The sequence below is a fragment of the Prionailurus viverrinus genome, chromosome B3, assembly GCF_022837055.1.
Source record: "Prionailurus viverrinus isolate Anna chromosome B3, UM_Priviv_1.0, whole genome shotgun sequence".
Taxonomy (NCBI): Eukaryota; Metazoa; Chordata; class Mammalia; order Carnivora; family Felidae; genus Prionailurus; species Prionailurus viverrinus.
Window position 1 is genome coordinate 75,593,819 of NC_062566.1, and position 72,089 is coordinate 75,665,907.

Consider the following 72,089-nt stretch of genomic DNA (forward strand, 5'->3'; position numbering starts at 1 on the left):
AGGCTAGGCAGGGAGATCCTCAATTCTAGTCAGACTTTCTAAATTGATCTCAGCTTTTATTACCTTATCATCTTCCTTCAGAAAATTCAAAATGTTTCTCATATGTCCCAATCCCACTTACTCTACTTCCTGGGGAAGCTCTAGGAAATCACTTATATTGATAAAATGTTCTATCTTTTTACCTCTGCTGAAGCTGGTAAGAGAGTCAGGGATGGTGTGCTGTTCTTGCCTTTTTCTGTCCATATTTTTTTCAAGTAAAATTAGATCTCAAAGATGGACAGAATTTCACACCTGGGAACAGAGTCAGTGTTAAAAAAAAAACAAAAAACTTTTATCTAGGCTCCTTTTTGTTTACCTGGCCTGCCTAGCATTTTCCATACTAAAAAAAGAAAGAAAGAAAGAAAGAAAAGTAAGAAAGAAAAAAAGAAAAAAAAAAAACATCATTCCCAATCACCTTCTTACCAGAATCCTAGTATAGAGCAGGAATTAGGACATGATCAGTGCCAAACCATCTTTCCGGGCTCATGTTTGTCATTTGGCATCATTATTCCTGTCCTTCCAACAGGGCAACAATTGCATACTTAGACTTGCATTGTTGCAAAAGGCTTAACTGTTTGCTAAGCATGCAAGGGAGGAAATGGAATCATTTCACTGAATCTAAGATCAGTGGTCCTAAAACCGATGGACCTGCTAACCACTTGAAATCCCTGTCCTCCAAAATGTCCTGGCCTAGACTGCTGGTCCCCAGATCATTTCTGGGAACCCTAATGGCAATTGTTTTCCCTAAACCATAAAAGAAGAGTCCCTGGAGACACTATCATGACCATCCAGCTTTCTCTTACATGGGCAGGCCTGCTACTCACTCTTCCAGCTTTGGGGCTGTTCCAACCTAATGTGGGCATCTAGTGTCAGGCTCTGCCTCCTCCCTCCTGCCTGAGGATTCCCTTCCATATAGAATACTTGAGCCATAAGCCATAAAGACCAGGCAGTTCTGAGCTTCCTGTGATCTCTTCATTTGGAGGATTTACGGAGTTGGAATTCACTTCAAATATCCTATTACATTCCTTAAGAATTTTGGAATCCAACATGACAAGAGAAGACTAAAATTCCCACTTGGGCTTAGAGCACCTTTTCCTCTTGGAAAACCGAGTAGAATATCCTGCTACAAAGTCTAAAGCCCCAGGTCTCCAGAGATGAGATTTAGGAATGCCACACAACCTAGCAGCACTGACAGAGGGCATTCTGTCTTGGCTGTATGTGAAATAATCCACACACCCCTGGGGTTCCATAGAATGCTTTTCCTTGCTATTTATTTGCTTGTTTATATCTAGTGCACCCTAATTTTCAAAGGATATGAGATATGTTCAAAAAAATACATAGAGTAAATCATGTTAAAATAATCAGAGGAGGGTAAAAAAAAAAAAGAGTAGAAAAATAAAACCAAGAGAAAGATTAGCACAGAGAAATGTAGGCTATAAAGTTTGCACAGCTCCTAGAAGTGGGTTACAAATTTGGCTGTGAGTTTGTGAGCAGCCAAAGAAAAATATGATATGATTGGTAGTGTCTATGATATAAAAATAACACAGTTGCTATAAAGAAGCCAAGCCTTTCCCAGTACTGAGACCAGAGAGAAATGTCTCTTTCAGATCCACATAAAGAGAAGATTGTGTGATGCCATGCACTTTCTAGTAACACTCCTGTGACAAACAAAACAACTTTCAAGTGACCTTTGTCTCCCAACTTCCCTTAATCTAGCAAATGGCACAACAGTAAAGCACAGCTCAATAAAAGCAGCTGTCCAAAATCATTCTTGAATATGAAAATAAATTACTAAATAAAATTCAGAAAAAATAATCTCTTTAGAGAGTAAAATAAAATGCTTAAACTACCCAGGTCTCTTGTGGTTTGAAATGATCCTAAGGGTAAATATTTAAATATCTGGAGAAATAAGCCATGTGGAAATACTTCAGGCCATTCTATGAGATGACTATTTCTTTCAGCTGGGAGTTTGGTATGAATTGGGCAATAGAAATCTTGATATTATGATTTCAGCAAGAATCTGAAAAGCCAATAGTTCCTAATCAATAATAGAGCCATAAACTTTGGCTATCACCTAAGCAAGAGGAAGGACCAAGTCACTATATTAAGAAAGACAAAGGAGGAGGAAGAAGAGGAGGCATAAGAGGAGGAGGAGGAGTATTAAAAGGAAGAGAGGACTCTTTCCTAGGATATGTGGTAGACTAGATGGCCAGAAGAAAGTAACCCAAGCAAGAGCAGAGCTGAGACCAAAAAACCATGCATTAGATCTCTATGTCCTTAAATGGTCTCCTTAGATCCAAAATCCTTGATTAATTCCAATTCCAGCCAAGGAGATAATACTTCTCATTTTCTATGGCTATGTTTTAAGAATGACTGTATTTTAATTATAGGCAAGATGATATTTCAGGACATCTAAGGAAATATATGTATAGCTCTTACATCTATTCAGGGAAATTTCAAAGTATTTTAGGTTCCTTTAGTATAAAAGTATTGAAGGTGCTATGTAAATGTAGGTTATTATTACAATTTAATGACATTCCCCTGAAGCAAAAACTGCTAAAATCCACAAAATGCAGAAAGAAGCATACACACATCTTATCATTTGGGGGCAATTAATTAACAAACGCATAAACAATTCACTTAGTCACAGGAAGATAGAGTAATAATATTAAACATGTAGGTCTAGAAACCCAATTCTGGTAGCTATCTTGTCTGTTCCATTGCAGGGGAGAAAATACAGAACTGGACTCCCGTCTCCACCCAGAGACCCTTCCCCCTACACACACACACACACACACACACACACACACACACCACCCCTAAGAATACAATGCAGACCCTTTAGGGACTGACACGTCTCTCTAGGTCAGCTATAAATAAAGCCCATGTAGAACATGAATTCAATCCTTACAAAAACATGCTTTGTCTGTGAAACTAGTGAAACAAAATGGTACATGCTGCACACTGGCTACCATCCATCAACTCTACTAACGGTGCAAGAGGAGGGCAGACCGTAAATATAAAATAACACAACAAATTTCAACTTGTGTTTAACTTTGGAATGCAAGAATTTTAGAGTTTAGAATTGTTTTAGCCTAGACACAGCATGTAATTGGGTAAGACAAACTGGAATTAACCAGCCTTAAATGAACCATTTGCCAAAGTTAATCTACATAGCAGATAACTAACCTTGGTAGAAATGGAGAGCTGCCTCTGTTTAAGAAACCATGCAAAGTTATACAAAGACCTGCAATCATATAGGTATAAAAGGCAGTCAGTTACATTCAGCTCCATTTGAGTTTGTCTCTAAACTGTCATGTCTTTCTCCAAATCTAGTTTTCAAATGTGCTCATCACTGGTAACTTTTTCTCCCTCTATTTTGAATGTGTCTCTAATAACTGGAACTGGTTTACTGGTCACCACATTAATCCAAGAATTAGAAACAAAAAGAATGATTCATTTCCTATTCTACCATCTTAAATACAAATTAACAACAACAAAAAAAGATCCTCTAAATCTTCCTTATGGATTTCGATGGTTCAGAAATATGCAGAGCACTTGAAAGCAATAAAAGAAATAACCTAAGAAAATTAAGCAAAATGAATTTGCAATTAGTTTGTAAAATTGCGACAAATGCATTTTGAAAGCAAAGAGTAAAATGTAACTTTGTTCAGTATAATTTGAAATTGCCTTTTGTGCTTAATATAGTTCACTTATAATTAGATGAAGATTTTGTTCTGGTTTGAAACATTCAAAGTTCCATCTTGAGATTGCTATGTACTATGTACACAGAACTTTTCAGCAAGAAAGTCTGCTGCCGCTGCTGCCGCATTTGCTTTGACAGCCTTTATCCTAGTTTTATAGAAATGAAAGAGTGAAAGAACACAGCTGGTTTGAACAATGGAGCATGTTCAACATTAGGCCAAACACTTTAGATATTGCAAAATATTGCAGGCTATATTTATAGCTCTTAGCAGGTTTTTGAAATTCATGCTGATACTGCCTTACTCTTGCTTATTGGACCAAATTGCCATTTAATGATTAAATTATCTTTTGGTTAAAAAAATTGCTTTCAAAGGCAATGACACTTAGACTAACCTCTTGGCAATATCAAAACAGTGATGACTTAAAATGCTTTCTAAAGGAGTTCAAGATGTCTTAAAAATTCAAGATCATTCTGGTTATTGAAAGTGTTTAAAAGACTTTTATGTTGATATGCCTTGTTTTTCCCCTAAAGAAAAGGCATATCCTGCTTCTGATAACCTCCCTCCCAGTCATGAAATTGTGCACTGACTCATATGCCAGCACCTTCCAGAAAACTGCCCAAGGGAAATCAGGGAACAGGCCTTCAGGTAATTGCCTATTGCCTATTTAAACTTTTCTTTTTCTGTGGCAGTTGTTTTTAATAGAATTCTCTTATTTTTTAATAGAATTCTGTGACTTTGGGAAGTGCCAGCAGGGGCTCATATTCTTTCACATTAACAATATGGGAAGCAGTAAAAATAAGTGGGCAGTGGTTATAAGTTTAGTGACCATAAGCTAATCCAGGCAAAGTTTTGGAGGACAATGGGATTTCTACAGGTTTATCAAGTGCATGAAAGCTTCAAGGGCTAGTAGTGCCAATGCCACCCTACCCTTCCAGCCCAGAGTGAATGTCACCTAATTCCCATGGCATCTGTTTGTTTAACACATTGCTACTTATCATCACTGCTATTAATGAGATATTTGAATGTGTATGCTTTGCCTCCTAATCTAACAATGATGATCCTAATACTGACCATTTAATGAATATATACTGTGTGCCAAGCAGTATACTATATATTTTATTCTCTAGACAGTTGTTCAAAGCAAGAACTTTGACCTGTTTCAGTTATCTGTTTCAGATGCATAACAAACCACCCCAAAACTCAGTTACTTGTTATTTCTCACAGTTCTGAGGGTTGGTTGGGCAATTTGTCTGCTGGTCTTGTGCGGGTCACTCAGGTAGGTGCAGTCACTTCACAGCTTGACAGCAAAATAGTCTCATTTGCATGTACTGAAATTGGTATTGGCTGTCAGTTTAGGAAGCTCAGTTTCCCTGTACATGGCCCCACTTCTCCAGTGAGCTAGACTGGATTTCTTCACAGCATGGTACTCTGAAGGTTCCAAGACCACAAGAGTAGAAGCTGCATAGTCTATTAAGACCAAGGCTCCAGAACTCACACAACATCACATCTACCATGTGGCCAGTACAGATTCAAGGAGACATAAATAGTTTCTATCTCATAGGAAAAGCAGCAACTTCACTTGCAAAGGCATGTGGCTGACACAGAGAGGTGTGATTCATTGAGAGCCATCATTATAATGATCTACCATATTATCAGACAAATCTTCCCTCTGCAACTTTCCGTATGTGAGACTGTGAACAATCTGTTTAACCTGAGCCTCAGTTTCCTCATCTATAAATGAATTATCTTGGGGTTTTCATTTTAAAAAGTACATAAAATATTTTGCTTAGTGTCTACTATATAGTAAGCAGATGGTTGTTAAGTGGAAGAAATGTGTGTGTGTGTGTGTGTATGACTTCTAGTCTGAATGCATAGCACCATGAACTATGTATGGATATCTCAATTTTATAGACATGATACCTGAGCCCCAGGTGGGAGAGAGGAGTCTGTCTTGCTGTAGTTAGTTTTTGAAGTCACACAACAAAGTAAATAGTGGAGCCAACACCCAAACAAATGATTTTCTGATTCTGAAACCTGTGTTCTTTCTACCATACTATGTAGGTTCTCATTAGCAGAAGAGAGTCTTTCTCACAATTGCATCTTATCTACCTAGGATAGGGGCTGCCATACTAGCTTCCCAAGAAATTAATATCAACTGAAGAATCAAGGGAACCTGAAAAACTGATATTGACTTCTAAGTTAAATATTTACATAATATTTTAAATTGATCCCCAAATATTCTAATTGATGTTCCCTAGAATATTAGGGCTTGGTAAAGCCATGCTTCCTACCATAGAGGAGTTGTCAAGCTCCCTCAGAACCAGAGAGGAAGGGCTCCCAGAACCCAGAGGCATCCATGGAGAACACTTGGTGATTCTGATACTTGCCTACAAATAACAATCATGTGTGAGCGTTTAAAAATCTCTTGCTCAGGCCAGTTGAACAAGAATCTCTGAGGGGTGGGACCAAGACTTCTAGATGGGTAAACTTCTCTCAGGAGCCAATGAAGCAATGTCATCTATATCCCCAGAACCTTTGAAACAGCTAGGAGGCCAGCCCAACAAAGACAGATTTAAGTTTTCAGTTTCATTGTCCACCCAAAGATATGAGTTGGAAACAACATGTGGTCTTAGAGTGAGAACCACAGAAAGCTGCCCCACTGAATTTATTTCCAGGAGTCATACAGAGAATCAAATAGGAATGAGGTACCACACCTCATATGTGGTGGTGGGTCGTAGGTGCTAGAAATATGCCAGCTACAGTATGCTAATAAGAAATGTCCCTGATCTTGAAAGAGAAAAGGACCCTCAAGTTGTCTGCTTCCAAAAAAATACTTGAGTCTCAGACAAAAGGGAAAATTGCCCTGGGTCCTGAGCTCAGGCTGTGGACAGGAAAGACTTATCAAACATGATACTGACTTCACTGAGTCTTTCAAGGTATATGATGATGCTTTATATCAAGTAAACTGAAGGTTTACATGATCCATTCAAAGAAAAAAAACATTTACTGAATCTCATTTTTGCTGTTCTATGAAGACCCATGTTCTTTGCCTTTTTATTTCCCATAGCATTTGATACATAGAAGATTCTCACTATTATTTTTTGCTGATGCTTTGAGAGACAATTGCTTTCACCCATAGCATTTTGAGTTCTTTCTCCATGATTCTTAACTTACTCTGACTGGATCAAAGTCATTTGAGTACTTGTCTAACTCCCAACCTACTCCCACTCTTCCCATTACCAAATAAAGCATGTCGACGGCAGGGCCTATGTCTTTTTCATCTCATAAGCCTCCAACATAACTGGCAAGGTAACAGGTACACAGGAAGCACTTAGAGAATATCTGCTGTCTGTTTTTTTGCCTACTGAAAGTGTTCATAAAAGTAATTCTTTTGGAAAAAACACCAGAATATAAGTAGAGATTCAGGAGCAGAAGGTGAATAAAACATAAATTTCTCAGATGTACATAGTAGGGTCTTTTGTATACTGAGGTATTTGTTACCAACATGCAACAAGGCAAGTAGCTAAAAAGAGAGTTTATTTCTTTGGGAATTCTACTGAACTTTAATAATCAAAATCACAAGTTATGACTGTTTTTGATTTTCCATTTAGGTAAATTTTGTCTCTTCCTAATCTGCCATATCTTCAGGAGCCAGAATATTCCTCATGATACATATTTATATTTGACATGTAGAATATATTAAACAGTATTTGATTAAGGAAGGAGACACATGTGACAGTCTAGAAAACCTTGTTTCTCTTATTTTGCATAAATAAATTACAACAATATCAGAATGTTGATACCTTAGGACAGGGTTCTAGACTTCAACAGTCTGTTGAAGACTCCAAGGAGGAAGACTGGAAACATGCATATTCATGGATCTTCAGCTCTATTGAAAAAAAGAATTAATAGTAGTTTTTAAACCTAAATTAGTCCACATTTATTCATTCTAAAACTAAGGTCTTTGAAAATTATCAGAATTTACTCATCAACACTGATGCTATTCTTCACACAAAATCATTATGACATCATTCACTCAATGACTGTGGAAATAGCTTAGTTGAATTATTTTCCCTATTTCATTTAAGTGGGGGAAGCTGTACACACCATTTCTGTTTACTGTATGCGCAAAGCATAATAGTTTAGCAATCCTAAAAACCCTGAAATAAAAGCATATTTTCAAGAGTGAATGTCTTTTTCTAAGAATTTTTTAAATCCCCCTGTGATAATCCATACTAAAAATAGAGCTCAACACCCCTATCTTAAAAGGACAAAAGCTCAATATAAAGAATAGATTCACTTTAATACCAACATGACTTTACAAATGTCATTCCTTTTACCTCAACTGTTTCTCAGCCATTCTCTGCCTTCAAGTCCCAGAGTAAATGCCATTTTCTGTTAAATATTATCTGACATTTACTCTCTACTCAAAAATAATTCATTGTTTCTTTGATAATCCTATATCATGTTTTATATGCTTTTAATAAGGAACTTCACTAATTTATCCATTTTTTCAACAAGCATAAAGGGGCTCACTATTCATCATTCTTGGCATCAGGAATATGGAAAGAAGCATGATGCTAGCTCCTGCAATGGTGTTGCAATTGTTTTTTCTGTTTCTCTCTCCCATGCCATAGGTTCCCCAAGGTATGAAGTGTTTGTTTAATGAGCTGAGCAAGTCTAGAGCAGCAGGTGGCAAAAAGCCCTCAGTATTGTGAAGCCCTTAGCTATGCCAATAAGGCCTCCACCTTCTCTTGTTGAGTTTCTTTTTCTCCTTCTGCTTTAAAGTCAACATTTCCCTTCCTCCTTCAACTCCTCTTGCAACCATTCCTGCTATACTTTCATCTACCATGCATAAAATTGAGCCCACTGTTTTCTTTACCCAAACATCCACCATCTTCTCAGTCTCCCAAGACAGAAACCCAAGAGTCATCATCAACTTCCCTCTTTTCCTGACCTTCCACATGTACAACACAACTAAAAACCTAAAAAGCTTTTGATGGCTTTTCATTACCTTCCTAATAAGGTGCTGAGAGATCTAAGTCTCTCTCTTACAGCATATAAGACTCTTTGTGAGTTGGCCTCACTTTTGCTGAGCTCTCTAAACTCCTACTCATTCCATCTACTCAAGAACACACACTAAGGGGGACAAAGGTGTCCTTAGGAAAACATGAATGTGAAACAGAGAATGCTAAACTTTTCTCACATGTCATATATAATGCTGCTTAGGGAACTAATATAAAGAATAAAAACTCTATCAAGTTCTGTCCAAGGGAGAGTGATTCTGTTCCTCTTAGACATGGATATTCCAATAACTGTAACAGAACAAGGAAAATTTTAAATCACAAATTAAGTTGGGGCATCTTCTGAAAACTTTGCTCCCTCCCATTGCACTCACCTCTTATGTAGAATGTTTTTATGATTTCCAGATCCAAATTCATGAAATTTGAAAACTAGAGGAAATACCAAAATGATCTAATCCAATCTCCTCACTTCACAGATGGGAAAACTCAAGCCCAGAATATTAAGAGATTTGTCCAAGCTCACATGACTAGTAAATACCCATTCCTTTTCTTCCTCCCAACAAAAATAAAATGCATTTTTTCTGAGGCACAAACTCATTCATATGCCAAAGCCTCTGTTCCAATGTGGTTTCATCTCTAAGATTCACTTCTTATTTTGCATTTTCAATTAGACACAAGGTGAAATGTCTCTTTATGGAAATCTTGACTTACTTTTACCTGTCGCTGTGGGTGTATTAAAGTATATGAAGTTATAAAAAGATATGAAATGTGAATATAATCTAGTTTAATTATTTCCATCCTCCAAAGACTATGATTGCAGTTAGATGTCAGTGAAATCTCCAGTGGTTGAACTTCATGCCTAGAAAAATAGTGAGCAGAAAGAAAGGCTGGAGAAAAGGCAGCTGATGAAGAGTACCAAAAAAGAACATCTATCTCCACCAAAAGAACATGTACCCATGATGGAAAACCTGCAGGTTCGTATAGCATCAGTGAGTCAAAGATGATGACAATATCTGGCAAAGTGAAACCAAGCCAAGTTCAGTCAATTTATAGATCACTGAGCTACCTTTTAAGTGAAAAAGCACTAGAAACATTTTTATTTGATAACTTACTTGTACTTACTGTCTGTTCCTTTCCATTAGCCAGGGGCTAAATCTGAGACAAACTAACTGCTGAGGTACAATTCTTTGAACAGGCTAGAGTCAGAAGCCCTCTCTAATTTGTAGGATGATCAGTGGGCATCAATATAATAATCTGCACCTGAGTTTTAAACATCTGTGTTTGTATTCATCATTTTTTTATGCTATTAAATTTTGACCCCTGACTCTTCCATGCTACACAATTGGAAGATAAGATTTCCCAAAACTCTGAACAAGCCCATACTACAGGCAGTACCTTTTGCATCTCAGACTGCTAGGATGTTGGGTTTGAACTGGAAAGGAAAATAAGGCTTTTGCCTTATTTCCCCTGGTCAAACATTGTTAACCCTGGACAAATATCGTTTACCCTGACCAAACAATTCTGCCAGTCAAACATTTCTTAGGTATCAACTTCAATGTCAACTTCAATGTCTTTTCTAGTTTCTGCTTCCTATGATATTTTCCTTTCCCTATGCTGCATGTCTATTCTTTCTTCTCTTTTAATTGCATCTTCTGCCCTTAAGAATTTTTCCACAAATGCACATGCACATACACTTACCACTATCCTCACCCCCCTGTACAAGGCACAGGCATAGAAAGATGACTTTATATGCCATCTCATATATGCCTTATCTGCTACAAGTCTCTACTCAGAGCACTGTCCCCATGTCCTGACCAGGAAGAAACTTGGCATGTAGATCTATGTCCAAAGTATACAGGTGGGAAAGGGGAGACGTGTACTTAGCTATTATCTGAGCTCCAAACTTTGGAGGGAGCCTCATCTGTGAGAACTTTATTACTAACTCAAGGAAGCAACTGGATGAGGTAAAAGAGGGAATTTAGCTACATGATTTGAAACTCATATGCATACCCACAATTGCCCTATCACCTCCTCTATCATCACCAAGGCAAAATTATAGTACTTTCATATCTCCCTTCCATGTCCCTCCTTTTAAATTATTTGTTGATTGACTATTTTGACTACTTTTTCAAGTCTTCTCTCCCTGTTTACTTGAGCCATTTCATGTGTATAAAAAATGTTGATGGGGCGCCTGGGTGGCTCAGTCAGTTAAGCATCCAACTTTGGCTCAGGTCATGATCTCGCAGTTCCTGAGTCTGAGCCTTGCGTGGGGCTCTGTGCTGACAGCTCAGAGGCTGGAGCCTGCTTCAGATTCTGTGTCTCCCTCTCTCTCTGTCCCTCCGCTGCTTGTGCTCTCTTTCTCTCTCTCTCTCTCAAAAATAAGTAAACATTTTTTTTAATGTTGAATGGTTGGCAATAAGTAGCACAACTTTCCTGGATCATGTACTTTTTTATGGATGATCTTGGCAAACAGAATTCCAGATTGTTTCAGTATCTTTCCTTGGTACCAACATGACACAGTTCCTCTAGGTTGGAACTAGGTTGGAACAGGGTCTCAATTCTGTTACTGTGACCTCAACCCATTATGAGGTATCAGGAAATGGAAGACTGAAGATAAAAAGTCCTAATCTCACCAAGGTTTCAATTCTCCTGAAAGGCCTCAACATTCCAGATATCCAAGGTGTTTTTCTAAATTCACTTTTTATTCTGAAGAATTTTAGAAACCAAAACAATGGCAGTTTATACTAAGACCCTATTATTTGATCCACCTTTAACAGAAACTCCTTAGACTTATAATTGACCACAGAATAAAAGAATATTTGCTTTTATTAAATATATAATACATATATTTAAAAAAAATTTTTTTTTACATTTATTTATTTTTGAGAGACAGAGAGAGAAAGAGCACAAGTGGGGGAGGGGCAGAGAGAGAGGGAGACACAGAATCCGAAGCAGGCTCCAGGCTCTGAGCTGTCAGCACAGAGCCTGATGCAGGGCTGGAACCCATAAACCATGAGATCATGACCTGATCAGAAGTCAGGCACTTAACCAACTGAGCAACCCAGGTCCCCAATATATAATCCATATCTTAATAAAAAAGAAAGATAACTATGTTTTTGATTGCTCATTTCTGAAACAAGGAAAATAGTATAGAGGGTTGTTGTGAATGTTAAATAAAATAATATATTTAAAGTACTAGTGCTTAGCATTGGGCCTGGCATATAAAATGTACTCATTAAATATTATGTATCATTACTGGGTCATAGAACCTAATAGTATTTGTTGTCTATCCATACCACAAATAAGATTTTAATGATTTATGCCTAAAGCTCAGAATGGACACATTGATGACTTTTCACTGGGTATCAAAATAGCTAGGTGATTGACCTAATTTTTCATTTTCAATGAGTTGATGTGGCATTATGTAGATCCAACCTAAGTGGACCATTAATTCCAAAATAACTGAAGGATGAGCCCACACACTTGACCTGCTTTCAGCCTCCCTGTTGAGAGTGACAGCAGAAAGTTTAGATTTGAGTCCATTTGACAGTTAGGCACTCATAAATATTAAAAACTGCAACGCAATCACACTATCACTTCTCAGCTTGTGAGTCTGTGGGATTATTAGCTCTGCTCTCAGTGATACAGAAGTTGCTTGGAAATTAAAAGGCTACAAAGTCCCTCATTCTAATGAGGTTCAGATCCTCTACATTATACAATGCTATAACTTATTTCATAGGGATGCTTTCTAAGGAGAATTAATTCTATAATAAGAGCTCTGTGAAGCAAAAACTATTAATTAGCATTAATTAATGAAAATGTTAAAGGTTGGCATAGCACAAATTATACTCTCAATGATACCAAAAAAAACTTATATGACTCCAGCAAGACAGTCACCCTCCATCCTTCCCTCCATTCCTTCCTTCCTTCTGTAGCTCCCTCTTTTCCACTCTCCTTTCCTCCCTCTCTCTATAATATGCCAAAAAAAGATCAAGCTAAATGTGCAGAGGAAATAGGTTTCATATTGCTTATCAAGTCTGATCAATTAGGAATGTCTTCTGGGAGTGTTAAATTGGAAAGGATTGTGGGGTTGAATAAAGGTCCATCAAGAAAGAGCTCTATGTTTTATTAGTGATATATGACATGAGAGAGGAAACTGAAAACACTCTGATGTCTAATTGCTGCACTGAATTGGATAATCTCTATGTATTTTCCAACTAAAAAACTCTATCAGCCATTCTTTTAAGAGCCTATAAAATTGAGAAACCCTGCCTCACACCATGCCTCCAGAAGCACTTTAAATTTGATGTATACTCAAGTGCCACCAAAAAGATTTCAAGGTAGTACTAACAAAATTACCCCTGGAGATACCTAAAGTAGAAGGATGGCTTACTGAAAATTGGACTTTTTTCTATGCTGTAGTGAGAAGAGATGCTGAAAAATCTCCTTGAAAATTCTTAAGAGGATAATTCACCTCTGAGCCATAAAACTTACCTCCACCCTCCCATCTTCAGAAATAGTGAAGGTGGGTAGAACTGGAACCTCTCTTGGAAACTGGATGGATGGCTTTATTGTCAAGAAAAAGGATGTAAGAAGATCTTACAGGGGTTGAGAAGGAAAAATTGTCCAACAACTGGAAGACAGATCCATATAACAGGTATTTCAAGCCCTTGAAGGAATGGCTAATTAGATTATCTGTGATTCAGTGTGTCTGGGGTTGTGAGGGACTTGGAGGGACATACGGATGGGAATGGAAGAGCTTAAGCTCTAAAAGCAAAAACTCTGGGATGATCCAGGATAAACCTGGGTATTCTTAGGTAAGCTTAACGATTCTCCCTCCATCTTCCCTCTCACCAGGATGACCATCTTCTCTCCAAGGAGCTGGTGATAGGATTTGGCTGGTAGAAATCAGCACCCTGTAGGGCTCATTAATAACTATAGTGTGTAAGCATCACAGGAACCAAATCCCTGATTTATCCTGATTGGATACAAAATTCAGACCCATACCTCAAGTGAACTGTGTAAACTTCCAAGAGTTGACACAAAAGAGAAATACACATCTTACTGGAAAATAAATAAATAAATAAGAGCTATGACCATTTGTCCCTAGAGTTTTTGGAATCATTCCTAAGGGTTACACTAGAACCATAATTTAGAACTTAGAATCATAATTTAGAGATAAATCCTGGCACATTTTACATTACCATTTCAACAGTTACTATGGAATTAGCATCCACGTCTTCTCCCCACCATCTAGACACTATCTGTCAGATCTTTCTGTATCAGTCTAAGTCCTATTCAGCATATGTTAAGGTATTGCATTCAGGACTGTTGTATGGAAGTTCAAAGGAAAGTACAGAGCTCAGTGCTGAAAAATTAGTTTTTATCAGTTGAAAAAAGTCTAACAGAAGACATTAAATCTGAAAAGCAAATGTGAAAAACAGAAGAGACAGGGCTTCATGTGACACAGCAGATATGTAGATATTCATAAGTGAGAAGTAGAAAAACTGTACAGAAAATGGTAATGGGATTCAGTACAGGCCACCCCCAAATATGACACCTTGGCATATTGAATATTTCAAGGTGAAGGAATTTGAGAAACAGAAAGCACCTGAAAGATTTCCTGACGTTCCTATGAAGCAGGTTATAAGATCCTCATGTGAGAGGTGCCTTTCCTATATTCAGAGGAAAAGAGCAACCTTATCTCTGAAGACAGAGGGATGTCAAAAGGAATTTAGATGCACGGGCCTCAAAAGTTTTCTCCAGTTTACTACTCTTAGCTCATAGCCTTTTTGGTCCTATCACATTTTTCTATAACCCTCCAAGGTTCACAAGGCCCAGCAAAAAAAAAAAAAAAAAAAAAAAAAAAAACAAAAACAATCAGGCTTCACTGCTTCTTTGGCTTATCATTTCCTTATGGAGGGAGACTCACATGTCACATAAAAGTTACATTAAATAAATTTGTATGCTTTTCTCTTAATATGTTCTTTGTTAACAGGGCCCCAGCAAGAACTTAAAAAGGTAGAATAAAAGGTATTTTTCCTCTCCTGCAATGGCAACCATGCTCGGTGTAAGGGAGAGAGCACTGACATCTGAGAGGCGGTTTAACCCAGTGTAAAGAGCTTCTCTTTTTTTTATTCAATTCTGGATTCAGAGTTCCCAGGGCTTATTTGTCAGGGTAGTGATATTGTCTGAGTAGATTTAAGAAAAAGTTGTTAAAAAGCATTTCGGTTTCAATTCAATTCAACAAATATTTACTAAGTCTCCATGCTTTATGTGCATCCTTAAAGACTTTAGTGGAGAAAAGTAAAAGATACCAACAAAGAAATTGGATGATTTTAATTTTTTTTATTTTATTTTAGAGAGAGAGAGCATGAGTGGGGGAGAGGAGCAGAGGGGCAGAGGGAGAAAGAGGGGGAATTTTAAGCAGGTTCTATACTCAGTGCAGAACCTGATGTGGGGCTCAATCCCACAACCCTAGGATCAAGACCTGTGCTGAAATCAAGAATTGGATGTTCAACCAACTGAGCCCCTCAGGCACCCCAGGAATTGGATGACTTTAAAAGAGAACTATTGATTTCTATCTGTACTGCAAACCAATTTACTATGATGACATCAACTTCTTTGCTCTCTCATAGTATCTGATCTACAAAGATGATCATCTCTTTTTGCCCAATGTTTGCATTTAAAGTAAATCAACCTTTTGTCTTACCAGTCTCTCACTAGTTTCTGACTTCTACACACTCTCACTCCTCTCCCATTCACCACCCCCCATTCATCCCTCTGCCTTTCTTTTTCTCCTACAATCCTTGAATTGATAGCCTTTATTAACAATGACAAGTGTTTTCAGCAAATCCCATCTCGCTTCCTTCTTCCTTTCCTCCTGTTGTTGGCACCTCCACCTGTCTTTACTCCATCCCCCTCTCTTAGTATTGTCACCAGCTTCTATCAAAGCTTGTACTTAGGATGAATCTGGTCAGCTCTCTCATTTAAATGTTCTTTTCATTCATAAAGCTTAATATGCTGATTCTTCCAAGGGTATTTGCATTTTTACAGGTGGCAAAATCTTAAATAGAAAGGAATAAAGCTGTCATGGTAAATTTTCAACCACTGGAAAACTAATGGAGGGAGCCATTGAGATACCAAAGGAATCTTCCCAAGCACCCTGAAAAACACTTCTATCTTCAATTCCATAATACAGAACACTTCCCAGTTTTCTAAGAGGTACCTGCTGGGATTTCTTGGCTCGGATTTGGATCCTTAGTCTGTAATTTTCCTGGGGTGGTGTTCTCTCATCAGAACTAGAGCTGTTGGTGCCCTGAGTCTGAGTAGCAATAATTCTCCTGGAACATTCAAAAACTTTAGTGCCTAGATGCCTTGGAAATGAAGGAGTTAATACTCTTAACTGCCCATCAAGACAAAGTTAATGGGTCTTAACAGAAACCTGAGCAGGAGACCAACCACCTGCATTCAGAATGACCACTTTTCTAAGGAATCCTGGGTGGTCCGCCTAAGCAGGTTCCCCCATGCCCTGGGGGGCCAGTGGCTCTGAGAAGAATCCAGTTCAATAATGAGCAAAAGAATGATTAATAGTGCTTCCTCCCCTCAGTTTCAGATGGGGTGGGCAGCAGGGTCCCAGAAGAAAAGCAAACAGCTGGATATTACATTGCAGTGTGGACAGAAATCACTTATGTGTTAGATTCAATATCATTCGAGTGATTGAGGATTGGAATCAAAGCTCTCACCCTTGACTTACCATGGCAAAGATCAAGGTGCTGTGCCATTTTTATTAAATTTTTATTCATTTGTTCATTTATCATTAAAGACCTTTTAAAATTCAGAGGCATCATCTTCTCTATTATCTAAAAAGGTAGAGTAACTATTTTGTAACACATTTACACTTTTAAAGAAAAAGAAAATTTCATGTGTGGGCCTTCTTATTGGATGTAAATATTCTATGTATACATACACATGTATGCATATATAAAATATATTGTTCGTAAAATACTAATGAAATTCATACTTGGCATAGGGGTTTGGAATGGTACAAAGTGTAACTACACTGTGGGCTCTGTGGGAGGTACTGTGGAGGTGGAGAGAGATGGAGGCTTGATGAGTGAGACTCACATCATTTCTCTAGTTCCTCCTTCAGTGCCCTCCCATGAATCAAGGTTGCTTGTGACATTACAGATGCAGTTTAAAGAATCATAACAAAAATTAGGCAAGACACAAAATTGATATTCCAGAGTAAAATTTAAACTGGAAATAAAATTTAAACATATGGGTAACTCTCAATATATACAGAATGCACACGTGTGTGTATGTCTGTACTGGTTATCTGCACATTTATGGGCACACATACACACAACAAATATGTGTAGGAGCCAGTCTACTATTAAAAGAGATAGAATTCCTGGGTTCAGACCTGGCTTTGATGCTAATTAGCTAATGAAGTAATTGGGCAATTCATGTCAACTCTAAATCTCCATTTAGTCATCAGTAAAATGAGGGAGTTAGATATCTTCATGGTCCTTTACAACTTTAAGATTTCTAAACATTGTGTACAGAAGGTCATTATTAAGCAATCACAAGAAACCCTTCTCCTTTGGTCTGATTCCTAATGCCACCCCTGCATACACAGCTATGAAGGAACATCCTGGACACTGTGGTTAGTGGAGACCATGCGGCTGTGTAGAGAAGATGCAGGAATGCAGTGAGTAGACAGGAGCCACCCACAGGAGAGTTGAAGAAGCTCCAGGACCACTATGATAAAGTGCAGGCTATGTCCTTCCGGAGAGTCCCTTTGGGGCACATGGTGGGTGGGTGGGGGGAAGCACAGTCTGTCTTTCTCCTTGACTCAATAATCGTGGTTGAAATCATAGACCAAAGTCTGATGTGTTCATGTTGAAGTCTTAGCAATACTAGTCACTAGCTATGTATCCTTTGTCCAGTTACTATACTGTTCTAGTCCTTGGTTTCCCTCCCACAGAAAATGATGATCATAATGCCCACCTCCACAAGCTCTTTTAATATTTAAATGAGAAGATGGATATTTTTTTAAATTTTTTTTTTAATGTCTAGTTATTTTTGAGAGAGACAGAGACAGGATGTGAGTGGGTTAGGGGCAGAGAGAGAGAGAGAGAGGGAGACACAGAATCCGAAGCAGGCTCCAGGCTCCGAGCTGTCAGCACAGAGCCTGACATGGGGCTCGAACTCACGAGCTGTGAGATCATGACCTGAGCCGAAGTCAGACACTCAACCAACTGAGCTACCCAGGTCCCCCTGAAAATGTGGATGATATTTTTAACATGATGCCCAGCACATAATAAGTATTCAAAAAACTGTGTGTATATGCATGTATTTCACATTTACATATCTTACAATGGAGTTAGGTCTTGATAACCCCATCATAAGTTGAAAATACTAAGTCAAAAATGCATTTAATATACTTAACCTACTGAACACCATAGCTTACCCTAGCCTACCTTAAACATGTTCAGAACACTTACATTACTCAACAGTTGAGCAAAATCATCTAATAATAAAGTGTTGAATATCTCATGTGACTCATCAAATACTGTACTGAAAGTGAAAAACAGAATGATTTTATGGGTATAGAATGCTTATAAGTGTATCAGTTGCTTATGCTCATGATTATGAGGCTGACCTGGAGCTACAGCTCCTGCCGCTGTCCAGCATCATGAGAGAGGATCTCACCACATCTCACTAGCCCAGGAAAAGAGCAAAATCCAGACTCCAGTTTCTACTAAATTCATATCACTTTCACCTCATCATAAAGTCAAAAAATCATTAAGTCAAACTGTTTTAAGTCAGGGACTGTCTGTATACATATATCAATATGTATTTCATGCATTATGTATTATTAAATCTTTGGTAAGCTTCATTGATAGAGATTTATGGAAGAAGACCATTGTTATTTGGCAGTGGGAAAATAGAAACCATTCATAAAGGATAGGGTTTTCATTTTCTATAGAGAAGAGGAATTAGAAATCCAAAAAATAAGTATAATGAGAAGAAATGAACAGAAAATTGGACACCATATTTTAGATACATGGTCAACCACAAAGAATTGTTCCATGGAACTTATTTATGTCATGTTGATTGCCTATAATATAGATAGCTGGAGCTGCCCTGGATGATCCCAATGATAAAGCCTCAAAGATTAAGTATGTTATCTATGTATTCATGTATTTACTAAATCCTTCCTTAAGATTCTTTCAGAATGAAAGCTCCAGGAGAGCAGAGGCTGTGCCTATCTTGTCCAATGCTGGATCTGAAAAGCCTAGAATGGTGGCTGGCATGAAGTAGGCACTCAAAAAATATCAAGTCTATAGACCATACTATAAATTTAGTATTTGTTCTGTTGTTTATTTTCTGTCTCCAAGTGCTAAAATGCAAGCTCCATAAGGCAGGCAACATTGCTTTGCTCACTGATGTGTCTGCCCCATGTGCCTAGAATGGTGCCTACACATTATGGGTGCTTCATAAATGTTTTTAGAATGATGACTGAAGCGGGTAGAGAGTGATTTAGAAGCAGTAAAGTCTCAATAATCCAGGCTGCTAAAGAAGCTTCTTAACCTTTAGTTTCAAATGGAGGTTTCAGGGAAAATGGCTTCTACTGCCCCTTAAACACAGATCATTCCGCTAAATAACCAGACCTTTCAGGAGTTTCTGAGAAGATGAAGACAAGGGGAAAAAGTCAGTTCCATAGCCAAGGTTGCAAAGGCTGTTCCGCATTCATCCAAACTCACGCTCTCCTACACTGGTTTGTCAAATCCTTTATTTAAATATCTCATTATCTAAGACAATTTTGTACTTACTGTCATGAAGGCTTATGAAACCTGCAAACCTGTCTTGCTGGAGCAGGTACAATTTAAGCCAGTGATTGTTCAAAGGAGAAAGGAAAGGTGAAGAATGGCACCATTGTGAAGATTTAGAGCAGGAGGGTAGACAGCCCTCAGAGCTAACCTCTGTTCTCCAGGGTGTTTGTTTAGGCTCCTCAGACAATGCATATAGCCTAAAGATAGAGGGGGAAAAATTGTAAGTCTTCATGTATAATTTTTGTTGTTATATCTAAACTGATAGTTGAGGGCTAGGAGCTGAAACAATATTTTATAGAAGTATCATGTTGAAGTTTTTGCAGGTTTCAAAATATTTAAATATGTAAATTTCAATGGAGAGATGTTCAGATTTTTTGATAGTCTAATGATTTTAAGCATCTCATTTCTAGTCACACACTGACAAAAGATGTTCAGATTGCAGTGTGAGATGGTTTCTATGGTTACAGTTGTTTCCTAGCATTTTAGTGACATCTTTTGTGAGCATTGGCTGCTTCACTTATTTGTCACTAATGTATGTGTAGAACTATAGTTAATAGCCTTGGGCGGACAAATTTTTTTTTTCTGAATGGCTGTATTGTTTTTTAGCAGCATTTTTCAATAAGGTGACAATGCATTAGAATACTAATGGTATGTATGGTATTTTAAGATGTCAAGTTTTCAATAAAATGATAATGAAAATTTTGCATTTCATTTAATAGTTAAATATTCATGAATTTTCACAGCATGATGAACTGAGTGAAAAATAAAGAAACTGTATAATGTATAATACTAAACATCATAAATTAAGTTTCTTTTCATAGAAGCTATTCAAGAGTGTTTAATATATGGTTCTTCATGGATTTAGACCAATCTGAGCTAAATTAAAGGCATCTAAAAAGGAAACTTGTTTAAACCAATTTAACATATTTTAACACAGCATGTTTACAATGTAATAATATAAAGGAAAATGACACATTACAAACAATATATACATTATATAAAACTTATGACGAGTAAGTGGGGGATGTAATCATCAGGCAAGAATATTTTGAAGAAAGTAATTACAAAGCAGGAGATGGAAGCATGCATGGGGGTAGAGACAGGTGACATAACCATGAGTAATAGAATGAAAGTAGGCAGTAGAAACTGAGAATCTAAAAGTTCTATCCAATAATGATCTATTTTAGGCATTAGGCTAATTTCTGGAGAACCTAGGAGTAAACACCATGTCTCCCCTCTGGCCCTGAAATGATCCAGTCTTAAAGCAATGTTTACAGAAAGGGAAAAAAAATTACCTCAATATTAGAGGTTAAAAGATTGTTTCTCCAAATTCAAAGATCATTTGTTGTCCTGCAGCAACAGCCATTCCAACTACCTGTTATACAGGATGCATCTCTGGTGAATATTTGGGGATGCTGTGTATGGAGTTAGCTACCAGAGAGGAAATGACTAATGGAATTCTAATTGCTGATTGCTATGACGTGGAAGACAGAACAAAGCCATTACCTGACTCATTATCAAAAAATATTGTCAATCACGTGAATAACCCATAACCTCCTGACTGGGAATTATTCAGCCATGCTCTCCTGACTGGCTAGTTATTCCAATGACCCATCCTATTAGGACTGTTAGATGTGATTGAAAGAACCATAGGACTGAGATACAGAAGAAAGACTCAGTTTCTATTGCAGAGCAAATCAAGACTAGAACCAGTATAAAGTTAACAGAAAATCCTAGCCTGATAGGTGCTGCTGATGTATCAAACAATGTGGACTTAAGATACAGAACTTGAAATTCCTATAGGATAAAAGCATCATCAGAGCATTGGTCTACCTAGGTTGGTGGTTAACTTGGTATTACCCATCTCTCATATGTCTTATTGTCACTAATTTACTTAATGCCTAACATATGTGTAATAACATTTACAGATATACAGAGAAAGGAATCAAAGACCATCCTTTTTAAAAGTATTTTGTACAGGAGAATGTTACTGCAATGTCTATTATTTAACCAATTTAGCATTATCCTTGATTCTGCTAATTGGGTGATCATTTGTGCATGAAGGAATTGAATTGCCAATGAAAATAAAATAATTGAAAAAGTAAAAAACCGGAAATTTCATAGCTTTCCTTAATTTTAATGGAATTCCCAAATCCAGTTCATTTTAACATGTTGATTTTTATTTATTACATATCGACCAGGTAGTGGTATTCAGTGTCCTGGCTCTACATTTACTAGCTGCACAACCCAGTGGAGGCAACCTCATCTTTCATGCCTCAGTTTCTCACCTATAAATGGGAATAATTGGAGTATCTACCTTATAAAATGTTGCATAAACTAAATGAGATCAATACATATATAACAGCATTAAGTTTGTCAAACAGGAAGCACACAATAAATATTAGCTATCTTCATTATCATTATAATTAATATCAACTCATTTTGTGAAAGCTAAATATAGGACCAGTAGAGAGATGATGGGAGAGAGGTTTTAAAGACTTCCTTGGGGCACCTGGGTGGCTCAGTTGGTTAAGCAACCAACTCTTGATTTCAGCTCCGGTTATGATATCACGGCTCATGGATTTGAGAGCCCCATATTTGAGAGCTGCACTGACAGTGCAGAGCCTGATTGAAATTCTCTCTCTCCCTCTCTCTATGGCCCTCCCCTATGCATGCTTTCTCTCCTTCTCTCCCTCAAAATAAATAAATTTTAAAAAATAAAGACTTTCTTAGAACAAATATCATAAAAGTGACTAGAAGTACAAAATAGTGTTTTAATGAAGTATCTTAAACTGGATATAATGTTTTTTGGGGCTAGAAGTCAGTAGAACAAATTGGCTAACGTTCAGGGATCAGCTCTCTTATCCATGAAAGTAAATTGGCATTATCGATCTCTTCCTTATTTGAATTGTGATGACTATATAAAACCAGCTGCTTAAAAAAGAATTTATAACATAAAAGGACAAATATTATATGATTCCATTTACATGAGATACCAAGACTAGCCAAATTCAGAGACAGAAAGTAGAATAGTGGTTGTTGCTAGGGGTTGAGAGGAAAGGGGAATGGGAAGTTACCGTTTATTAGATACAGAATGTCAGTTTGGCATAACAAAATTTTTCTAGAAATGTATGGTGGTATGGTTGCATAGCAATGTTAATGTACTTAATGCCACAGAACTGCACACTTAAAAATACTTAAAATGGTGTATTTTTATGTGAGGAATATTTTATCACAATTTAAAAAAACAACTATAAATGGCCGACATACATGGGGGGGGTAACAAATGAAAAAATAACATACAGAATTAATCCTATATGTTGAGGTAAAAAAAAATGAGCTTTGTCCAAAATTTGTGGCACTTGATCAAATAATATATCTCGATTTTACTTTCAGTTTACATGAGGCCCAAGACTAAGACTTTGATTTTAAATATATTTTATCGAAAACCCCTCATGAATCTTAAACTCTTTTGGCTTCAGACTTGAGAATACAACAATTACATCATATCACTAATTAAAGTGTCCACTTCAGTGACTCAGGATGACTAATGAGAGCATTGTGATCAGCACTTCTGGCAAGGTGATCTTCTTTAGAATATATCCGTATCTTGTGCCAGAATAAGTTAAGAGAGCATTATAAAGACAAATTGTGGCTAATGCATTCTCCTTTATGCATTTCTGGGCTGATGACCAGTCCTATTAGATATCACCCCAAATGTGTCGGGAATGCTACTAAACAAGAGAAAAAAGACATTTTCGTCCTACATAAGTACAGCCAACACAAACATCACCCAACACAAGTGCTGCTCTGGCATTTTCTTCTTCATTCTGAGGTGTTTCTTATATGTCTCAGGAGATGAGAAACTAATTAATATAGCCTATCTGCAGAAATTCCAAACAAGCAAAGGGTCTTCATTATTAGCCAGCATATTTGATATTTGGTTTCCAAGTCTTATCCTTTCACTCAAAAGTTACCCTGATTTCAAATAGCCCCATTTCTCTGTTTTATCAAGAAGTAGCAACAATCTACTACCACCACTGTTATTATGACATTTCAATCAGCTCGTTTCATTGCGGTTTGAGAAAACACTTTGTTGAAACCCAAAGGAAAATCTGCCACGTTTCCATTCAGGCATATGGCCAGGGGAAAAAAGCTTAATAACCAGTAATCAGAGTCTGCCTTCTTTGGGTGGAATCCACTGTGGACAAAAACAATTTATGCTGCACTGGACAAAAATAGTTCATCGATGTTATTTTCCAAGAGATAGTTAAAATAACTCCTTCTCATCTGATATCCCAAAACTAGAAGGAAAAGAGTTCAGATAATGTTGGGATCGATAAAGTCACAAAAGCAGAGTCGTATAGGAAATACATCTTGAAATTACTATCTTGTTCTTTTTATCACAGAACTTGCTAAAGAATAGTTAGGGCCATTATGAAGGGTAGTATTACAACAAGTTTTAGTTCAGGGAATCATCAAAATGAAAGATAACAAAGATATAATATGTATCTACCTAGAGTAGTGATTGCAATGATCAACAATCTGAAGTGTTTTTCCCTTTCAGAAAATAGACCTCTGATTATTCCCCAAGACTTAAGTAATTCAGAATAGTAAATCATCAAAATTTATCTTTTTAATATATTTTGAACTGATTTTTGAATATGGATATATATTTTATAGAAAATTAATATAAGCTAATTAATGAGGACTCAGTAAGTCCAATCTCAGGTGAAATGGAGAAATATTTCTTTTTTTTATCAGAACCTTTAATTCTTTCCCACAATCTCTTATGATCAGAATATTTTCCTTTTAGTCCAACAGGCTTATTACCTATCAGGCAGAAACAGCCCTCTACACAAACTACCCTTTCTGCAAAGGGCATGTGTTTCAGTAACAAAACATTTCTCTGCCTAGGCAGTGAACGGAGGGAGTTCTATGTCAGTAAAACAGAAAGTAGGCAATACTTGTTTTCACTGGCAATACAGTGATTCTTAACCTTTGTTGTACATTAGAATGACCCAGAAAGCTTTTTAAAAACCTGATGCTCGGGTCATACCCCACACCAATGAAATTAGAATGCCTAGGGCTGGGAGGCAAACACAATATTTTTTAAAGATTCCCAAGTAATTCCAATGTGTAGCAAAGTTTGGGAAACATTACAATATATATTGGAAGTCAAAATTTGTTTTTAATTGTATGCCAATAAACTACCCCTTCACACCAATAATTGAGAATTGGCAGTGTCTTAATTTTTTCACATTATTTAATCTTAATAAACCTAGGAAAGTCAATCCAAAATGAAGCTGCCAGGATAAATAATACAAAGCATCTTTTCCTTTTTCATCATTATTAAATCAATATCATACTATGGCCTCATTAAACATTTTCTCATTAAATATTTTATTTTTATAATTTCATTTCTACTACCATTTTCCTAACAGGCCTGGTGTAGACTCTACCCATGGGGAAAAGTGTATTTATTCACTACAAGGAGTGGATGTTTCCAGGAAGTTTGCATTTTGTAAATGTGGTTTGGTTTTCCAAAATGATTTAGGTTCTGTAATGTAAGAGAGAAACACTCAAATCATACCCATTGTAATCTCTTACATTTTTGTCCTCAGACTCCAAAAAACCTCACACCCACTTTAGAAACATTGTGCCAAATCCTCAATTTTTCACCTTCCATTTGTAGATAATGCAAATATCTTTTCATTCAAAACTCTCATTATCAGGGTGCTTGTATGGCTTAGTCAGTTAAGCGTTCAACTTTTGATTTCAGCTCAGATCACGATCTCACAGTTCGTGGCTTAAAGCTCCATGTTGGGTTCTGTACTGATAGTGCAGAGCCTGCTTGGGATTCTCTCTCTCTCCTCACTCCCTACCTCTCTGGCCTTCCCCGACTCTCTCTCTCTCAAAATAAATAAATAAACATTTAAAAAACTCTCATTATCTATAATTCCATTAATGATTTATATCAGTAGAAGATTTTAAAGTGTATTTCCATCATTCATTAATTTTTCTAAGGAAAGCAATTTCTATATTCTCATTGGAAAATTGAAGAAATTGGAAGATAATCCACACTTATTTTGACGATTTTCCTTAGAATACTGCTAAACTAACCTGTTTCCTTTGCCTAAATGCCACTGTGCCTTCTAACATATGTATACTCAGGCATCTGGCTTCTTCTTTTAGACTTTTTGAGCTAAGACAAATCTTGGAAACAGTCAACTTTATCAAAAATATTTTTATCTTTAGAGTCTATATGGCTTTATTACCTGAATCTTTCATTCTTCTCTCTTCATTTTTTCTTGTCTAGTAATTGATATATTCCCAAGGAAGAATACAAACAGAAGGGAAATCAAATAGTCCCCTTCAAAAATTCCTTAGGTGTCATGAGAGCTAATCAACAATAGATACTAAATTTTTTAAATATCAAGCCAACCAAGTTAATTCTTGCTCATGTTGTGATTTCTGAATAGAAATCTACATTTCTATTTCTTCATTTCTTAGAGTCTCCTTAAAACATTGTGGAAGTATCCTTGAAGCTCAGAATACTGTAGTTTCCAAGTCCTTGTTCAATGCCTTATTCATGAACTGACCTATCATGATTCTAATTCAAGTTAACAATAATTCAAAAATATTTACTAAAGGTATACTATGTGTCTGGCACTGTATGAGACATTGTAAAGGATGAAGAAGATAAGTGGTCTGAGAATTGCCCCTAGAATTTATAACCTGGTTGAGGAAGGAAGGTGCTCAAGATTATAAAACACAGCTATTTTTTGAGCCATAAGAAAGGAAAAACATGCAGCTAATTAAATTTTTACACGTCATCATGAGGCACCTGAGTGCCTCAGTCAGTTAAGCATCCGACTTTGGCTCAGGTCATGATCTCACAGTTCGTGGGTTCAAGCCCTGCGTTGGGCTCTGTGCTGATAGTCCAGAACCTGGAGCCTGCTTTGGATTCTGTGTCTCCCTCTCTCTCTGCCCCTCCCCTGCTTGCTCTCTCTCTCTCTCAAAAATAAATAAGCACAAAAAAATTTTAACATGTCATCATATGTCAAGATGCACTGACATTTTAAGATGCATTCTGATTTTAGAGATGCTAAAATGAAAAAAACATAGAAGTGTGTCTTAGTATCAGTGCAATAGCGTATATACCTATAACAATGAGGGAATAATATACAACAGTGCTAAATACAGGTGAGGCTGTACAGATAGTGATGGACAGAGGGCTAATACAAGAGATACCATTGCAATCACTGGGATGGTTTGCAGAATGACTTAAGCTTAATGGAAACAAGAAGTCAAAAGCACTAGTAAAGTCCCTGGAGTTTCATACAATGTCAAGGTGACAAATTCCTACTTGCTCACTTTTCTGAGAAAGATACATTGAATACCACACTCATATTTGGTCCAGTCATGTCCTACTCAGCCTACATCTAAAATATCTTTCACATCCATCCCCTCTTCTCTTTTCACACTTGCCACTATACTATTCCCTCTCATAATTTTCTTTACCAAATCTCTCTAGGCAGCATTTAAATTAATCATCCCCATTCACAGCTCTGAACACAATGATCCCAACATTGTAGGGATAGCAACAATGGCTAATCAATGATGACTAAACTTCTCAGCTTGGCATTCAAGGCCCTGAAAGATCTGACCCTAATATATGTTATCTCCTATTTTTCCATTGCAACAGCAGTTCTTTTAACACATTTCTGTTTAATTGACTCATCAGATCAATGCTCTCCATTCCCTCTGTAAAACATGGATGATTAAACACTCCAGGCTAGCAAGTAATATAGTATATCTGTGCCCTTCTCCCACCAATTAGCTGTATACTTGTCCAAACCTATTTATGCCAGTCTTACTTGTTCTTGCAATTATGTGATTTAATTAAATATGAAAACTGATAAAATATGAGTACAGAAAGAAAACTGTTTCTATGAACACTAAGTTATGTGCTTGATTTTAAAAAACTAACAAGCTAACAACAACAACAACAAAAAACTGATATCAAACCAGGAATGGGCAAGACAGCTATAACAAATTGAGAAAAAAAAGTAATAAAAATCCAGAAGGATGCCACACTCAGATTGTGTCTTCCAGTTTTGTTCCACTTTAAATAACCAAACATGTTTGTATCAAATCAGGCATAAAATGGTGGACTGTGGGTACAGACTACAATCAACAGATTCATACTCAAGAAAATGATTTGGTGCCTCAAGAGATGATTGACAAATAAAAATATACTTGTATGTCTTATATTAAAATAAAGGCCTACATATGTTTTTTTAACTCTTTCCCCACTTTTGCCAAGGTTTCAATTTATAAACTAGCTATAAGTCCCAACTCACTAAACAGAGAAACTCTGCTCCTACCCTAGGCTCCAACCAAACTTCAGTCCGTAAGCCCACACTATTTCTTCTTTATGAAATGAGCACTTCCCATATCACACACTGTTCAAATCCCCTTAATCTTCAAGAATCTATGCAAAAGCCCCTATCTCTGTGAAGTATTCCCTAAAGCATTCCTGTTAGAAATTGGAGTTAGAGAGGTATTTGAGGATTCTAATATCAGCTCTACCATCTATTGTGGAAACCAACTCAAATGTATTAACCTCTACATCTCAATTTCCTCATCTGTAAAATGGGGTAACACCTATCACATAGCATTGTTAGAGGATTTAATGTATAGAACACTAAGCATAATGTCTATAATGTAGGTGGGTTCAAAAAATGAGAGACACTAATCTCCATCCACGCATTTTTCTTTTGGATGCTAACAGCCCCTTGTTCATCTTTGATGATGCTTCTTGTTTTCTGTTCTGTATTATAACAGTTTCAATACAGGTCTTTTTCCCATTAGATATATATTCCTTGATTGCTAAGCTGCAAAGCCAATACTTCTTTTGCAATCACTTGCCTTGCTTTTAAATAAATAAAGAAAGAATTAAATAAAAGGCCAAATGATTGGTGAACCTTTGTTGTGGTTATATAAGCAGAGGCCTGGCAAAAGAATGAGGAAAAGAGAAACAATTTAGAGTATATTTTTTTGTTCTCTACTTGACTTTCTACAAAACTTTATTCAATAAAACAGATAAAAGGCTTAATTACAGCAGCTTAAAGACGGTTGCTTCTACATCTCCTTTTCTAATGGCCTCATGTTTTCTTTTTGTGTTGATTCTTTCTCCTCAAAATGTTGATAGGGTAGATTACACCTGACAGCAGTATTAGCAGCCCCTGGAGAATTTTAGTCTTTGCAACGCAACATTCTTCAGAAGAGAAACCTTTTGCCAGTCCCCTAACCCCCACACCAAAAAGGATTGAAATGCTGCATTCTTTTTAGTTGACAATTGACTGCAACATTTTGCAAATAAGTGCCAGGCCTCGATGAGGTGCAAAACACTGACTGTATTAGCTAGTTATTTAGAGAGATGTGAAGATGCTCTTGCCAACATACATTCAATTTAGGCTTTGAATGCTTTGCGTGATCTCCCAGGCAGCATTTGTTTGAAAATGTTGGAATTTAATTTAGAAGTTTTCACATTTGCTTTTTTTGTTCTTATTTTTAAAAGCAGCAATAATTCTCTAGTCTTTAAAGCACACTCTAGAGTTACTCTTTATATGTGTGTACATATATACATACATGTGTAAAGTATGAAAAAAATTACCATGTTTTTCTATTATTTTGCTCTGTTCTAATTTTTGTCATTGAACTTAAACTTTTTCAGTCTCAGAATACTGAAAATGGAACTGCATTGCTATTTTTGTAGAGATGACCATTTTAGGCCCATAGCCTTCTTGGGTTACCTATGTGGATCTATGTGTAATTTTATAATCACAGAGTATGAGGTTGTTAAAGGGCACTGAAACGTCTTTTACCTACCTACCATGTGACCTATATATCACTTATATAACATATGAGCAAGACTTTCTCCTCAGTCAGGGTATAACACTCAGTGTCTCTTTAGAATTGTCACAAATTAGTATTTATAATAGTAACCACTTGTATTTCTATATGTAGGAAATATTCATTGCTTCCACTTTCCTAGTAGGAGGTCCAGATAGGTCTAGACATATTTAGTAAACTAGTGGGTTAGACTTAAACAGAGCTTTGTCATACATTGCACAAGTTATGTACTTCACAGCTCTAGGGGAGCCATTTACACAGACAATTTCCCTATGACAAGCAGGGAGCCTTGACATAGAGTGAAAAATGGGTTCTGGGTAGGGAGAAACATCAGCAGCAGAAAGAGGGTTGAGAAAGGGCAACAGAAGCATCAGAGTTCCAGCTATTAATATACCAAAAAAAGAGTAAAAAAGCAAACTGTGGTCCAGACCAATTCGCAAGCAAATGAGACTTCCCTTGGGTTTTCCAAGAAATGGATGGAAGAGAGGAAGTTTTTGAAGGGCTGTAGTTATCAAATATAAGTTCCTTAAAAATGTAAGTGACTTTCCCACAGTCACCCAGGTTGGCAAACCAAGAATACAAGTCACTAGGAGTTTCATAGTCATGGGTGACCATGAAGAGCCCATGAACTTTGACTCCATGAACGGACATGATTTGCATTCAACAGAATATTGGAAAATAGGGCCAACTCTAAGAGTATGCCATAATGTTATCAAACATTATCTTAAAACTATCTTTATAATGCTGGTAAGAGAATTACTTAATAGCCATATGCTTTGAGATATTAATAACAAGAAAAATATATAAATTTCATGTTGTTCTGATACAACTATTTCATTAAAAGATCCTTTTGCTATGACAATGACTAAATGCCATCAGATACAGTTCACCACCTATCTGCCTTAGACCAAAATTGTAGGTCTTCTCAGAGAACATCATTAAAAGAAGTTTTGAAACTATTTTTAATAGTTCCCCATGCAACCTGCTAGAATGACTAATAGCTGTACTTAGATCCAAAGTTTGAAAGTTTTAAAATCTAATATTGCTACATATGCCTTCTCTTGTTTACTTACAATTGCATTGGCTTTGAAACCAATAGACCTGAGTGGGAATCCCAGCTTGACGCTTATTAACTGTGTGGCCTCTGACCAGTTACTGAGCTTTTCTGTGGCCACGTCCTCATTTATAACATCCACTGTACAGAACTATGCTAGGTCATAGAGATATCATCTGACACAGTATTTCGTAGATGGTATTGGTAACTATTATTGGTAACTATTATTATTATTAACTATTAAAAGGGCACCCTATTAATAGTTACAGTGGATAAGAGGCCTAAACCAGGACTGCCTGATGCTCTGGGGTATATTGTCTCTAGATGACTAATTTCCCTTATTGCTCAATAATCTTTGATATAGAAATCCACTTCTTTACTCTTTTTTTAAATATTTTTTAACATTTATTTATTTTTGAGAGAGAGAGGGACAGAGTATAAGTGAGGGAGGGGCAGAGAGAGAGGGAGACACAGAATCCGAAGCAGGCTCCAGGCTCTGACCTGTCAGCACAGAGCCCGACGCAGGGCTTGAACCCACAAACAGCAAGATCATGACCTGAGCCAAATTCCACTGCCCAACTGACTGAGCCACCCAGGTGCCCCATAGAAATCCACTTCTTTACTCTTTAAGAACTAAAAATTAAGTACACTGCAACAGAAAGATATATCACTTACCAGATATGAAAAACATACTGTCATATATGTAAATCTGTCAGTATATCACCAGATCTAAGACCAATTTAGCCTTTTCCATAATATCTACAAAATTATTTTATTGGGTCTTTTTTTAACCAATTTTACCAATTCAATTTTAATTTTTTTTAATTTTATTATTTAATTTTTAAATTTAAAATTTAATTGAATTTAAAATTAAATTGAATTTCACCAATTCAACCAACATAGGAGTATATAAATAAAAATTCATAGTCTTCTCCTACCCCCCATTTAATCAACTTCCTCTGAAAAAATCAGTACTCCGTTTGATATTTGTCTTTACCCATATTTTCCTATGATTATACTAATATCTAAACTTCTCAACCATGCCACCATTACTGCAGCAACAAAGCACCTTAGAAATATCAACTTTTGTTGTTCTTTTGTGTGTGAGCACTCTCTCTATCCACACCTCAACTATAATATGCCATGACTAGGTAAAGGGCTTCCTACTAAGAAATTATCTTAAACGTTCATAGGAACCAGTTGGAATCCTGTGAATGGGGTTCTATTCATTGAAGGGATGGCCAATGTACCCCATTGATTAGGTGTTATTACTTACTGTCTAAATCAGGACATTTATGAGAGTGAAAGGGCACCCTATTAATACTTACAGTGGATAAGAGGCCTAAACCAGGACTGCCTGATGCTCTGGGGTATATTGTCTCTCTACATTTAATTCACACTGACATCTCTGCCTTTTCCTCAATCTCCCTTAAAACATGGCTTTAATGATATTATATCCATCTCAAAACTCTTCAATGGCACCCCACTTTCTCTAAAATTCCTTGTCTCAGGATATTAATGCTCCAAGTGGCTTTTTTTTTACTCAGAAAGGCAAATTTGCAGCCTGCAGATGCACCTCTCCTTATCGTCTTCAAACTATATTATATTCATATGACCACCCTGGCCTCTGAAGGCATCTGAGTATAGAATCCCTGCTAGCTTAACATTCCCAAACTTATTTACTAATGAAGTCCTTCTCTCCCAAATCCTGACTCTATCCCAGTGTGTACACTTGTCTTCCAGCTAGGTTGTTAGCTCCCTATCATCTTCATATATGCTATCTTCAGAATAGATTCTCAGTAAATATGTATTAAGAAGAAGGAAGGAAGGAAGGAGAGGAGAGGAGGGAGGGGAAGAGGAAGGGAGGCAGGAAAAGAAATTTATTTGATTAAGTCAATGGTTGTTTTCCATATGTTCCTGTTTAATATGTTGTCTGAAGTCAGCCTGACTATTGCAGATCTGTGGATACTGGTGATATAAAGTTTATAAAAGTTTCTATCTACCCCATATATTTCTCTTGTCATTGGAGTCACTAATGGGATAAATAATAAAAATGTAAGGGTTATATCTTTAGAAAATGACCTTGATTTGAGTAGGACAATTAAAGGCCCTGATTTGGATAGGAAAGCCTTTTCCTCTAGTCCTTTTCCATGAGTACTAGTTGTAAAATGATAAGCAGAGAGTCTAAAGGTATGACATAGAAAACATGTGAGCGCAGTGGCTGAAAAGCTATGCGTAAGTGCAGAGGACACTATGAGATACAGTATTACAGAGTGAGTAAGGACCCCTTGAAAAACTACCAGAAGTAGTGCTATAGTTGCTTAAGACCAGTTACTTTGAGCGCTAATTTTGCCATTAAAATTTTCATTGTTGTGCTTAGGAACACAAAATGTCAGCAATTTCTTCAGATGTTCTAGAAAGTATGGTTTGGGGACACACTAAAATGTCAATCCTACTTCTCACTGCTATTGAACAGTTAATGGTAGGATGGGGTCCTTAAAATATGGTTAGGTGTACTTGTCTTCCCTGCAGCCTCATAGCTAAATTACCTAGGTGAGCAAGAGGCAAGTTTGGGGAATATAAAAACAATACATTGGAATAATGGTACAGTAAGAAAGACGTGGCTATAAACTGAGATCTGCTGGTCTCGAAAAGGTTATAATAATCAGAAAAAGAAAACTGATGATAATGATGATGGTAATAATGGTGGTGGTGGTGATTATTAAACGTGATGATGATTTGGCAGGGTGAAAGGAGCACATAACCAAAAGTGAGATTGCTTGGGTACTAGCTCAGCTCTGCTATGTACCTGTTCCATGATTTTGAATAAATCACTTAATTACTCTAAGATATTGCTTTCTCATCTCTATGATGGGAAAATTAATACTTCCCTGTGTGTCTCTTAAGGTTATTACATGGGCAAAGTGAGAAATAGATGGAATCACTCTGTAATCTGCAATGTGCTTAAATAATTAATGTGCAGATTTGCTTGACTGAATTTGCCAACCAAGCTATCATGGTGAATTGGTAGCCAGGTTGCTAGCTTTCAGATGGGATCATGTGAGACAAAAACAAAAAAACAAACAAACAAAAACCCACATGCAGAGTCTATTGAACTTTTGGAGCTTTGTGTGAAAAAATGCAACCAAATATGTGAAGTTTTAATAAGTCTAAGATTTGCAGTCCTAACTAACTTTTTAAAATTGAAATATAGTTGACATACAATGGTATATTAGTTTCAGGTGTACAACATAGTGATTCAACATTTATATACATTACAAAATGGTCATCACAGTAAGTGTGGTTGCATATGTTATGATACAAAATTAGTACAAAATTACTGACTATATTCACTATACTGTGCTTTACATCACCATGACTTTATTTTATAACTGGAAGTCTGTACCTCTTAATCCCCTTTATATATTTTGCCCATAGGTGTGTGTGTGTGTGTGTGTGTGTGTGTGTGTGTATAATACGTGTGTGTGTGTGTATATATACACAGATCTGTGGATACTGGTGATATAAAGTTTATAAAAGTTTCTATCTACCCCATATATTTCTCTTGTCATTGGAGTCACTAATGGGATAAATAATAAAAATATAAGAGTTATATCTTTAGAAAATGACCTTGATTTGAGTAGGACAATTAAAGGCCCTGATTTGGATAGGAAAGTCTTTTTCTCTAGTCCTTTTCCATGAGTACTAGTTGTAAAATGATAAGCAGAGAGTCTAAAGGTATGCCATAGAAAACATGTGAGCGCATATATATATATATATATACACCACATCTTCTTTCTCCATTTATCTATTGATGGACATTTGATCTACTTCCATAATTTGACTATTGTAAGTAATGCTGCAATAAACATAGGGGTGCATGTATCTTTTCAAATTAGTGTTTTCATATCCTATGGGTAAATACCCAGTAGTGTGATTACTGGATCATAGGGTAGTTCTATTTTTAATTTTCTGAGGAGGAGCCTCCATATTGTTTTCCACAGTGGCTGTACCAGTTTTCATTCCCACCAACAGTGCACGATGGGTCCTTTTTTTTCCACATCTTCACCAACACTTGTTGTTTCTTGTGTTTTTGATATTAGCCATTCTGACAGGTATGAGGTGATATCTAATTGTGGTTTTGATTTGCATTTCCCTGATGATGAGTGATGTTTAGCATCTTTTCATATGTCTGTTGGCCATCTGTATGTGTGTCTTTGAGAACATGTCTCATTAGGTCCTCTGCCCAATTTTTAATTGAATTGTTTGGTTCTTTGCTATTGAGTCGTAGGAGTTCTTTATATATTTTGTATATTAACCCCTTATCAAATATATCATTTGCAAATATTTTCTCCAATTTAGTAGGTTACCTTTTTGTTTTGGTGATGGCTTCCTTTGCTATGCAAAATTTTTTAGTTTGATGTCATCCCAATTGCTTATTTTTGCTTTTATTTCCCTTGCCTGTGTAGACCCCCCCCAATATTTTAAAGACCTGTGAATGTAAATCTTCTTATACAAAATTTTTAAATAACACATTTTTATGACATTTATATTTTCAAAGTGTTTTCCAAAATAGCTGACCCATAATAGAAAAGAAGTATTCTGCTGTATACTTTAGTATGAAAGGGTAAATGCTATAGGATAGAAGGGAGTACTGCCCTGGAACTTAGAAAAATCTAAATTCTAATCTATTGTCATCACAGAGCTCTGAGCAAACACTGCAGTTTTCCCATATGCCACGTGAGGATATAGAACTAGACAACATCCAACGTGCTTCCCATAAAATTTGATAATTTCTATGAAGTTACCTATGCTTTCCCCAGGCTACCAGATGCAGTGACACTGAATGGCATTCTGTTTTCAGCCAGCTCTGCTGTTGACTCTGGTAGCATTGGTTCTCCTAATATCAATGGGATGTGATACACAAAGAAGAAATGGAGAAATGCTCTTTGAAAACATTTCTATTTCAAAGAGGAAAATTTCTGTTTATACTTTGCATGCAATTTGCAAGATGTAAATGTCAAAGCAAGAGCTTGATAAAGTTACCACACAAGTAGTTGGGTTAAGCTGAGAACTAGACATGAACCTGGACATCACTACTAAATGGGCCACCATACACAGGTTGGATCTGAACCCTACAGATCACAAATGGCTGAAGACAATCTATAAAACAGGGATAGTATTAGAAGTCAGCACCTATCACTGAAGACCAACTAAATGCCCATAATAATCTAGACTATCTTAGTGCAGTTTCCTGACCTAAGTGAGTTCTCATTTCTAAAGGTTGCAAGGATAGCATGTTAGAATTTACCATACATAATTCAAATGCTTTAGGGTTATTAAATAACTTTAGTTCATTATGACACAATCATTACCTTGACACTGAAATGCCCCTTTATAAGATCCCATAATGTTTGCCTGCCACCAATATTTTGTAGAATTTTGCAGCTTCATTCTATGCTGCAGCCTTCCCCTTCATTAATCTTTCCTATTCCTTTTAGGCAATTTTGGAAATAAAGAAAAATTATAAAGTTAAAAGAACTCTTGATTTGTTTCCTTACTTTCTACACCAGAGCTTTCAGAGAAGGAAATCTCCTAATCTTCCCCCAAAACTTCCTCCAAGGTCTAACCAGTTTTGCATCAGGAAATACTTCATTTGTACTCTGATTGTGCCTTGCCTAGAAAGAAGAATTTTACTTCTTAGTTTTCAATAATCTATTATCAACACAGACCCAAGGGTACTACTGAATAAGGGGTTTGGCAGTTCTTGGTTTCCATGTCTCCATTTATCTCCCAGCACTATTTTCACCATATATTCCATGAGAGTCCCTTTTATGAATCTAAGTTTTTGGACATATTCTCTCCAATGAGAATGTTCACCCATCCACCCACTTACCCATTCCTCTGACATTTAATTCAAATATCCCCTTCTCCTGGAGGCTTTCTTTGACCAATATCACCCTTCACACACACACATACACACTGTTAGATACTCTTTATCTCCGCTCCCATAACAACCTTGACTTAATTCCTGCTTATCACCACAGAACACTGTAATTGTTGGCTTATTTCCTCCTGCAAGTATAGATAATAACACTCTTGAGGGCATGGACGATCTTATTCATGTCTGCAGCTCTGTCACCTAGCATGCTACCTGGACTACAGAAAGTAGTCAAGACATATTTAGTAAATGAATAAATGCATCCATCTCAAGCACTGTTTCCTCCCACTACTTCTCTAAAGCGATCCTTTCTTTTTTCTATTTTAAAATTATGAAAATTTAACAGCCTCTTGATGACAATTTGGAAGCCTCACTAAGACCTCTCAGACGGCATTTCTCTTGTGTTTGAGAATGTGTCTGCTTTGCATGACAGTCCAGATGTCAGCCTTTCCACATTTCCCCAGAAGTACCTTGAGTCGAATATGTCCCTCCCGTGTAGTTCCAAACCTTCTATCTGGGCAGGCAGCTCTGTTGTTAGCTAACTGTCGGCGTTACACTGCGGTATTCATAGAGGATTGTCAGCACGGTGCGGTATTATTATGCGAGATCATTTGCTCATGTAAAGACACATTAAACCTAGCAGTTGCTTTGTCTCTTGTCAAGGGAATTGTGTACTGTTACATTAGAGATGAGAGTTTGCAACGTCAACCTGCTACTGCTGTTTTGCTACCCACTTCAGAAGAATCAACAATTCATGCTCGTTTCCTTGTTTTCCTTCTGTGGTAACAACTTAGCCACTAACCAAACAGGAATCCTATCAGTGCCAGGAAAATAATATTCCATGGGGCAAGAGTCCTTTCATGCAAGTTTCTTTACTGAGGGCTTCAGTCCTGTGCTTTATCCTCAGTTCAGTGACTGGAGCACTGCCACTCCCTACCTTCACACCACCTACCACATGCCCTTCCAAATTGGCATTGAGAATTTCCCATTGCCTCATTTTGCCAGGATTTCACCTCGACTCTTATCAAATGCCCTCTCCAATACATGGTTCTTACTTGAATTACCACCTGTCTGTTATAACTTTCAGAAACCTGCTCTGCTGGCCAGGCTAAATCATTATCTAACACATGCCCAGGATTCCCCTCCAGAACTGCACATACCCAATGGGCAGTCTATTTGCAAAGTTCTGTTCCCCCTAGTCTATCCCATTCTGTAGATGTTAACTGTGCCATACCCTAAAACATGACACATGACAGGATTTGTTATACAGAATATTTCTACTTAAAAAAAGAAGATAGGGTTACAGAAAGCAAAGCAAAATCCAACTTCCTGCTTCTGTTTCTCCAAGAGTTTCTTCATCTCTTCACTCCTTATTTGTTTCCAAAATACTCACCAGAAAATAAAATATCCAAACCAGGCAAAAACAACAGGAAGAAAAAGCTTAAAAAACCAGAGGCTCTTAGAGAAAGTTGGAGTCTTTGCAAGTAGGAAAAAGGTGTTAATGTTAGCTTAATCATTGGCCAGCCCTACTCTTTTTTAAGGCTCACTTCGGTAGCCTCTATTATTACTAAGAAACAGCACATTTTCAACACTACATTTTGCCTCAGCAGGTCCCTTTCAACAATATATTATGGCTCTGTTATAGACTGGCCAAATTGCATTAATCACTTTCTTCAAGATGTAGGTTGTAGCGGATAATACATTTTTAAGTTTGCTTTCCTGCAAGAACTTTTTGACAAAGGGATAGCCTCTAAAACGTCATCCCTTTCCATTCTGAGCCCAACAACACAGCACACTGCATTTACCTTTCACTGTCTCAGGCTCTAAGTCTCCACCTCCTTATTCCTTCCTGTCTTGCTCTTAGTGGCAGATTCCTTAAGGATTCAGCCAGTATAATCCGATTATCTGACTAACCATCTTTCTGTCTGTCTGCATTTTTAATGTCTCAAGTAAATAGCATGATAGAGTAATTATTTTATTCTTTTTTGGTTAAACTCATGAGAAGCTAGAATTTTACAGAAAATAAACTCTTGATTCCACAAGGACATGTCTGAAAGCAGGTGGCTTTCAAAGAGAAAAAAAAAAAAAAGAAATATAAACTTGTTCTTGATTAAGTCAAATAGATGTTACCTTTGTCACTCCTCCAGAGCATGTCTCAATTAGAAAAATCTTAAGCAATATGTGTTCATTTCTAGAAATTAAAGTGTAACTAATTATATGCATCTTGAGCCAATCCTACAGCACACATTCATAATTTCAAATATGTGTACTCTATTAATCCTGAGGTTTCAATGAAGTTTATATTTTCTGAAGAATTTTTAAAATTTTTATTGAACAAAATCATTTTGAACATCTGTTTTTTAATGTCATTCTTCTCAGTTTTTCCCTTTAGGCCCTCTGCTATCTTTTCAAAATATGTTATTTTTAAAAAAGTCAATAGTTTCTCTTCCCATAACTACCATAATTTTTATGAGAAAAAGTTACCTTTAAGTGGCCTATTCCCATCCTTGTCTTGTCAGTTAACTTGACCAAGTCCTGTGACCTTGACTGATTACTAAATTGAATAATCAAAGTTTGCTGGTAGGATGGTACCTGGTTATATCCAGCCCATAAAGGAATTCCAAAGGCATTAGGGATAAACAGAAACAAAACAGCAGTTTGGATATATATAATGACAGAGAAAATTAACAGTGTATTAAAATGAAAAATAAAAAACTTCACTGAGAATTTTATGCAATTTCTTTAAAACAGATTATAGGCATATGAGCCATAATTCAACACATGAAGAAAAAAATGGTAAATATATACATTTTATTAGTAATAGAGTGAAATTAATAAAGAAATGCAAATTGAAACAACACAAAGATATAATTATTTTGCCTATCATATTGGGTGGAAGAAGATACTACATAATGTTGTCAAGAGTGTGGAGAAAATATTGCTCTTATTTGCTGCAATTGGAAGGGCTAATTGGCAAAACTTCCTAGAGGTCAATCTGAAAATACATGTTTAAGTTCAAATATTGCCTATCCTTTAACTCAGCAATTTAATCTTTATAAATGTACCACACACATATACTAAGACATATATACAAAACTGTCTGTATGTACAAAAATATTTGTTAAGTGTGGAGCTTAACTTTGGAATCAGACATGCTTGGGCTGAAATCACAGCCCCATTACTTTCTAGGTATGTGAGCTTGGACAAGTTATCTAGCATGTCTAGATTTCACTGCCTTCATCTGTCGGATTATTTCAAGAATTAAATGAAATGATGTCTACAAAGTGTGTTCCAAAGTGCCTGATACCTCATAAGTACTTAAGAGGTGTTTATTACTCTTTGTAGTGATGATAATATTATAAAAATATTATGCAGCATCATTTACAAAGCAAAAATCTGAAAACAATTCATCTATCAACAGCGATACTAGTTAAATAAATCCATAGTATCAACTGCAATACTAGTTAAATAAACTTAGGTTCATTCAATGGAATACAACATAGTTATTTAAAAAAAAAAAAGATCTACTTACAAAGAAGTAGAGCCAGGATACACTTTGAAAAAAAATCAAGTTTCAGTATTAATAGTATTATTCTATCTGTGTAAAAAGACATAATAATATATTTTTACTAGTATGTGTCTAGGGAGAGAGAGGAAGAGAGAGAATATGAACCAACATATTAATAGTGATTTTCCCTGGGAAGTGGGAAAATGGGGCACTTTAATTTTTTTCTCTATCATAAACTTTTGAAATATTTTGTTTTTAGAGTAAGCGTGTATTACTTTTATAATAAAAATATTAGTTTTGAAAGAGTAAAAATGAATTCAAATGTAATATAATTCTTCATATTCAAATCAGATAAAAGAAAATAAGTTGTATATTCTTGCCAGCTCTCAGTAAAGAGAGCTGTCTCAAGAGGAAATGCTCAGGTATAAAAGGAGCTGTATTTTCTTCCCTCTGCCTTAGTTTAGGCCTGCTTGCTTGTTTTGGTGTGCTGAATACATACAGCATGTAAATAAAAACCCAGGGAAGAGAGAGATATATATAATACATAGGAATATTTTTAAATAATTCAATATGAGTAGAGAGATCTAATTTTTAAAGCTAGCTACTTGTTATCTACTTTTCAATTATATATATGAAGGATTATCCAGATCATTTATATCCTCAGATTCCCAGAAGCTCATTTATAGAAAGTATTCAAAAAATACTTGTTGAATGAATGAATGGGGGCAGAGTCTTGATTCTTAAACACACTTCTTTTAACTTCAGAGTCACTGGATTTACGTGTTCTCTGTTGTCAAAACCAGACAGCAAAGACATGTGGTGGGCAGGTTAAAAAGAAATGAATTCAGAGGATCTCCTGAAAAATCATGAGAGACAGCGTACAGTCAAGAGAACTTGAGAGCTAGAAGACAAAGATGAAACCGTCTAATGTAACTCTGATTTCTATGAGGAAACTGAGTCCCAGAGAAGGTGAGTCACCCCAGGTGGTCTGATAACTGGTTAGTGGCAGTCAGAACTTAACTTAGTTCTTCCACTATCAATTCAATTTCCCTTCCTATCTAGGTTGTTATTCCCAAAAATACTGTTATTACTTAGAGAAATTGGCATAGATTCTTCCTTTTTTATAAAGGAGGCGACACCTTATGAAGGTAATGAGAGGGAAAGGTTTACTCCAGTAAAACTATAAAGTTCTATAAGTTTATCTCATCCTAACATAAATTGTTTCCCAGTGAATATTTACAATGTAAATAGTAGACAAGTGGAGCATCTCAACTCTACTATTACTATGTCCTTTTAAAGGTCTTTCTGCCTTCCTACCTTTATTTTGATACATGATCAAAAATAGGGTTAAACTAAGGCTCTCTGACATCTTTGTGTTAACTAAAATGTAAAATGTAAAATAAAATGTTAAATAAAAAGTAAGGCAGAATACTTTCTCAAAATACAAACTAAATGAGAATACCATTATGAATGTGGAAGTATGGACCCCTTCTTTGAATGAGTTCTTCCATTATCTTCTGCCCATTCAAACGAATTCCTTCTTGGTTATTATTTAATAGCCCTCCTTCTGCATTAGCTATAGCAGCATTTATCATAGGGGAAACAAAATGTCGAAACTAAAGAAAGGTAAATGGCTAGAAATGAAAGATCCAAGGAGAGGGGATATATAGGCAATGCCAATCAAGGAGAAAGTGAAGTCTGAGCAGTGGTAGGAATTTCACTTAGCTGAGTTTACTTAATATGGTAGCAAATGTGAGCCTGGAATAATACATGAGATTTTTAGGGAATCCTATTAAAGAGCTGATATTTTATGAGATCTGATATTTTCCCTTAGATTCTAGGCCATCCAAATTTAAGCCGGCAGAAGGGTGATTGATTCAACAATATATCTTTTACTTACTCCAGCCCCAGTTAAGTTTTTCCCCCTATTACCATGTTACACAAGGGCAACCCCACACTGGCAGTTGGTTGTTAATTACATTTGATGTGCAGTAACACAAGCGAGCTAATTAACTTGCATCAAAAAAGCTTTATTTACTGTGACAAATTAAACAAACTCATAAAGTGTTCAGCCACAATGGCTCTCAATTATCATGCAGTCCAAGTAATGTGGTGCAAACATATTCCCAGGCCTCTCTCAGGTATCACTTCAGTCTCGCAGCCCTTCTGCACATGTACAATTATAAATGGATCTTTTTAATGAATAGAACTGAAAGTCAACTGCTCTTTGTTTTGCTTTGTTGTGTGTGTGTGTGTGTGTGTGTGTGTGTGTGTGTGTGTGTTGCGTGTGTATATGTTCTCCAAGGTACAGCTGGATACGTTGATCATATTCAATTTCTTAATCCTTCCTTACTTCACAGTTCAACAGAGTTTTCCTGGCCTTTAATCAGAGAACTGCCATAAAGCAAAAAGGGGAAAATGCTATTGTTCCAAAGCTCATGCTCTGCATTAGACATGACTGTCTAAAACTGGTCATCTTCAGCCTCTTCTTGTAGACAGTGTTGACTCTTTAATAGAAACATCACTAACCCCTAATGACTCCACATACAGCAGGTATAAAAGAGTGTCTTTCTCTTTTGCTAGAATAGAAGGATAAGATTTGTATCCTCAGCCAACAGAGTGCAGCAGCAGAACAACTGCTTCTCTTTCAAGCAAGTTTTCTTGCTTTGGAAAAAACCAATTATAATTTCTACCATTCTTTGCAAAACAGGGTCTAAAATTCACTACCTGTGCTACATATTTAGGAAAATACATTCCCCTTCTATTCAGCTAATTTGTAAGGTAATGATTTGAGTTTGGTAGCACAGTAAAATGGAAGAAACACTGAACTTGAAACCAGATGAAGAAGGATAATAGCAACTAGTGCACGAAGCTAATAAGCAGCAGAATCAGGATTGTCTAACTCAAAAGCTTGCTCTCAGCTACTGTCAACAAAGAGGTTTTGCCAAGTAACTGAACTTACATTTCCTTATCTGCCAAGTATAGATAACTTGAGAATGTTTATAAAGGGGACTTATAATAAATGAAACAGTAAATTGTTGATGTCATTATGAATATTTGTTGATTGGCCTCACCAAGAAAGCTCATAATGAAAATCTCATAACCGTCATTTTTCACTAGTAGGATTCTATACCTACAGGCCATTAAATGACCAGGGAGAAGAAATTTCTTGGAGGACAAAAAAGTTTCCTCATCTACATGACAACTTAGAATACCAGTATGTCTTGAAGAGATTGTTATTCCAAGCACTTTGAGTGAAGAGTCAAGAAGCACTAAGAAATAGGAATGAGGTCTAGGGAAACTTCCTATTCTATAATAACCCCACCAGTATTTCTGAAAGTGAGCCATCCTTGGGTCCCTCAGAGAACCCTCCAAGAGAAATGGAGGCAAAAGATGGCCTTAGATTTGATTCCCTTTTAAAACTGAATCAGAGTGGCCTTGGCAAATTTAGCCCAGCGATTATATTTGGTCATTTCCCATTAAATTTCAATCCATAAGGCAGTCATGCTTCCCAGAGATAGATGAGAAGGCACCCTCAAGACAGGATGTACTAGTCCTCACCTTTTGTTCCTTGACATTTATGAATAAGCTACAGTTTGTAGCTGAGGTCCAGAGTCACTCTGTTCCTGAAGGACTTTCATCCTCCTTCTACCTAATCAGTGTTTTTGTCTTCTGGACAGACATCAAGTTCAGACAAAAAAGGCTCACCAATAATGCATTGTATTTGCCAATAGGTCACAGCAGGGTCTGGTAAAGAAATCACAGTAGGAAACGCAGCTGAGTGTGGGCATAACAAAATGTCCTTTATTTACAGGAGCATAACCTGTAATATGCAATTTCAACATTGAGGTACACCATAGTGAGTCTAAAAGACTGCTGATTCTCTAATGAAAACTTTGAGTGATTCCAAAGGTCTAGGGTCTGTGCACTGGGTGATTATTATATACTAACAAGGCAATGTGATTATTCCACCTCAGAATATTCACAAAAATCAATGGCACACTTCTACGTCTGCCAACATTCCTGTCCAGGGCACTACAGTTCACAACTGTCACATAAGTCTCTTAATTGAAAGGATGACAAAAGATGGGACAATTTTATTTTTCACTTACTGACTTCTTCATAAACTACATCTCAGTTAAATGGCTCTCAGAGACCTATACTTCACAAGCACAATCCATTTGCTTCCTCCTCCCTCAGGACAATTATGAGATAAAATGAAAACAAAGACTCGAAACAGAAATAAAGCCTGAAATAAGTCATTTGTGCAAATGTAGAGATACACTAGTAATACTGAAAATCTTACAGCCTAGTCTACAAGGAACAATCTTATAGTTTTATATCCCATCAGGAAAGATAGGCACATAAGAGGCTGACCAATTTATTACAAACAGGTCTTTTTATGCGAGACTGATTGCAGAGATGTTACTATAACGGAGAATTCTGAAGAGGACATTAAAATACAGCTACAATGCCAAATGGAATAGTTGAATTTTTAGAGCTTTATTCAGACTGAACTTCTGCGTATGGAAGTGTCCATGGGTGGCCATTAAATCAAACTGAGCATCTTACAAGCCTATTCATATTGACCAGAATATGGTGGCTCATTTAACCAATTCTGCAAGTGCATATTGCAGGGAGGTAGAGGGGATATAAAGACCCTTCTAACACTGTACAGATCTCTCCTTGATTACAATGCTCCCTGTGGGACCACAAGAGTTACTCACCACTCCCCAGCCCCCATTTTTTATGTTAAGAAATTCTGAAACAAGAAAGTGCATTCCATTCTGCTTGGATCATTTCAGTGAGATACAAAGTCAGTCAAATCAATACCAGTTTGTAATTTCCCCCTTGTATTTTAGGAGAGAAAACTGCAAGGAGATGCATAAATCTGATTCTGCCCTGCTTCTAGGCACATACTTCCTATGACTCTATTATGACGATGTGCCTTGAGCTACAGTAGACACCCCAACTTCTTAGGGTCAGGGGATTGAAAAGAACTATATGACTTAATGGGGGGGGGGGAGGGTTGACCATAAGAGTCGATAAGGCCTTCCACTATTAAAGCAGGAGATGTCAATGTTCCTTTCCTTCCAAAATTCCAAAATAGGTGATTCTCCTAGTCTAAAATATCCATGAGGATCAGAATAAGGCTCACAGCTCTCTCATTTTCTCATCCTAATGGACTATGCTGTATCAGTCTACAATTACAATTGTAATTGTATTTGGTGAAATCTACGGAGTAGGCAAGGAAATGAAATAGTTTGTTTATTTTAAGGATATTCTAGAACTTAAAAGTTTAATAGAGTATTGGAATAGAGCCTCCATCAAAGGACTGCAGTGAGAGAAAACAAACTCATTCCATGCCTGCTGTCATTCGTAAACTCATTTGGGAGATATCTCTGAATATTTTCATGAGAGCCAAATTTTCATACGTAGAGGACGGATTTTCTAAAACTATTTTAATTCATTATCATTTTTAATTAATTAGGTAATGAATCAATTGTCCTGGAGAATACTGTTTTTATTTGGAAAAAAAGAGATGGGACTATAATATCCTAGTGCTAATTTTCTTTGAGGTTTTAGAAATGATTCTGAAAGCAGTATGAAAACTTGCTTGAGAAAAAACATTATTCACCCATACAAAATGTCTACCTCTTTAAAAAAACACTCATTTAAGGTCTTACATACTTATTAAAAATTGGCTAGTGACCAGACTACAGAGTAGTTTACAACATGCAAGAGATATTGACTGTGCACCTACTACATGGTAGCCAGACATTGTGTTACACTGGGGGATCCAGAGGTGATCAATATATATCAAGAGGATCATAATATAGCAAGAAATAAGCCACAGAACAAACAATATTATAATGTGGTTGATCTGGGAGAATTGTACAAAGTGTAGGGAGTGCTTAACAATAACAGCTAACATTTACGTAGTGTTTTCTTTGTGTCAGGTTCATACTGAATAAATTAACTCAATACTTATAGCAACCATATAAGGTCAGCAATATGCATATGAAAGAGGCAAGAAAAGTTGTCTGAGGAGTAACATTCAGGCTGAGGCACAGGAACTTGAGTTGGTGGGACATAATTGAGAAATACAAGTAGCATATTATAAATGGTGAGTTAAAATGTTGGGTAGTGAGTAAATGGAATAGGAGCCAAAATGGGGCTGGGTATGTATTTTATCTATCTATCTATCTATCTATCTATCAATCTGTCTCTAATGTAATATATATATAAAGCAGCCGGATCACGAAGGGTCTTGGATGACACGGAAAAGAGGTTAGGATTATCATGTAGAATGGGGAACTCTTAGAGAATGCTCAACATTTACTCGAGCCAAGTCCCACCTAAACAGTCAACCAACTAATGGGGAAGACTTACAAAGACAAAGGTAAGAGTTAAGTGCTAAAATTGTCCATCAAGTCATCAACAAAATGGAGTAAGTCTGCAAGACTTCTGAACACAAGTGTTTGCTTAGAAGAATACTATCTATATCTGGAGGCTTGGCCCTCATGGGAATCTAAGATAGGCCATTTAATCTCTTAAGGGAGCCAGGCAGTGTGGCCTTTGGCTCAGCCTCAGCCCTCCACTGAAGGTTCTTGGCCCTAACCATGGGAACTGCTTCCAGTCAGAACCAAAGCTTGTTTGTACAGTTAAATGAATAAATGTTTTTAAACTGAGACTCTGACTTCTTACCAGTCTGTGTTGCTAAAATACCAAAGAATAATTATAAAAGGTTTTCTAGTCAATGATTTTTTTTTACTGCTATAACATTTAAATTAGACTAAATTCAGCTGTTTGAGTGCCCTCTGACAATATTTTTTCTCTCAACTCCATGACTGTTTTATCACTCCATACTCACTTGACCTAATCGGCACCATTCTGCACTCTAAAATGTTTACCCTGTTAAATGAAATTTTAATCTAACTTTTATAGCATTCAATTTCAGTTTCATCAGTCATCCACAGTGTAATATCTAATGTTTTAAAATAATCTAGACAGTTAAAAAAAGCAGGGGAGGGGGAAGAATTGCCGTGTTATGAAGCAAATGATTAATTAAAGCAAATTAGATTCTGGCAGCTCTTGCTATCATTATCATGTGTTCCCCAACTCGACTAATAAATCTTTGTTGAGAATGTGTGCTTTCACAAGGTTCAAAAGTCACCTGGGAAAGGACATTATTGACTAATATTTTTGCATTGCTGTTAGTTTTATATTCTATTACCCTATGGAATAACAACTAATATTTTTCAAACATTTAGAGTACATTCAGGAGACTAACTGCTCACTGGTCAGAAGGAGGTTTAAGAGCAGGGGAAATGCAGCGATTTCTCTATCTACTCGAGTAAATTACAATTAACTGATATGGCTAATATGTCGGCAAAAGCCAGAAAATCTAAAATACGCGACACAGAGTGCCTGCGCACAATACTATCCTCTCTGTGGCACAGTCCCTGGGATTTCAGCAGCTGCAAAACATTCTCTAAAGCACACAGCACAGCGAGAACAGCACAGCTCTCCTCTATTTCAGAGGTTTGCCTTCTTTCCTTTCCTAGTATCTGGCACTTCACATTGAGGAAAGTAACAATGCCGAGGAAAACAGCTCTCTAAATCCTACCAAATGCTGCTGCCATGCAAACTAGACAGTCTGCGTTGTTTCTAAAGGCACAGAAGGGAGATATTGACAGCTATTTCCAGAAAGGGACTACATACTTGCCTTTATTTAGGCTGCACAAAGTGTTTCCACTTAAATCTACCTTTAATAATTTTTTTCTAAAATCAACTGTTGCATTTTTCAAACTCATACTGTTTATTGCCTAATTCTGAATGTTTTGAAGTATATTTCCTACAAATTTCCCATTTGCTTTACCTCAAGCTTAGCCAACTGTGCCCTTTTTGCCAGGCAAATGCCAGTGTAAACTGCAAGCTCGGTTCTTTGCCGTCTCTAGTCATTGCATGTCACATTGTCTTAAAACTTCTCAAGAGACGGTGCAAATTTATTTGAAGTCTATGATATTGTGATGAGTGTGTGTGGGGGGTAGGCTAGCAGTTTTGAAACAATCATATAAATACCAGGAATAAATTTATCTTGAGGTTTATTAAATACGGGGGAGGAAAGGAGCCTAATCCCCCAAAAAGTGAAATTTTAAGTTGTAATTAATAATCACATGCTGTTAAATATTTGTACCAGTTTTGAAATAGTGCAACCCATAAAACTCTGAGATATGGTCAAATGAAAATAATGTTGCTTCAGACAATCCTATTATGTATAACCTCTACCCCCTGCCATAGCTTTGTAATAATTTTCATTCCTGAGTGGGTATGTCTACAAAACAAAACACACACACACAACACACACACACACACACACACACACACACACACACACACACACACTACATTTAAATATGCACATATAGGTATCCACATTTTTTGCTCCTTTAAACTGCAGATTATGAAGTGAGCTATGATTACCCCTCCAAGTAATTCCCTCTACCCACTCCCTCTATCATCCTCCCACTCGCCACATTTGAACACGTTTCTCTTTTCCTTGGGGCTCTTTTTCTTCTTTCCGCAGCACAGCTTCCTGGTGCCTCAGCAGACTGGAAAATAGCCTCCAGTACTGTTCAGTATGGCAGCACATCCCCACGGCCTGGGTGTTTTCTCAGACAGTTTTAAAATGATCCAGTATTGCATGAGTTAAAAAAAATTCCCCCTGGAAAAGCTAATTATTGCATGCAGATACTTCTTTGTGTGATCAAGGAGGGGACAATTTAATAGGCTCTGTAATACAACCAAGAACAAAATTGCTTTAAAGGAAGTCTCTTGTTGAGTGACAACTCTGTTGCCTGAGCCAATTAGGTCCCAATAAAGAGTGTTGAATTGGCTCCTGCTTTCTCATTAATTATGTTCTGTCACAGACATGGGGCTTGATTTAGCAATTTTGTATTACATTAAGATACTGAAAGGCCGGGAACAAATGGCTCACTCTGATAATAGGCATTCTCTACACGGTGTGACATTTACTATCCAGCTGTCCGTAAGGCAGCCTAGCACTTCAGTTCAGGGGTTTATTTGTCATTGCTTCAAAGGGACACTCAGCTTTTCACAAAAAAAGAAACAGAGAGGCTAATAGATAGGACAAAATGTACTGCTGATATGCTTTATTAGAGATAGGATGCTAGGGTTTTGCTAACAAGCTCATCCGTTGGGACTCAGCCGAGTTTGCTGCCAATCATCCTACACACAAAGGCACACTAGTTAACAAGGAGAAATGAATTACAGACACTTATTCTGCCGGTGGGATCACAAATACACCAATCTGTGAAAGAGGCACAAACTCCAGAGACAAACTACGTATTTGTCAATAACCTCCTAGAAAGAACCCTAGTAATTCTTTGAAGACCTTTGATTTAGCTTCCTTCTAAAATACATGTATAGGAAATGTTTTCATTACCATGACATTCTTTCTTTGTTATTTGTACAAATTTTCATCACATTAAAAACAGAAAACTGAGGAGGTCTGCAAATGTTTTAGTGGGTATCTATACAATACTTTTCATATCTCGCCACAGGGACCTACTATTTTGTTATTTCATTAAGAATGAGAGAAAATTAAAATTTTAATCTTTAGGTCTGAATTGAAATCTACCAATGTACTAGACACAATCTATAACTATACATATATATGTGTGTGTGTGTGTATATATATTCATATAGATATATCATGTATACCAATTTAAAGAACAAATTAGAGATCAAATGAATACCAAATCCTTCTGGTTAAATAACTATATGACTTTTTATCATAAAAGGTATATATGTCCCCCTATGTATCTACAAACACATCTATAAAATCTTCATATAATACACATATTTGTACATACAGATATGATTTCACAATGCATAAATATGAACCTAAATCAACTTCTGTATATCAAATATAGTGAAACATTTTATACATTTTATTTATGAAAATGAACCAAATGTCTGACCATGGCATTGATCAACATTTTGCTATTTCTATTATTTAAACATTCTCCTGCAAACATATCATAGAGAAGGGCCTATCGTTGATTATAAAAAACAATAACCTTCAACTCAAGTTTATCTACTGACCACATGAGATTAATCAAATCTGAATATGTCATTTGCAGGTTAATTACAAAACAGCTCTCCAAAACTCTCCTACAGACAATACACTGTTCATCTGATTGCAGTCTGCATCAAATTCATTTAATTTATTCTGCCCGCCATTTTGGATTATAGCAACTCAAGCCTCAACTAGAGAAGGTATAAAAGGCTAAAAAGAATAAACAAAGATTAATTCTCTGTGCTCAGATAGAATATCAAAGGATGTGAAGATCTGTTGTGTTCAGTTTCAACCTCAGGAAGAATCCATCCCTCCATCTTTGCTGCTTTTACTGTTTCATGAAGCTCTACCAATTGATAAAGGCATCAAGGGAATAGCATAGTGCCCCCATAAGGAAGCTTCTTTTGTCTTTTCCTAAGCGATTCCCCATATGGGCCCTTAACCTCCTCTATTTACCTCTTAATTCCTCTGAATTTGAGATCCTAAATAATTCTTTATCTTTGTTGACCTACTAATAATTCCAGGGAAAGGAGACCATGAAGCAAAGATGTAGGATAACTATAAGCCCCAGATGTATGTGTGATACATCCTTTTCTTCCTTTAACCTTCACCAGCAGAAAGGATGGGTAATAATTATTTGTTTAAAGAAGCATATCTTATTTAATGTAATCCCTAAACATTGTTTTCCAATTTCTAAGTATTAAAAAAATAATTTTTGATAAGGCATGCTCCAAATCATGTCCTTCATTTTAAAATAATGCCTTAAAAATCAAAGAGGAGGAAAAAATCATGTGAAAATACAGTGCAAATTTTCTTTCCATTTTCCCACTCCCCCAAAAAAATCATATGCAGGAAAGCACTTGCACACTATTTCTCAACACCAATATCTGTGAATTATATATATTTTTTAAATGTGTAGTGAACACAGACTTAGTTGAAAGAGCTTAGAGAATCTAAGGGAAGCATGAAATACTTTTTTGCCTGTCTAAAATTTGCCATGTTGCTATTTTAGAAAATCCTTTGCAATAAATAATATACATAATAGAGGCAAGAATCATTTTATCCTCACTTAGCAGGAGATTTATCTTCACTAGTGAGGTACTCCCTAAGGTTGAAATCTTTCAAAAAGCCTGAGCCCTCCTCAGGCTGAAGCAAAGGTATTTATATAGACATTAAGTATTTATGCTGCAATTTATACTTTCAAAGCCCTTTGTAACCATTCATTAGTTCATCGAAATAACTTCCTTCTGAAGTATGTGAATGCTTTGATTCCCAGGCAGAGAGAGTTGGGTTCAGGGAAGTGACTGACACATGGCATGAAGGACTTAGGTCATACATAAAGAATGACTGTATCTCAGAGTGGGTTTCCTATGGGTTTTATGGAAACTTCTTCAAATCAAAGACTAGGGTAGACCTCTACAGAAATACTTTAGTTGTGACTTTGTTATGGTTTACCTGCAGGCAAAGGAACTGAGCAAATGACTCCAGCTCTTACAGCCTTAGCTTTTATTTCCTCTTGGGACATTTATGTCCATAGGATGGTTTAGGAACAGGCTAAAAATCAGAGGATAAAACTAATATCTACACCTAGATATCATGTCTTGCTAACACAAAATATTATAAAAGGATAGCTGGGGGAACTGTGTCTTTCAAAAGGTTTTCTTGGAAATGTCCTTCCCGGTTATGTCAAGGTAAATGTAGAGAGCAGACCCCTTGTGTAAGCCTATGTTTATCTTGAAAGATCCTACTCTGTCACACCATTAGCTTCCTACTAATATGCTGATTCTACATCTACTTTCTCACTTAACAGTATGGAGTTTGAGTCTAAAGATGGCTTCCACATTTCCTTTCTTCCTCCTATGTTCATGTGATCTCTAGCATCTGGGTTGCCTGCAACTGCTTTGACCACTAGATATAGAATAAGTGATGCTGTGCCAGTTTCAGACCCAGAGTTTAGAAGGACTGGCAACTTCTGCCTCCTCTTAGAATGTTCACTCCGAGGCACTCCCTTGTAGAGCACTCAGCCTCCGTGTAAGAAGTACAAGCTCCTCTGAGAGACAGAGACCACATGGAAAAGGACTCAGGCACCAGACAAGGGAATGAAAACAAAAAACACTTTGGACGTTTAGCTCTGTCACACCTTTAGATGACTCCATCCCTAGCCACCATCTGATGGCAATCACCCAAGAGATGCCCAAGTTAGAACCAAGCTGAGCTTCATGAATTCCCAGAACTATGATATCATAATAAATTATTATTATAAGCCACTAAGTTTTGGAGTGGCTGGAATTAGATTACCAGAATAACCACTGTCAATGCTGTCTTCCCCATATCCCTGTGTCTTTACAGAAGTATGAGGAAAAAAGCAGAAGCTGGGCTGAGCTAGGCTAAGCTAGAAGAATAGGGCTATTAAGAATTGGCAGCATCATATGGAGGACTAGAATCAGTCTTGAGAAAACTTGTAACCTCCCCCAAGTATCAATTTTCTTATCTATAAAATAAAACTAATCATATGACCTCAACGAATTAGGAAGATTTAATGAACTATAATGTGAAGCACCTACACAGTGCTAAGACAGGCAGATCCTCCATAACATGAACTGTTATCATTATTGTTATCCTTATTAGTATTGCCTAAGCATGCTAGACTCTTTCAAATATCTGATCAAGCCACAAGTCATTACCCTTTCCCACACTTCCCTCAGACTCATTAAGACAGACATCCAGAAGACATGATCCCACTCCTAGACCATAGCTAATTGGACTAGAAGGAGACAAGGGAAGCCAATTCATTTCTCTGTGTAGCTCTAATGACACTGGGTTAGGAAAAGAGCTAAAAGATGTCCAAATTTCACCCTGTGGACTGAAAACAGAGAAAATCACACCAGAGAGAGACTGAATACTAATATGAATATGAATTTCTTAGAACCCGAATGGTTTTCCAAGCTGTGCTTCATGGCTCCCAGACCCAACTGTAATCCTTCTTTGGGGTATTGTAGGATGTACCTATATCCTTATGATATTGTTCCCTTTTCTCTTGATCCAACTTAACTTGGTTTCCATTATGCATCCAAAGAATCCAAGCAAAAGAAGAGCAAATAAAAGAAGACACTTCAAACACGACACTGTGGCCTCCCAATGCCAGAAAGCAATGAGGATCCAGACTGGATCCGCTAAAGTACTGCTGAAGCTTTACACATCTTCTTTCCATCACTAAGGCTCTGTTTATCAGAGAGAGAAACATTTGTAGAATGGACCGATGTCATTGTCTTTATTTTTTTTAGTAAGAGTTTTATTAAGATATGGTTTACATAACATACAATTTACCAATTTAAATGATACATTTACATATACATAGTATATTCACAGAGTTGTGCAGTCATCACCACAATTAATTTTAGGAAATTTTCATCACCCCTAAAAGAAATGCCATATCTATTACTAGTCACTTTCCTTTCTTCTTCCCACCACAACCCCCCTCAATCTAGGGCAACCACTAATCTAACTTTCTGTATCTTTAGATGTGATCATTCTGGACATTTTATATAAATGGAATTATACAATATGTAGGCTTTAGTAACTGGTTTCCTTCACTTAGCATAATGTTTCAGGGTGTATCCATGTTGTAACATGTATTATTACCTCATTCATTTTTATTGAGCGATAATACTCCATGGTATAGATAGGCCACGTTTTATTTATTCATTCATCAGTTGATGGATATTTGAATTGTTTCCACTTTTGGCTATTACGAATAATGATGCTATGAATACTCATGTACTAGTTTTTATGTGGATGCACATTTTCACTTCTCTTCAATATATATCTAGGAATAGAAGTGCTGGGTCATACAGTAACTCTATGTTTAAACGGCCAAACTATTTTCCAAAGTGGAGGCACCATTTTATATTCTCTCCAGAAATGTTGAAAGTTCCAATTTCTCCACATCTTCACCAATGCTTGTTTGTTTTTTTTAAATATAACCTTCCTTGTGTGTGTAAAGTGGTATCTCACTGGGTTTTATTTGCATTTCCCTGATGACTAATGATGTTGAGAATATTCTCAAGTGTTTATTGGCCATTTGTTTATCTTCTTTAAAGAAATGTTTATTAGATACTTTGCCTATTTTTTAATTGGGTTGTTTGTCTTTTTGTTGTCGAGTTTTAATAATTCTTTATATATTCTAGCTATAAATCCCTTATCAGATAAATGATTTGTAAACATTTTCTCCCAACCACGGAGTTCTCTTTTCACTTTTTTGGTGGTGTCCTTTGAAGAAAAAAAGATTTTAATTTTGATGAAGTCCAATTTATCTGTTTCTTTTTTGTTGCCTGTACTTTTGGTGTCTTATTTTAAAACACCATTGCCAAAACCAAGATCACAAAGACTTCCCCTTCTTTTGTTCTAAAAGCTTTACAGTTTTAGTTCTCACACTCTTAAGCACTTTTTCCATTTTGAGTTAATTTGTTTATAGGGAGGTAAGACTCCAACTTCATTCTTTTGCCCAGAAATGTTCCACCATTCCAAAAGTCCTTACTGAGAAGACTATTCTTTCCCATGTTGGACTGTTTTGACATTTTGTCAAAAATCAATTGACCATAAGTGTGTGTGTTTGTTTCTGGATTTCTAATTATATTCCACTGATTTATAGGTATATCTTTATTCCAGTATCACACTACCTTGATTATTGTAACTTTGTAGTAAGTTTTGAAATTGAGAAGTGTGAAACTTACAGCTTTGATATTATTTTTCATTAGCGTTTGACTATTCTAGGTTCCTTGAATTTCTAAAAGGAATTTTAGGATCAGTTTCTCAATTTCTGTGAAGAATTGACCTGGGATTTTGATAGTAATTATGCTGAAGCTGTAAGTCAATTTAGAGAATATTTCCATTTTAACAATATTAAATCTTCCAATCTATGAACATGGGATATCTTACCATTTATTTAAGTCTTCCTTAATTTCTCTTGACAGGGATTTGTGGTTTACAGAATTTGGTTTCACATTTGTTTTGTTAAATTTATTCCTAAGTGTTTACTCTTTTTTGATGCCATTGTAAATGGAGTTGCTTTCTTAATTTTATTTTCAGATTATTTATTGTAAGTGCATAGAAATACAATTGATTTTTGTATATTGATCTGGTATCCTTCAACCTTACTGAGATTATTTATTAGTTCTAATAGTTTTCTGTGAATCCCTTAGGATTTTCATATCATCTACAAATAGAGACAGTTGACTTTTTCCTTTCCAATTTGGATGTCTTTTATTTCATTTTCTTGCCTAATTTCCCTGGCTAGAAGCTCCAGCACAATGTTGAAAAGAATTACAAGAGCAGACATCTGTGTCTTGTTCCTGACCTTGGGGAAAAGCATTCAGTCTTTCACAATTAAGTATGATATTAGCTGATGGTTTCCAATGTCTTCTTGGCCAAATATTCTGGTCCTGATACACATTTCTGAGATCTTGATACCAAATCTTCATGTTTACAAATATGACTAAACACTGTTCATTTTTTTTATTGAATCTTAACAAAAAACTGTTTGCATCCCAACCACAATACTCCTACAGATATATAATAGTAACAGTTTATTGGGTTGTGAAGACAATTATATTGGAGTGAGTCTCATATTACAGTCCTGGCTGTCCCTTTCATTCTTGGGCCTACTCTAAACCTCATTCTTTTGCAAACTGAAAATACCAGCCCTGGTTTCTTCTACCTTTATGTAAGAACCAAGTAAGTAAATATGAGAAGTGCTTTAGAAAATGCAATGCTTTTTGCAAGGAGACTATTGTTTGTTTCTCCTAAAATATATCAAGCTTTTTTAATGTATATCTACCAAATATTGTTGGAGAAATCAACTCCTTTCCTCCCTGGTACGTATAATCAGTGATTCTCATGATTGATGTAGAAAGGTTTTTTTTTTTTTTAATTTCCAAACTAGATAAATTAAAACTTTCTTCAAAACTAAGCTACCTTATTTTTAATGAAAAACTAGAACTTGACCTCTATACATCTTTAAAAGATGAAGATTTTTTACCTAGATTTTTTTTTAATTGTGGCACAATTGACATATAGCATTATATTACTATCAAGTGTACAACATAATGATCTGATATTTATGTATATTGCAAAACGATCACAACAATCAGTATAATTATCATCAGTCACTATACATAGTAACAAAAATATTTTTTCTTCTGATGTGGACTTTCAAGGTCTACTCTCAGGAACATTTAAATACACAATAACATAGTATTAACTATATTCTAATAAAATATTATTAACTATAGTCACTGTAACTGAATTATTTTATAACTGCAAGTTTGTACCTATTGATTCCTTTCACCCATATTGCCCATCTCCCACCTCTACCTCTGGCAACCACAAATCTGTTCTCTGTATGTATCAGCTTGAATTTTTTTTTTTTTTTAGATTCTCATATCCGTGAGATCAAATGGCATTTGCCTATCTCTGGCTAACTTATTTCACTTAGCCTAATTCTCTCTAGGTCCACCTATGTTGTCACAAATGAGAAGATTTCATCCTTTTTTTTATTTATGGCTGAGAACTATTCCATTGTGTATATATTGCACACTTTCTGGGGTGCCTGGGTGGCACAGTCAGTTAAGCATTCAACTCTTAATCTCGGCTCAGATCATGATCTCACAGTTCATGAGCTCAAGCCCCACATGGGGCTCTGCATTGATGGCATGGAGCCTGCTTGGGATTCTGTCTCCTCTCTGCCCCTCACCCTTATCAGATCTCTCTCTCTCTCTCTCTCTCTCTCTCAAAATATACTGCACACTTTCTTTACCCATAAATCTGTCAGTGGACATTTAACTTGTTTATATGTCTTTACCACTGTACAATGTAGCATTGTATAATGCTACAATAAACATGGAGGTACATGTATCTTTTAAAATTCATGTTTTCATTTTCTTCAGATAAATACCTAAAAGTGGAATTACTGAAGCATATGGTACTTCTATTTTTAGTTTTTTGAGAAATCTCTATACCATTTCCCATAAAGGCTATACCAATTTACAATCCCACCAATAGTGCATGAAGGTTCCCTTTTCTCTACTTCCTTGCCATCATTTGTTGTTTCTTGTCATTTTCATACTAGCCATTCTAACAGGGTGAGGCGATGTCTCATTGTGATTTGATTTCATATTGCCCTTATGATTAGTGATGTTAAACATCTTTTCACATACCTATTGGCCATCTGCATATTTCTCTGGGAAAATGTCTACTCAGATCTTCTGTCCATGATTTTTTAATTTATTTTTTTAATGTTTATTTATTTTTGAAAGAGACAGAGAGCAAATGAGGGAGGGGCAGAGAGGGAGACACAGAATCTGAAGCAGGCTCCAGGCTCCAAGCTGTCAGCACAAAGGCCAACACTGGGCTCAAACTCACAAACTGCGAGATCATGACCTGAGCCAAAGTCAGACAATTCCCCAACTGAGCCATCCAGGCACCCCGTCCATGATTTTTTGATATTAAGTTGTATGAATTATTTATATATTTTGGATATCAATCCCTTATTGGATATGTGATTTGCAAATATATTCTCCCATTCAATATGCTGCCGTTCCATTTTGTTGATGAATTCCTTTGGTGTTGAGAAAAAATTTTAAATGACTCATCAATTTTTTCTGAAATATTTTTAGATTTGTTATTGCTAGAAATATGTTTGTTAAAATTTTACCCCTCAGCTTCATTATTTGTAAATTGAGGTAATTAAAGAATATAACCATAAAATCTCTTCCAATGATAAAATTCATAACTTTCAGGTTATGAAACAAGATCTTATAAACAAGCAACATAAGGTTTTTAAGCTGATGTGAAAATTGTCTAAGGATTAATTCAATTAACTGCTTTATTATACTACCTTTCTATTTCAAATATTTTTTAATGTTTACTTATTTATTTTGAAAGAGAGCAAGTGAGCATACAGGAGGAGGGGGGCAGAGAGAGAGGGAAAGACAGAATCCCAAGCAGACTATGGACCCTCAGCACAGAGCCTGATGTGGGGCTCAATCTCATGAACTGTGAGATCATGACTTGAGCCAAAATCAGGAGTCAGACAACTAACCAACTGGGCTAAGGAGCCCCATGTTTTTTATTTCTGATTCTTTTTAAATTTTATCTCTGTGGTAAGGGTCTCCCTAAAGTCTTCCATTCCTTTCTCAAGCCCAGTGAGTATTCTTAGGATTGCTGCTTTAAATTCTCCACCAGTCATGTTACTTATATCTGTTTGGCTTAGGTCTCTGGCCATGACCTTATCATGTTCATTCATTTGGGATGAATTCCTGTTTCTTGGCATTTTGACTAAGTCTATTCCTTCTTCTGTGTGTTAGAAAGCCTGTTATGTTTCCTACTCCTGAGAGTAATGGTTTTATGAAGAGGTCATATAATGTCCAGGGCCTATCACTTCAGAGAGTGTCTCTGGTGTGTGCTGTGTGTGCTCTGATGTGTGTTTTGTCTGCTCTATCCTTCACACCAGTTGTCTGCAGAGGCTATCCTTGCTTGCAGTGGGCAGTGTTTGGTCCTTGGCCAGAATGTGGTGAGTTTTAACTAGGTGTGTGTTGGTATGCTTGTTAAATGAGACCTGATACTACTTCTACTGGAACTGAAGCCCTGCAGAATTCTGTCCTTGCCCCTCCCCCACCCATGCTAGTTCTCTCACTCTTTCTCTCTCTCTCAAAATAAATAAACATTTTAAAGAAAAAAAATACAATAACTGAGACAGGAAACAGACCTGATGCAATGAACTCAAGGATGGAAGAAGCAGAAGAATGAAAAACTGATACAGAAGACAAAATAATGAAGCTGAACAAAAGAAAGAGAGAAGTATACATAATGAGAATTGACTTAGGGAGTTCAGTGACTCCATCGAACATAATAACATTTGTATTATAGGAGTCCCAAAAGAAGAAGAGAGAAAAAAGAGGGCAGAAAATTTGTTTGAGGAAATAATAGTTAAAATATTCCCTAATCTGGGGTAGGAAACAGACATCCAGATCCAGAAGACACACAGAACTCCCATCAAAATTGACAAAAGCAAGCCAACACCAAAACATATAATAATTAAATTTGCAAAATATAGAGATAAAGAAAACGTCTTAAAAATATCAAGACAAAAGAAGTCCTTAACTTACAAAAGAAGGCCCATAAGACTAGCTGCAAATTTCTCAACAGAAACTTGGCAAGCAAGAAGCAAAAGGCATGATACATTCAACATGCTGAATGGGAAAAATCTGCAGCCAGGAATACTCTATGCCAGCAAGGCTATTATTCAGAAGGAGAGATAAAGAGTTTCCCAGACAAACAAAAACTAAAGGAGTTCATGACCACTAAACCATCCCTGAAAGAAATAATAAAGGGGACACTGAGTGGAAAGAAAAGACCAAAAGTGACAAAGACAAGAAAGGAATAGAGAAAATCTCCAGAAACAACTAAAAAAAGTAACAAAATGGCTCTAAATATCAATAATTTCCCTGAATGTAAATGGACTAACCACTCCAATCAAAAGATATAGGGTGTCAGAATGGATAAAAAAAAAAAAACAACAAGATCTATATGCTGCCTACAAAAGATTCATTTTAGACCTAAAGATACCTGCAGATCAAAAGTAGGGGATGGAGAAACATGTATCATGCAAATGGATGTCAAAAAAAAAGCTGGAGGAGCAATACTTATACCAGAAAAACTAGACTTTAAACCAAAGACTGTAATAAGAGATGAAGAGGGGCACTAGATCATAATAAAAGGAACAATCCAACAAAAATACCTAACAATTGTAAATATTTATGCACCCAACATAGAAGCACCCAAATATATAAAACAATTAGTAAAAAAACATAAAGGAACTCATTAATAATAATACAATAATATTAGGGGACTTTAACACACCACCTACATCAATGGATAGACCATCTAAACAGAAAATGAGCAAGGAAGTAATGGCTTTTAATGATACTCTGGACCAGATGGACTTAACAGATATATTCAGAACATTTCATCCTAAAGCAGCAGAATACACATTCTTTTCAGATGCACATGGAACATTTTCCAGAAGAGATAACATACTAGATCACAAATCAGGCCTCAAAAAAACACAAAAAAAACTTGAGAGATCATACCATGCATATTTTCTTACCACAACATATGAAACTTGAAGTCAACCACAAAAAAAAAAAAATGGAAAGACCGTGAATACATACATACTGTTGTATGTATATGCTGTAGCATGTACAACATGCTACTAAACAATGAATGGGTCAACCAGGAAATCAAAGAAGAAATAAGAAAATACATGGAAAAAATGAAAATGGAAACATAACGGTCCAAAACCTTTGGGATGCAGCAAAAGTGGTCCTAAGAGGAAAGTTCATAGCAATACAGGCCTACATCAAGAAGCAAGAAAAATACTCAAATAAGCAAACTAACCTTACACCTAAAGGAGCTAAGAAAAAAAAAATGAAACCTAAAGCCAACAGAAGGAGGGAAATAATAAAGATTAAAGCAGAAATAAATGATATAGAAACTAAAAAAATCCCAATGGAATATATCAATGAAACCAGGCGCTGGTTCTTTGAAAAAAACAATAAAATTGATAAACTCCTAGCCAGACTTATCAAAAAAGAAAAGAGAAAGGACTAAAATAAATAAATCACAAATGAGAAAGGAGAGATCACAATCAACACCACAGAAATACAAAAAATTATGAGAATATTATGAAAAACAATATGCCAACAAATTGGACAACCTGGAAGAAATGGATAAATTCCTAGAAAGGTATAAACTACCAAAACTGAAACAGTATGAAATAGAAAATTTGAACAAACCAATAAACAGCAAGTAAACTGAATCAGTAATCAAAAATCTCCCAACAAACAAAAGTCCAGAGCCAGATGGACTCTGGCATAATATAAGGGGAATTCTATGAAACATTTAGAGAAAAGTTAATACCTATTCTTCTCAACCTATTCCAAAAAAGGAATAGAAAAGGAAGGACCAGGTGCTTGTTACATGTTATCTCTACAAATATGACTCAGTTAGTTTCTGCTCCTAGTTGCCTAGGAGGAGAAAGATGTAGTAAAACAAATAACTGAAATATTCTATTGCAATTCTAAATAATTATAAATAATTAAAATATTCTGTGTGCGACATACCAAGGGTACACAAAGAAGAGCTATCTTCAGGGGAGAGGACAGAAGACATTTCACTGAAAAGATATTGCCCAACATCTTATAATGAGCCTGGAAATCAAACTACTTAAACAGGAAACAGTTCAAAATGTGCTAACATAAGAGCAGGACACTCAAAATCTTCCCCCACTATCCTCCATTTTCTGTTTCCAACTTCATCTCCTACTCCAACTCCTACTGCATGTGGTCATAAATACTATGTTCCCACCACATGAAAATATAAGGGTCACCAAACATGCCATGCATTTTCATGGAATTCTTTTGCCAGTACTCTTCCCTGATATGTTAATGTCCTTCTTATTTTCAGTCTGTCAAAATCTTTATATTCTTTAATTTCATTTAAATGCCACCCTACCTGACGCTGCCAATTAGAGTTTCTCCTTTTTCTTCTAACACTTATTGCATTTACTATATGCCAGGCATTGTTCTACATCCTTTACAAGTACTGCCTCATTAAATTCTCAAAGCAACCATTTTAGATAAGTACCCATACTGTTCCCATTTCATGGCTTAAATAACTGATACATAGCAAGGCTCAACAACTTGTTCGGGGTTGTACAACAATAATGGCTTCTATTTGTTGAGAATCAATTGGTCCTCAGTTGATTTATTTACCTTACTAATCACAAAATTTTGTGAAGGAATTATTGGTTTATCCCTTTTTAAAATGAGGAAAGAATTGGGGCACCTGGGTGGCGCAGTCGGTTAAGCGTCCGACTTCAGCCAGGGCACGATCTCACGGTCTGTGGGTTCGAGCCCCGCGTCGGGCTCTGGGCTGATGGCTCAGAGCCTGGAGCCTGTTTCTGATTCTGTGTCTCCCTCTCTCTCTGCCCCTCCCCCGTTCATGCTCTGTCTCTCTCTGTCCCAAAAATAAATAAAAAACGTTGGAAAAAAAAATTTTTTTTTAAATGAGGAAAGAATTAAAGAAGTTAAAAACAAGTTAAAAACAAGTTCCCACTGCAATAAGTGGGTAGAACCAGGATTCAAATCCAGTCAGCTTCACAACCTCAACTCCATTATCCACCTCACTCGCACCACTGACATGATATTCCCTTTTTTTACCCCATTTTCTAATCAGATTGGAACAATGACTCCCTCATTAAATGGATGTGAAAACTGAGGCCCAGGGACTTGCTCAGGTTTTATTCCCAGGCCATGTTTCTCACCATCATAACACCTTGCCTCCATCAAAACCTAGGAGGGAGCCTAGGTAATTGCTGGCCTCCATTTTTACCTCCACATTCTGGGTGACTGCACTCTGACTACACCTCAGGGGAAGATAGAACCTGGAAAAGAAGATAGCAGGTTCTATGGCAGATGGCCAAGAATCTGAGACCTGCTATTTAAATGTGCTCACATACATGCGGCAAATTAATCTGTGGGCTATCAGGATAATTGATTTTAATACATGAATAAAATAACATACAGATTTATCATAAAGGTGAATAAGTAAACATATTTTTGAGCCAATATAAAATCAAGAATATGTGCAACACAATGAAAGAAATAAGAAAAGATCATCTGCATATGTCTCAGTTTCAAGTGAGTTCAGTCACAAATCTTATTTTGTCAACCTGCACAAATAATTTTAATTTTTTACCTCTCTTTCCTCTAACATAACCTCTATTCATTGCTTTAGATTTCCACCCCAGGGACAAGTCTTTGGGTGTGACCACATTTCACAACAGTCCTACAATGTCTTGTTGGGCTTCTCCTAATGATGCTAAAGAAATAACCATGCAATAAGCATCTACCCACTGCACCCCCTTTACTACCACCCCCATGAAATTCTAGGCCCTAGCAGCATCTCCTGCCCTACATTAATATAGAGGAAGCTCATTTGAAGAAGTATGACAAGAAGAAAAGATATGACAAGGTTCCAAGAAAGTTTAAAAAAAAAAAAAAGAAGGCAATTGTCTTCATTGTGCTTATAGAGATCTCATGTCTCCACACGGACCTGAACGCCTACAATGAGCCCTGCTTTTCAGCAGTGTGCCTGGGCTCACCACCCCCACCGCAACTCCTCTGCTCCCCAGTTAAATTTACACTCATGTCCAGCACTGTGGGAATGAGACCACAGCCTATCCTGTCTGACCAGATGGGTTGAGAGTCTCTGTCAACACCAATACTATTTTGTACCATGAACTAAAATACTTCAAATTATTCTTAGTAATTTTTTTTATTATACAAGTAAAACTCTAAAAACTTAATAAACTGTTTCTTTAAAGTTATTGGCCTTTTAAAAAGAGTCTTATCCACTATTCTATGCATAGTCAAGAGAAAGGACTTTGGTGTTTGAAGGCCCTGGATTTAAATCCTAAATCTTCTATTTATTTGCTATGGGATCTTAGACAAGTTACTAGACTTGCCTAAATCTTATCATCTATAAAATAACATCTGCCTTTCAGGGTTATTATGAAGATTAAATAAGACTGTGTATATGTAAAGCTATTAGCATAGTGCCTGGCACTGGATGAACACCAAGTAGATAATAAGTATTGTGTTTTTTTTAATAAAGTGCCAGGGTTCACAAATATATGATTATTTTTGGTTTTACAAATGACTGATGCTAAATATGCTCACTGGGTATTTAATTGACATTTATTCATCCTTTCATTTGGCAAACACCAAGAACCTATGATGTCCTAAACTTTATACTGGCTACAATGATGACTAACACCCCCTCCCTATCAAGGGGTTCAGAGACTAATGGATATTCAATTCAACTATATACAATAAAAACAAATTCCTTGTTCATCATTTCTATACTTTATAAATGTTTGCCCTCCCCACTACTGCCAAGTCGCTGACAGCAGAGACTACATCTTACTTGCTCAGCATGTAATAGTACCTAATTAATATGCTCTCTTACCCTTAGTTGGAACTCAATAAATATGTGCTAAATTGACTTGAATAAAACTGAATCACTGTTCAGAGGAAGCATTAGTATTTATGATTAAAATACTTAGGTAATATTTTGATAATATTTTGGATCCATATAACTTTGTTTTTAAAGTCTCCTTTGTTTCATTTTGAAAAAGTACCTCTTTAGGAAAGATAGGAGTTGACTACATACATACACACATATGAAATTAACTAATAAAGCTAAATTAGTAAAGAAATTGACACATTTAATTTGATATGCAGAATAACATGAAACTCCATTGTAGGATATTGGAACATTCAAATAAAATATCATACTGGCCATCAACCAAATGGCATTCTGAACTGGATATGACATCTGTCACCTACTGATAACCTAATTTGATCCTATTGACGTAACTGGGCAAGAAGAGTCCTTTACCCAGAATTACACGGATATCACATTGCAATCAATAGACTCCACTGTAAAGGATGACTTCCCCACCAGGTGAGTTATTCAACAAAGAACTATTCCTGGTCAAAAACTCACTCCTTGATTCTATCTTTATAGGTCTTGATCTTTAAAGTTCTCTCCCCCTTCTCCCACCAATACAGAAATTAGCACAATCTCAGCCAAAAATTTCTGTGGCTGAGAGAGTATAAGATAATATTCAATTTTAAAGCTGTGTGTCAGTAAAACAACTTCCAGGAAGGGGACTTACACTTGATAATGAATGTTGCCTGGTTCACTACAGCCACAGTTCACATACAAACTCTACTATGCAAAAGACTTTTTTTAAATTAGAAATTAAAATCTATTGATAAAAGAATATAATTCTACTAGGTACCCAGAGCCACTAGCAAGTGATTTCAAGTAGCTGCTGCCTGATTGCTTCTCACCTTATTTATATGCAGAAATCTCAACTTCAACTCATGTTAGTGACAATGTTATTCACACAACTGCACATCCTACATTAGGGACTGCCTTCTTGGCTCAATGTGCCTCTAAGGCTAACTTCATGATCAACACAGTGGAACATGGAACTGAGGAAATGATCTTACTGATTCTGACAACATCCCAAAACTTGCCACTTTCACTGTAGATGGTGTGAGATATATATATATATATATATATATATATATATATATATACACACATATATATGTATATATATGTATATGTATATACATGTACATATATATGATATAGATATGATATAGATATATACATATATCATATGTGTGTGTGTGTGTGTATGTATTTTCTGGTTACCTGGTTAAACAGTTCCAGGAAGAAAATCCACAGCTGAATACTAATTTTTGTAATAAGAGAAAGGTAAGGAAGACATGGGAAGATAGGAAGAAGATCTGATTGGGGCAAATCCCACAAAATGAAGACTTACACTTTGGGAGATTAGGAGTTCTCTTGTCCATAACTCATTCCTGTTTCTCTGCCATTTTTTATCTTTGCCCCAGACTGAGGGCTTAAATAGAACCTGAAGACTTGGGACCCAGACTGGTAATGGATTTGTAGGAGTTCGTTACATTAATGGAGACACATGAAGTAGAAAAATGAATTTAAAAAATGTTGTGTTTATTCTGTATTATGTTCAAACAAGTGCACATACTTGTTGCACTAGATCCCTCTTTTTAAAAAAGGACATTTCAAAGGACTAGAAAATATGAACAAGAGTGTGGGTAAGCATTATAAAGCAAAGGAATACAATACCTTGAAGCAAATAACAAATGAAATGTTTAATCTATCCCCAGAGCTTTTTCTGGAAGTTTTATTCGAAGCACAAGTGAAGGGGTAAAGTTTAGCAAGGTTTAGCAAAAACCACAGTAAATCTCTCTTGTAATTTTACTCCTAATTTTGTACAGCCAAATAACTCTGGTATGGAATTAAAAACCAAAACACACAAGAGCACCTGGGTGGCTCAGTCAGTTAAGCATCTGACTTCAGCTCAGATTGTGATCTCACAGTTTGTGAGTTCAAGCCCTACATCAGTCTCTGTGCTGGCAGCTCAGAGCCTGGAGCTGCTTTGGATTCTGTGTCTCCCTCTCTCTCTCTGCCCCTCCCCTGCTCACACTCTGTCTCTCTCTCTCTCTCTCTCAAAAATAAATAATAAACATTAAAAAAATAAGTAAAAATAAAATTAATTAAAAAATTAAAAACAAAATAAAGCATGCACTAAAGTCCAATGTAATGTGAAAAGTCTTTCTTAAAAGATGGCAACTATACTCTATCATAAATAATTTATAATTTTTAAGTGCATTAAACATTTTAGTTTATCTGTCTTGATTACTGGGTTTGGAAATGAATCTTGTATTGCTTTCAATAACATTAATTAATTAAAATTAACTAATTAATTCCAATACACATTAATTAAATATTGGACATCTCTTTGCTAGATGCTTCAAGATATAGGACTACGACTTCCTTGAGAGCAAGAATAGGGCCTTATTTATTTAGTTGAGGAATAAAAATAGTAGAGAAACTAAATTACCATGCATGGTATATATAGTGGAAGAAATGTAGAAAACAAATTATGATGCTGTTCAAAGCAGGAGGAAATCACCACTATTTGTGAAGTCCAAAATAGGCATCATTGAAGGCAGCACTTATATGAGCCCTGATGGATAGTGAGGATTTTGATGGGCACTGAGGTATGGTTAGGAATTTGACAAGAAGAGAAGCAAAAAAACATAGTGACAAAGAACATGGGCTCTGCCTGGATTCTAATTCAGGTTCTACTATCAATCAGCTATGTGATTTCGGGCAAGTCATTTAAACTCTCTCACTTTGATTTCCTTTTTATAAAAGAGAGCTAGTAATAATACATACCTCTTAGGATAATTGTCATAATTAAATATGCTATTATAAACAAAGTGCTTAGACTATTATTGCCTGAAAAATATTAAGTCCTGTAAAAGAATTAGTTATTATCATTCTGTGTAAAGCAAAGGTATGTTTACAAGAAAGTGTGTACATAATGATAAATGATAAATGATAAAGGGGATGGCATAAATAGCAGAGCAATAAAAGAAAAAAAACTAGAAAATAAATTGATAGTCTATTGTAGAGACCATCAAATACCAAAGAAGAGTTTATTCTAAACAGTGTAGGAAGTAGGAAGCCAATGAAGTTTTTTTCCTCTTCTTTTCTTTTCTTTTTTTTTTTTTTTTGCTTTTAACCAGGGAGGTGGGAGCAGGTTAAATTAGAGTTGCACTTTGGGAGGATTTATCTGGCCTTAGTGCAAAAGACAGATTAGTGGTGGGACAGACAAGATGTGAAGAAAAGCTAATGCAGAAAGCTGACCTGAAGTAACGAGACTTAGCTAGGATAGAGGCAGTAGGGATGGATTAGAGAAGACATATTCTCTAGTCTATTCTCGATAAAAATTTAGAAAGTTAGATATCAGGGAGAATTTTTAAAAGACTACTGATGGTGGTTTTAAATCTAGGAGACTTTGATGTCATTATATAAAATAGGAAAGTCAGGATAAGAAATCCTCACTCAGCGACAATGAGTAGCTTGCCTTTGGATATAGAGTTTAAGGTGTCTAAAGGATATCCCACTGACACTTAAAACTATGTATCTGGAGATAATGATCTGAAATTACCTGCATAGAGATAATAGTTGAAGAAACAAGAATAGATAAAACCTCTGGGAGAGAGAAAGAGAAATGACCCCAAGAATGAAACCTTGGGAAACAGGGAAATCCCGCTGTGTAAGGAGCACAAACAACTAAAAAGCAGGCAGGTACCAAGGGCATGAGAAGAGGACAAGATCACATGAGAAGTCACCCCAGCCTGAAAGGCATCAGTTTTTTGGGGTTTTTTTAAATTTTTTTTAACATTTATTCATCTTTAAGAGACAGAGAGAGACAGAGCATGAGCGGGGAAGGGTCAGAGAGAGGGAGACACAGAATCCGAAGCAGGCTCCAGGCTCCCCGCTGTCATGGAAAGCGAAATCATGACCTGAGTCGAAGTCAGACACTCAACCCATTGAACCAGCCAGGTGCCCCAAGGCATCAGTTCTTTATCACCATCTTACTTCCTATGGAAATAAACCCACCTAACTGAAATTCCACAGCTTTGAGAAAAAGAGAAATATTCTTCCCTAAGCTGCTATGCTTTTCAAGGCTTTTTTTAACTGAATACAAGTCATAAATATCTTCCCTGAATGCAAGACTTAGGTTGGTTGCATGTTCAAACTCTGAACCTATGAAAACCAAATTATAGAAGCATCTCTTACATTTACGCTTAAGAACATAGAGATCACTCTGCTCTGACTTAAGATTTTAACCAGATGATGATGATGATGATAACTAGAGATAACTATCTATGCCTTACATGTATCGGTTTTACAGTCATTGCATATTACCTTTCAAGAAGAAAATATTTCCCATACTTTAACCTTCTGTCTTTTGATATGAGAAATGTTCCCAAGGTAAAAAATCTATACACTGAAAACTATAGAAAGCTTATGAAAGAAATTGAAGACACACACAAAAAAGGAAAAACATTCCATGCTCCTGGATAGGAAGAACAAATATTATTAAAATGTCAATACTACCCAAAGCAATCTACACAGTCAATGCAATCCCTATCAAAATAACACCAGCATTCTTAACAGAGCTAGAACAAACAATCCTAAAATTTGTATGGAACCACCACAAAGACCCCGAATAGCCAAAGCAATCTTGAAAAAGAAAACCAAAGCAGGAGGAACCGCAATCCCAGATGTCAAGCTATACTACAAAGCTATAATTATCAAGACAGTATGGTACTGACACAAAAACAGACACTCAAATAAATGGAACAGAATAGAGTACCCAGAAATGGACCCACAAAAGTATGGCCAACTAATCTTTGACAAAGCAGGAAAGAAAATCCAATGGAATAAAGACAGTCTCTTCAGTAAGTGGTGCTGGGAAAACTGGACTGTGACATGAAGAATGAACCTGGACCACTTTCTTACACCATACACAAAAATAAATTCACAATGGATGAAAGACCTAAATGGAATACAGGAAGCCATCAAAATCCTCGAGGACAAAGCAGGCAAAAACCTCTTTGACCATGGCCGCAGCAACTTCTTATTCAACATGTCTCCAGAGGCAAGGAAAACCAAAGCAAAAATGAACTATAGGGACCTCATCAAAATAAAAATCTTCTGCACAGCAAAGGAAACAATCAGCAAAACTAAAAGGCAACCGACAGAATGGGAGAAGATATTTGCAAACAACATATCAGATAAAGGGTTAGTATCCAAAATCTATAAAGAACTTATCAAACTCAACACCCAAAAAACAAATAATCCAGTGAAGAAATGGGCAAAAGACGTAAATAGACACTTCTCCAAAGAACACATCCAGATTGCCAACCGACACACACACACACACACACACACACACACACACACACACACACACAATGCTCAATATCACTCATCATCCAGGAAATATAAATCAAAACCACAGTGAGATACCACCTCACACCTGTCAGAATGGCTAACATTAACAACTCAGGCAACAACAGATGTTGGTGAGGATGCAGAGAAAGAGGATCTCTTTTGCACTGCTGGTGGTAATGCAAACTGGTGCAGCCACTCTGGAAAACAGTATGGAGGTTCCTCAAAAATTAAAAATAGAACTTCCCTACAACCCAGAAATTTCACTCTTAGGTATTTATCCAAGGGATACAAGTATGCTGTTTCAAAGGGGCATATGCACCCCAATGTTTATAGTACACTATCAACAATTGCCAAAGTATGGAAAGAGCCCAAATTCCCATGGATGGATGAATGAATAAAGAAGATGTGGTATATATGTATACAGTGGAGTATTATTCAGCAATCAAAAAGAATGAAATCTTGCCATTTGCAACCAAGTGGATAGAACTGGAGGGTATTACACTAAGTGAAATTAGTCAGTCAGAGAAAGAAAAATATCATATGACTTCACTCATATGAGGACTTTAAGAGACAAAACAGATGAACATAAGGGAAAGGAAACAAAAATAATATAAAATCAGGGAGGGGTACAAAGCATAAGAGACTCATAAATGTGGAGAACAAACAGAGGGTTACTGGAGGGCTTTGTGGGAGGGGGAATGGGCTACATGGGTAAGGGGCATTAAGGAATCTACTCCTGAAATCATTGTTGCACTATATGCTTACTAATTTGGATGTAAATTAAAAAGAATAAAATTATAAAATAAAAATAAATAAATAAATGAAAGGAACATGAAATTGATAAAAATCCTTTCCTTCAAGGAAAGCAAATTGGATGTGTCAACTACAAACTGGCATTGGTATCCCCTGCCTTCTTTCCATCTTCCTCCCTCCACATATTCAACTTTTTCCTGGCACTAAAATTGATCCCGTTACCTGGGCTTCCTATTAACCTCTTTCCAAATCCCACCAATGTTTACCCATCATCCCAGACCACTTGGTTTTCATTGGTCTAGCATCTCTGAAGTACTCAGCCCACGGAATTTCTGTTGAAATAACCATAACTTTTCTCTTTTTCCTTTCCCTTTTATCCCTTTTACCATCAGAAAGTGACTTTTCATTTTAATAGGTCCCCTGGATTATTTTATAAGCTAATATAAATTGCTATTTATATTTATTATTATATATTATGTTTATTATTGCTCATACCCTGTTACCCTTGATTAGTTCCTATTTGTGTAATTTTTAAATTACTTTTCTATGTTTACTCTTTTATTTTTATTCAACTAGAATTTATCAAGCATCTATTGTAATAGACAATTATTGCTTTTACATCTATTTCTTCTCTTTGGGACCCCCTAATTTTTTGACAGAACAACTTAATTCCTACTCTTAACAGAGGCAGTTTGGATAGGGCCCCAGGGACAGAATATGTGATCTGGGCCTAAGACAATCATAGCATGTCATAACCTGGAACTACAATCACTAGTACAGGGATGAGCAAATGAACCAATTCAGTCCAGTAAGAGTATATCCAAGAGCTTCTGTGGGAGTTATAACTACAGAGTGTTTATAAAGAACACAAAGACTGTTCTTGAGGGCTGGATGCTGTGATGATAGGAGTCTGAAGTTTCTTGGAGTCAACTCTGAGATTTCCAGGTAAATCAACCAATATATTCCCTTAAAAAAAGAAAGACAAAACCTGGTTTGAGTTGATTTTCTGTCACTTGCCACCATTCCTACTAATGTATCCACTATAGATCAAGCACCATCTTAGGTATTAGAGAAACAGAAATGAAATAGATCTATTTCTGTCCACAAAGAACTCACTATGTAGTAGATAAAATAGACAAATGTAAAGATCACAAATCACCAAAAAGCAAGGATAGAAAGTACTTTGGACTCCAACATTTAATTACTGGTTGAACTCCTCTGTTTTCTAGATAAAGATGTTAGGTTATATTCACATGCAAGAGACCTTTTCCAATTGTTATCAATCCATTAAAAATGTATAACTAAGTAAATAAACCCCAAATTGGACAGAAGAATGTACAAAATATAATAAACTCACAAACTGGACTATAATTCAGCAAAGAATTAAAGAATTCACAACCACGTGAATAACACTGCGTGAAAAAAGTAGGTCACACAATACATACAGTATAATACCATTTGTAACAAAGTTCAAAAACAAGCAAACTCTAAAAGTAAATTATAAATAAATACACATGTATTAAAATCATTTTTTCAAGTACAGTTCAAGATAGCAGTTACCTGGGTGAAGTGTGGAGAGCAGCCAAAGATTTGCAATGAACTAGTAACTTAGACAGAGCCTCAATAACATTGGTAATATTCCACTGCTTAAGTGTAATAGTGGCCTCTTGGGTGTCCATTTTATAGTTATGCTTTGTAA